The sequence below is a fragment of the Ammospiza nelsoni genome, chromosome 1, assembly GCF_027579445.1.
Source record: "Ammospiza nelsoni isolate bAmmNel1 chromosome 1, bAmmNel1.pri, whole genome shotgun sequence".
In the NCBI taxonomy this organism is placed as follows: Eukaryota; Metazoa; Chordata; class Aves; order Passeriformes; family Passerellidae; genus Ammospiza; species Ammospiza nelsoni.
Genome location: NC_080633.1, coordinates 4,544,426 through 4,615,104, shown reverse-complemented (window position 1 = coordinate 4,615,104; position 70,679 = coordinate 4,544,426). Strand labels below are relative to the sequence as shown.

Genomic DNA, 70,679 nt, shown 5'->3' with positions numbered 1-70,679 from the left:
AACTGCTCACTTTGAAAATTTAAAAATGTTTATTAAACCTTAACAAAAATATAGCAAAGGACTACATAAGTGTTAAGAATGGTCGTGGGTACCACGTGGCTGGTTCATCTTCAGGATGGATGCTCAGTGTTTTATACCCCTGGGGTATATCAGCCAGCCCTGGCCCTTCCCAAAGTCTGTCAGTCAGCTCTTCTTTGCCATTTTTTTGTGGAAATTGCTTTCTTGTAACTGGATTGGAGCTCAGGTGTTGCCATGCCTCATCCCCTGAGCACCCCCAAGCTTTTCCATTCCCACCTGCCCCATGCAAGGGGACACCTGTGCAGCTTCTTTGTACCTGTCCGAGATACCCCAGGCTGTCTGATGGTCACAATACAGGGGGAAAGGGAACTGTGGGGAGAACGGAGGACATCTAAACCACAATAACATAATCATACATCACTAAAGCTTTTCTTAATATTCACACAATAGTTATCTTTTCATTGAGAGCCAATAATCTCATTATCCGTCTATAACACAATCTTTGTCATTGTCCACCACAAAATTAATTATTTATCTCCTCTGTCTTGTCCCCAGGGTAGGGGACATTGCTATTAAAGTGCACAGTGGAGTGTTTGAAGGCCCAAACCTCACGGAGAGCCCAGATGGGAGCACGGATGGTGATGGATGACCCTATCTCCTCTGGGGAAGCATTTTCCTACAGCTCATGCAGCTGATCCAACCTTCCATGGGCCACCCTACACTCCTGTGGGTCACCACCCCCTGCTCAGCCTCTTCTCAAGATGAAATTCTGCCTCTGTGCCTCCTTACAGGGCTGAGGACTGTGATGTGCACATGCCTTTGTAAGGGGAGAAAACAGGCTGGGTTAGAACAGGTGCAGTTTGAATTTTGAGCACTGGTAAAAACCATGCTGGGTTTGAACAAGAGCAGTTTGAATTTTGAGCACTGGTAAAAAACTGGGTTCAAACAGGAGCAGTTTGAATTTTGAGCACTGGTATAAAACAGACTGGGTTTGAACAAGAGCAGTATGAATTTTAAGGACTGGTAAAAACTGGGTTTGAACAAGAGCAGTGTGAATTTTGAGCACTGGTATAAAACAGGCTGGGTTTGAACAGAAGAAGTTTGAATTTTGAGTACTGATGAAAAACTGGGTTTTGAACAAGAGCAATTTGAATTTTGAGCACTGCTAAGAAACAGGCTGGGTTTGAACAGGAGAAATTTGAATTTTGAGCCGTGGCAACTCCCTGTTAGTGCAACCATCAGGATCTGACTGGGATTATCTCCTTCAGCACCTGGGCACCCACAGACCTGGGGCACTGCTGCAGCCTGCCAAGCCTCCTCCAGGTGGTCAGCCCTGCCAGCTGATGCCTTGAGAGCCCAAGGGGTGAGGAAAGTAAACGAGTTAGGTAGTTAAACCTCCCTCCACCCCGATGATTTAGTGATAATTACATATTGAAAAGCAAAACAAGCGGCTGTTTGCATAGCAACTGCAATATAACTGCAGTGTAATTACAGTTCTGCCTCAGAGGGATTGCTGGCCCTTCAGAAAGCTCCTGTCCTGCCTCTGCTCCACGTGGGAGCAGCAGATGGATGGACAAACACACCTCAGGGTGTGGGGGTTCAGAAATCCCTGATCTGTACAGGGAGGGGTGCTGGAAGGACCCATGAACTGCTGGAGCACAACTCCTGGGTTGTGGAAGGTTCCCTCAGGAGAGGATTGGAAAAGGTGCCCTGGTGAAGGTCAGACCACACACCAGCTGTTCCAGCCAGTGTTAAGGGGCATAGAGTCCACATTTAGGGCAGAAAGGCTCAGAAACTGTGTGTGGGTATTTGTGGTTTGTCTTTTTTGCTTGAGATTCCATGTGGCTGGAAAGCCAAAGAGCCAGGGCAGGAAGGTCACAGAGCCATAGAATGTTGTGGGTTGGAAGGGACCTTTAAAGGCCATCAAGTCCAGTCCCCCTGCCATAGGCAAGGACATCTTCAACCAGCCCAGAGAATATAAATGAGGAGAGCACTGAAAACCATTATCCATCCATCCATCCATCCATCCATCCATCCATCCATCCATCCATCCATCCTTCATGGACCCATCCCAGATGGGCCAGGGCACACTTCAGATTCCTTAGGAATAGGTACTTGAGCCTAAAAAAACCATGGTACTCACTGAGCAAAACCCACAGAGCAGGCTGAGATGGAGTTGTAATTATTAATTCCCAGAATTTTCTGTGGATGAGTGTCTTGGTTTGGGAAGACAGGAGTCTGCTAAGGAAGGCAGGAACCTCCCCTGAAATGGAGAATGTAAACCCTCCCCACCCCTCCGAATTGCTATAAAGTTAAAAATTAAGCGGCTCTCAGGCAAAAAATATGGGAGCAGGAAATAACAGTTCTTTAATATGGAAGAAAAATAAAGGATAAAATAACCAATGCAGTACACTAGAACAACACTGACAGAGTCAGAACCCAGCCTGACACCCTGTGGGTCAGGGTGTTGGCAGCAGTCCCATTGGAATTGTGGCTCAGCCCTCCTGCAGTGTCAGGGGTGGTTCTGCTGGAGCAGGGATCCTGTAGAGAAGGATGGATTCTTCCTCTGAAGATCCAGTGGAAGGAGAGGCAGCTGCTGTTCCTCTGGGGAATCCAGTGGAGAAGCCGTGCTGGTGTCTCAAAACCTCTGGATTATATCTGGGTAGGAATGCTTGGCTCCTCCCTCTGGGCTCACATCTCCCAATGGGATGCTGTAGTTCTTATCAGCCATGCAGTGACATTCAATAGCTGTTATCAGCAATGTCCCCTCCCGAGGGAGGAGTGATTGTGATCACTCAGAGAGAGATAAGGCAAACTGCCCACTTGACGAAGATAATCTGCCATACAGATGGTAATAGAATGCATCTTGCACTGCAATCTGGAACAATGAGTTTAGTTCTGTGGCCTCTTTAGAGCCAAATAACCATGTATGGATTCTCCCCAAAAGTAATGCATCTTTCTTTCTGCCAAATGAGTGAAAAGTCAACCTGAGGGTGTCCCACATATTCCTAAACCATTCTTGGGGTCTCAATATAGAATAAAGTGCCAAGGCACTTAAGCAACACCCTCCCCTTGACCTAAAGAGGGTCCCAAAAAGCTGTATATCCTCCTCTGTCAATCCTGAGCTGAATCTTTACCACATTGGGGAATTCACTGCTGGTATTAGGTGACAAATCTCAGGAGGTTTTAGGTGTCACAGCTTTAATAAAACAAAAATGGAAAGCCCTGCCGGCTTGCAGGCACCTTGTGCTCTCTCAGGGGACCAGAGGTGTCCCCACAGTGGGTCTGGGGAAGCTGGTGCACAAGGGGGACATCTGCAAGCACAATTTATTTGGGGACAGTTGGTTGAGGCCCTCGATGGAGCAGACTCTGTAATCCTGGTTGTAATTTATCCCAGCCCAAGCCAGATGTGGAAAATAGGGCAGATGAATCATGCCCTGAAAGTGTCTGTTTCTGCTGACTACAAAGGGAGCCCAGGGTGACCAGCTCTGCTGGAAATGTCTGCATTGTGCACACATTAAATCAGGTGAGAGAAACCCCACATCTCCCACTGCTCCATCTCTGTTTCTTACCTGTAACAGTCACTTCTCAAGATAAAAGGCCATCCCAGGCCCCAGGGCTACCTAATCCTGCCCTGAGCTGCTTAAATAAATGGCAGCGGTCAGCTGAGTGAGGAAATCCTGCAGAATCTCCTTGTTTGCAAAGTCAAAGTCAATTTTGAAGCACGGCTGTTTTACTTTAGTGCGGTGGACAAGAATTCAGCAGAAATCTCAGAGCTGAATGAAAGGTTTTCAGTGCAGCCAACAGGAAGACGAGTGATGCAACTGCCCCACTCTTCCCAGTCCTTCTTACTCAGATTAAATTTAAACCATTGTATTCCACCCCAACAGTCTGCACTTCCCACAAGTTCTTGTGCTGACTTACACATTCTTCCCTCATAAGAATTATTGTGGGGGTAATGGGAGGAATTTGGGTTCCTCTCTCTCCTCCACCCCAAACAATCCAGTCCTGTGCCTACCCAGGAACAAGCAACTTATCTGAAGGCTTTCCATCAAACCAAGCCCTAGGCAAAGTGTTGATAAAATTTAGATGTCATCAAATTAGACCCCAGGTAGACTGGTGGTAGAAATAATACATTTAAATGTCATCATTAGGTTCCATTGTGACCAACCTGCTAAGAGCTGCAGCATCTCTCACAGTAGAATTTGCAAACTGAAGGAGACATCAATGAATTGGTTTCCTACATCTACGAGAGCACGTGGCTCAGACTTTGTGTGGAAACCAATTAAATTCGTGGTGGAGAGCAGATTGAGTTGTGCTGGGTTTTTGGTTGGTTTGGGCTTTTTTTTCCCCCCCGTTTGAAGGAGGGGTTTGAAGAGGTGAAGAGGAGAAGCTGGAGAGGAAGCAGCAGGCGAGGCTGGTTTGACCATGCAGGCTGTGATGTATAGACTTGTGCAGTAGGAGATGGACTGGAGCCACGACAGAGCATCTGTCAGATGATAACTCACAGCAATTTGCAATCTGTGCTGGAGGCAGCCCAAGGGCCTGAGCCAACACTTCCAGTTATCCAGGCCTCGTCTCCGGGCCTTAACTCCATCTTCTTTACATCCCATAGAATGAGGCTCTCCTGCTGCTCTACTGCAGCACAGCAGTGACATCCAGGGGCCATTCCATTTGCTGTGGAGATCAGCCTGCTGATATCCCAGAGCACATGTGCCTCAGCCAAAAACCCACTGAAGGAGCTTGGAAAGATCCCCATCAACGTCAACAACTTTTGATCCATCTGTTTTCCTCCATGGTTTTTAGCAGTTAGCAAAGGAAGGGCCCTTGTGCTCCATTACCTTTGTTGCTACCTTTTTGGCTGGGTAATCTAAGAAAACTCTCCCTGTGCCAGCCTTCTGCTCAACACAGAAAGTGACTTTGTGCGCTGTGATTCACCCAGTCCCCAGATCTCCCCAGAACCATGACCTACAGCAAGAACAGGAGGTCCACTCACATCTTTGAGTCCATAGTGGCATAACCTCAAGCTTTTGCACCAAAACTCAGCCATTCTGCTCCTCCAAAGCTGGGGTCAGCCAATTACTGAGCCAAAGGCCATCTTGATGAAAATCCCACCAACCTTTAGCTGCGCTGGATGCTAGGAGGTCACCTGGACCTCGTGGGGGAAACCTGACCTCTGCACAGCTGGTTCAGATCTCTCCCTTGGATTTAATCTGAATTTCCCAGACTCCATCTCATTATAACTTTCCTTGATCCCATTTCCAGGGCTTGTACCTGCGCAGATGTTGGTAACCTGCAGTAAAGTCACTTCATTTTTCCCTTGGATATGTTTTTCTCTCTCTAAAGTAGGCTTTCAATGCCTAAAATCACTCTGGCAGGAATCTTTGCTGTTTCCTTAAGATCTTTTTTTGGACATGTGAACATCAGGACTAGACATAACTTTTCAGAAATGGCCTCACTAATGCTGTTTACAGAGATAATATCAGTTCAGCACTCCCACTTCATATTTGCCGTCTGCGCAGCCAAGGATTACTCCAACCTTCTTGGCTAAGGCATTGCTGGGAGTTCAAACACCAGCAATTGTCTACCAGGGCCATTCCAGTTGGTTCTGAGTTGCTCATTTCCAGGATTTATTCCCCCCCCCCCCACACACATCCCCTAAGGTGTGACCCCCATCACTTGCTCCAAAACATTCTTCTTTTCCTGTGGCCACACCAAAATGAGTTTTCAGTGGTTCCCACTTCAGCCAGCAGCACCTGCCTGCACAACCAGGCTGTGCCCATGGCTATGTGCCACCAGTCTTGTTTTCTTCTTCTCTGCAAATTTTACCTGCTTTCTGTTTGGGTTTCTCTTTTCCAGCTAAGGGGCTGCTGCTCTGTGGTGGTTATCGGATCATTCTCCAGCTATTTTCTCCTTGCATTTTTCTTCCTCCCACTTTTCTCTCAGCTTTCACTTCCCCTGCCATGCTTTTACTCCTTTTTGCTAACATCAGTTGGATCTGGTTTTGTTTTCTGAAGGTGGCTTGTTTGGCTCAAACCACCGGGCAGGATGGCAGATGTTTGGGTTCGAGGGGAGGTGTAATGCAAGAGGATCACACTGAGAACATGCCCTGCATGTCTCTGCTCTGCCTACACCAGATGTGCACCATGTGGCCCAACACAACACTCATCAAGCACTGAAATTGAGAATACGAAAACATTCCTCAGAAAAGAAGCGCATAAAGCTACCAGAGGAGGCTCACCAAAAATCTCTTATTCTCAGCAAAAAAAGAGTTTTCCCATGGCCCAGTAACTGTTTTGATAACCCTTCCACTGGTCTAGCAGAATACTAATAAATAGGTAGCAAAAGAAATATTTTTCTACAGGCTTAACTGCAGCAAGGCAAGCATTTTCTTCATTTTAATTTTTCTCCCTCTTTTTTTGGGCTTTCCTGGGTTGGGCAGGGCAGGCTGGAGAGATGGACTAAGTGCTTACATTAAAGAACAAGTGGAGATTTTTGCATTTGTACACTTAATTCCTGGTTGGGGTGTCCTGAGCAGTGAGAGAATGAACTGGGTGGGGGAAAGGAATTAAATTATCTGTGTAAATAATAGATATTATGTACCCAGCTTGAGTGGAAACAGGTAACTCACTGGAGCCATGTTAATGCACAAGCAAAAGCTGAGCTTTAGGGTTTTCTTATGCAAAAGCTGTTTGCACTGTTTCAGCCACTGAGAGAGCTGCCTCCGTAGAGGATGCAATTATGGAATCACAGAATAGTTTGGGTTGGAATGAACCCTAAAGACCCTCCAATTTCAAACCCCCTTCCATGGGCAGGGACACCTTCCACTGTCCCAGACTGCTCCAAGACCCATCCAACCTGGCCTTGGGCATTTCCAGGGATCCAGGGGCAGCCACAGCTTCTCTGGGCACCCTGTGCCAGGGCCTCATTGCTCTCTTAGCAAAGAATTTCTTCTTAATATCTGATCTAAATCTACCTTCCTCCAGCTTAACGTTATTCCCCCTTCTCCAAAGTCCCTCCCCAGCTCTCTTGTAGGTCCCTTAAGCACTGGAAGCAGCTCTAAGGGCTCCAGGAGCCTCCTCTTCTCCAGGGTGAACACCCCCAGCTCCCTCAGCCTGTCTAGGATAGAATTTCATCATTTTTTAATGGTTGTAAAGCCCTTGCTGCCCATGCATGTGTCCCTGTTCCCCACCCTGCAGTCAGAGAGCTGGGGCAGGGCAGGCTCAGCCCAAGGTCCTGCAGACAGCCCATGGCAGAGGAGAGCATGCTCAGAATTTGGTGCTGCCCCATCCTCCCTCCTTCCCTGCCTGACCCTGCATCAGTGCATTTGCTGTCCCTGGGGTGAGATGCTGAGGATCATCTCCTGACTGGAGACTGAACCATGCATTTCAAAGGGACCATTCTTCCATTCAAAAGCATATCTTCTTTGGATCTCTTATGAAAAGCACAAAAAGCTTTTCAAAATAGCCAGCATGATTATTCATGACTACTCATTTGCAGCAGCTTGTTTTCCATGGCAGCACCAATGAGCTCACCTGAATAAAGATTTTTTTTTTGTGGGGGGAGAATGGATGGCTGGAGGTTTTTTGCACAAGCCAAGATGTGGGCTGGCACAGTCTCTCTGTGCTGGGCAAAGACCAGAGACCTCATTCCCATTCCCATTCCCATTCCCATCCCCATCCCCATTCCCATCCCCATCCTCATTCCCATTCCCATCCCCATGCCCATTTCCATCTCCACTCCCATTCTCATTCCCATTCCCATTCCCATTCCCATCTCCATTCCCATTCCCATTCCCATCCCCGTCCCCGTTCCCGTTCCCATTTCCATTCCCATCCCTATTCCCATTCTCATTTCCATTTCCATTCCCATTCCCATTCCCGTTCCCGTTCCCATTTCCATCCCCATTCCCATTCCCATCCCCATCCTGGTGCTGCTCCAGCTGCTGCCCTGCGCTCCCACAGCTGTGCTGTGCCTCTGGCACTGGGATCTCATCCCTGCTTGCTTTATTTTCCAATATCAAACAGAGGAAGGGCTGGGGGCACGCTGGGTTTTCCAGGGAAGCTCCTGATGGATGGGCACCTGATGGAGGGTGAGGATTCCTGCCAGAAGAACCCACAGTGATGTGCCCAGGGCTGTGTGAGGAGGATGTGGCAGTGCAGGGGAGGCAGCCCAGATCCCAGTAAAACCCAGTAAAACCCAGCCTGGCTCAGGATGGTTTCCCAGCAGGCAGAATGTGACCGTGTTCACAGGGGTCTCAGGATGAGGGAAGAGATGAGGATCTGACTCCATGTTTCAGAAGGCTTGATTTATTATTTTATTATATATATTATATTAAAACTATATTAAAAGAATAGAAGAAAGGATTTCATCAGAAGGCTGGCTAAGAATAGAATAGGAAAGAATGATAACAAAGGTTTGTGGCTTGAACTCTCTGTCTGAGCCAGCTGACTGTGATTGGCCATTAATTAGAAACGATCACATGAGACCAATCACAGATGCCCCTGTTGCATTCCACAGCAGCAGATAATCAATGTTTACATTTTGTTCCTGAGGCCTTTCAGCTTCTCAGGAGTAAAAATTCTAAGGAAAGAATTTTCCATGAAAGATGTCTGTGACAGGCAGAAGATCCCTTCCCCTCCTGCTCACCCCTGGCCTCCATGTGCTCTGACCAGCAGGCTGCCAGGACTGGAATTTCCTGACTCCTGAGACCTCGCCTGTGCTGCAACACCCACTGGAGTCTCCTCCACTTCCCCCCGGTTTTGTTTGTCTGTGGTTTTGCACAGGGGAAAAAAAAAAAAAAAAAAAAAAAAAAAAAAAAAGAAAAAAAGAAATCAAGCAGAGGTTTCTGTGAGCCCTCCAGAGAGCACAGGATGATATTGAGCTGCTTTGATCAGTTTATTGTTCAGCCTGGGAGCTGTGGGTGCCAGCAGCAGCTGTGAGCAATGCAGCACAGCCCAAAATCCAGGCAGAGTTTGCTGGCACTGCCCAAAATCCAGGCAGGATATGCCAGCACAGCCCAAAATCCAGGCAGGGTTTGCCAGCACAGCCAAAATCCAGCACAGCCCAAAATCCAGGCAGGGTTTGCCAACACAGCCCCAAATTCAGGAAGGGTTTGCTGGCCCAAAATCCAGGCAGGGTTTGCTGGCCCAAAATCCTGGCAGGGTTTGCAGGCACTGCCCCAAATTCAGGCAGGGTTTGCCAGCATAGCCAAAATCCAGCACTGCCCAAAATGCAGGCAGGGTTTGCCAGCATAGCCAAAATCCAGCACTGCCCAAAATGTAGGCAGGGTTTGCCAGCACAGCCCAAAATGCAGGCAGGGCTTGCTGGCACAGCCCAAAATGCAGGCAGGATTTGCCAGCATAGCCAAAATCCAGCACAGCCCAAAATCCAGGCAGGGTTTGCTGGCCCAAAATCCAATCAGGGTTTGCTGGCACAGCCCAAATCCAGGCAGGGTTTTCTGGCACAGCCCAAAATCCAGGCAGAGTTTGCCAGCACGGCTTGGGCTGTGTGCTGTGTGATGTAAGCCCTGCTTTAATTTGTTTTCCAGAAAATTCATTCGGAGGAGAGCTCAGTGAGTTGGCAGCAGGCAGGGGAAGCGGGCTGGGAGGACAGCAGCTGACAGCCCTGGCCAGAGGATGGCCTGGGGGCTTGCAGGGCTGCTTCCCTGCTGGGGAAAAGCCTCTGGGTCTGGTCCACAGTGAGTTACTGCCGGTGACCCGCTGTGTCCAGCTCCAGAATGGTTATTTGTATGCCCCAGAGTGGCCAGCACAGAGCACTCTGCACCTGTGGATGTGACAGTGAAACCAGGGATAAATAACAGCCCAAGCAGGAGCCAGTGCAATTCAATCTGTATTAAGTGAATGCAGTTAAGTGGGGAAGGATTCTCAGGCTGGCTGAGAGCGGCTTTGCTTTTCACTCTGGGTCTAAGGATGCATGTCCAGGCTAAAAGTATTTGGAGAATCAGCACAGAGAGCTTTACCTGCTCTGTTCTGCACTGTTTGACTCTTTATCTGTAGGATAAGGAGGGAGCATGGCTGAGAGAGGGAAGCACAAAGTGTGCCAGCTATGCTGGAAAAAGCACAAACTGGCAAGTGATCTGCTTCTCTTTGTCCTTCCTTCCTTCCTTCCTTCCTTCCTTCCTTCCTTCCTTCCTTCCTTCCTTCCTTCCTTCCTTCCTTCCTTCCTTCCTTCCTTCCTTCCTTCCTTCCTCCCTCCCTCCCTCCCTCCCTCCCTCCCTCCCTCCCTCCCTCCCTCATGTTTCTTAAGTCTTTCCTCATGTTTTTTAAGGTCCCACTGACTTGTGCTGAGGTTCCAAGCCCTGTTACATCTTCTCCATCTCTTGGAAGTCAAGGGAAGCTGGCTTGTTCTTTCCCATGGACTCAGAGCTGCAGGAGACCCCCAAGGCCATCATGCCCACCTGTGGCTTCAAGCAGATCTCACCATGTCCAGCCTTAGCAGGTGTTTCTGTAAAAGAAGCAACACCTGGTGCTTGCTCCAAGAGACCTCCCCAACCTCCTGTCCTGGTCCCTGCTCACCTCTGTCCAGCAGAAAGCTTTGCCTTATCCCAGATTTCCCTTGCTGGTAGCATGTCCCTTGCTCGTCCTGCCCTTCAGGGACACGGAGAACAGACTGTCCCCTGGTGTCCTCAAGAGGAGGACAGGCTGGAGGACAGTCAGGCTGCTTTCAGCCCTTGGCCTGTGTGTCATGTCCCAAAGGGATGAGGAGGTCAGTTCTGCATTTCCTGGCAGGGAATATGTGAAGGAGTGTAATTATTTCTGGGAAAGGAGGTTCAGACATATTTTCCTCCCATGTGCCACCCCATAAGCCTCATTGGGGTCATCAGGGAGAGGACTACAGGGGTAAGACCACTGGAAATCAGCTCCCTAAATTCTTCCATGACTGCTGACCCCAAGGCTGGAAAAATGGGCACAGGTGATGACCTTACTGGCTCCAATGGGATTTATTGAACATGTGCCTAAATGCTTTGCTGGAGGAGGCCAGAGGCAGCTGCAGGGGGACACTGCAAGGTGGGATGGGAGAGCAGTGATGATTTCTGCTCTTTGGAGCATGGCAATTGTTGGGCATTATGGCTGAGCACTGCAGGTGAGCAGGACACAGCAAACTCCTCCTCACCACCTTGCTGCAGGTCACCTCTTCCATAACTCACTGAGTCATTTCCCCCTGCAGAGAAGGACAAGCTGAAGAATTTGGTTGGCCAGATTGTATTTTTTTTTTTTTTTTCCTTTCGGAAAAATAATAGCATAGCATTTCCTCTGCCTTGTCCTCTCCTGTGCTGTACTGGTAGCTGCACTGAAGCTGATTGATTAGTTTAATAACAGTCAGTTGATATGCAGCCATAAAATTATGCACTTTTACTCATCAGGCTGATTGAACTCCTCTGCTGACTGCACAGGAGCAGAATGGCAGAGTTAAAATAATGAGGGAAACAGCCAAGGGAAAAGCAAGTGTGGTGGTGTTATTGTTTTAAAGCTGAGGAAGAAAATGAGTCCAGGGAGGAGCTTTTCCAAAATAAACACCAAAATACAGAGGGAAAATGTTAAGATGTAATTAGCGTTGGTACAAGTGCCATTAAATGTCTGCTGGGGCTGGAGAGCTTCTTTTACACCCACCTGGTCTATTTTGGGCTTTCAGGAGGTTGGGTCTGACCCTGTTGAACATCCCAGGTCCCCTCATCCTCAGGAAGGGTGAGAGGGGCTGAGCCCTTTGCAGGGTGAACAAACTCAATGGGAAAAAGATGGGAATTCAGTTTGTTGTTTAGCTTGGGGCTGGGTTTGGTTGTTTTGTTTGGTTTTGTTTTGTTTTTTTTTTTTTTCCTAATTCTGGCCAAAGAGGGAAGGATATGAGGATGAAGCTGGGAAATAAACATAACTGGGAAGGGATTGTTCCCTCTGTCCCCACTCTAATGGCATCAGTGGAGGGGAGATGGTGTGATGGGGACCAGCAGGGCTCCTGCAGCCTGGCCTGGCAAGGACAGGACTCCTCTCAGGGATGTCCCCACACCCCTGAGCTCTGCTTGTGTGGGCCCCAGGGAGCTGAAGTCAGCCTCTGTCCTGCGGGGTGTCAGTCACGCTCTCTGAAGCCACCAAAGGGAATTGAAGGTTCCTGCTCAGCCATGAATCAAAATGCAGGAGCAGGCAGCAGGGCTGGCTGATGAAAAGCCACACAGCCCCCACCCATGCATGGAGAATGGCATTTAAGGCTTTATATCCCAATAAAATATTTCCCGGCGCCCCAGCGTGGCTTGCTCGGGTGACAGGCTCCCTGTTTGTCCTGCACACATTCATTTTATTTATAAGGCCAATTTGTCTGCAATAGGTCAGGCAGCTCCTCGTGCCCATGATCCCACTGCTGTGAAACATTTTAATTGAAGCTGCTCACGTGCCGTGTCCCCAGCACAGGGCTGCCAGCCTTGACCCCAGGCCCAGTCTCCATCCAGAATACCAAAATAGTCAGATTTTTCCTTTGGGGCTCTCCCTGAAGGACAGGGGAGGGAATTAGGAGCTCTTGGTGTTTATTTTCTCCCAGAGAAATGCTGGCAGATGGTTGCACAACTCTTCTTGCCCTTTCCCCCTGACTGCACCCCATCCAGGTTGTTCCTGGAAGCAAAACTCTCTTCCTCATTTCCCTCAGAGGGCTTTGGGTCAGGCCATGAGTGGTTGTTACAGATGACACCCTGAGACACCCAAGGGTGCTGCTTCTCCAGCTGTCCTTTATTGGTGCTCAAGATCCAGGAGTGAGGTTCTGGCTTCTGGAAGCCCTGAACTCTGCTTTGTCTGGTATCAGGGTATTCTTGATACCAGACAAAGGTATGGTATCAATATACCATATTTTTGTCGTGGGTATTCTTCCTTCCTGGCAGCCTGTGCTCTTCCTTGGGCTCAGCAAAGAGGAGGCTGCACCTGAATCCAGAGCTAAGGAGCAGCTCTGACTGTGGCTCCTTGGCCTGAGAGGTGGAATGGAAAAGATAAACACAAACTGTGTTGTAGCAAAGACTTTGCTTTTATTCATCTGCGTCTAACGCTCTAACAAAATGTCTTTCTGCAAGTGCAAATCTTGGTAAAAGCTGTCAGGGTTTCTTTATGCAATGGAGTTGGAAAGCTAAATTTAACTGCTCCTTCAGGCTTCCCTCCCCTTTCTTTTGTTTTCTGGCAAAAGCCCCATTACCAGGATGGAAAGCTTCAGTATTGAAATTTTCCATTAAAGTTTTAAAAAACAACCACCAACAACCTTTCCCAAAAAACCAATAGTAAAACCTACCAAAGCTTTTTTTCCCTCCCCTCTCCTTATTCTGAGCAGGTGCAAAGAAGAGCCCTTTCCAAGGTAAAAAGTGGCACAGGAAGAAAGCACAAGAGGAAGCAAGGGAAGGTGGCATGTGGACAGGGACTGCAATAACAAACAATATTCTGACCCAAAGGATGCTGCAAACGCATTGTGCATACTGAAAATTACTTTTTAACCATTTTTAAACTGGTTCTTGCCAGCTGAGAGGGGAACACTGACAACAAGCGTGTGGTTATTCCTGATTCCTGCTCTTGGCAGAGGATTTGGCTTGGTGACCTCCTGAGGTCCTTTCCAACCTCATTTAATCACAAGTCTTTGAGCTCCCCAGGGTCCTTGTGCAGATTGCATTAAGGATGATGAGGAGAATGTGGCAGTGAAGAACTGAATGAATTCAGCCCATGCTGAGCATCTTCCTCCAGACCTGAATGTCACAAAACCATCTGGGTTGGAAAGACCCTTAAGGCCACCAAGTCCAACCCTTAATCCAGCACTGCCCAAGCCACCACTAAACCCTGTCCCCAACTGCCACGTCTACACCTCTTTTAAACCCTCCAGGGATGGTGATTCCATCCCTTCCTTGGGCTGCTTGTGCCGGGGCTTGGCACAAATTGAGGCCATTTCCTCTGGTGCTATTGTTTGTTATTTGGGGGAAGAGCCTTACCTCCACCTGGCTGCACCCTCCTGTCAGGGAATTTTGGAGGGCCACAAGATCCCCCTGAGCCTCCTTTTCTCTAGGCTGAGCTCCCTCAGCTGCTCCTCATCAGGTTTGTGCTCCAGACCCATTCCCAACTCTGTTCTGTTCTCTGGACATCTGCAGCACAGAAAGGGAAGGGAGAAGGAAAGCGGAAAGGGGAAATGGGAAATGGGAAAGGAGAAGGGGAAGGGGAAGGGGAAAGAGGAATGGGAAGGGGAATGGGAAAGGGGAAGGGAAAGAAGAAAGAGGAATAGAAAGGGGAAGGGAAAGGGGAAAGGGGAAATGGGAAAGGGGAGGAAAGGGGAGGAAAGGGGAAAAAAGGGGAGGAAAGGGGAGGAAAGGGGAGGAAAGGGGAGGAAAGGAAAGGAAAGGGGAGGAAAGGAAAGGGAAGGAAAGGGAAGGGAAGGAAAGGAGAGGAGAGGAGAGGAGAGGAGAGGAGAGGAGAGGAGAGGAGAGGAGAGGAGAGGAGAGGAGAGGAGAGGAGAGGAGAGGAGAGGAGAGGAGAGGAGAGGAGAGGAGAGGAGAGGAGAGGAGAGGAGAGGAGAGGAGAGGAGAGGAGAGGAGAGGAGAGGAGAGGAGAGGAGAGGAGAGGAGAGGAGAGGAGAGGAGAGGAGAGGAGAGGAGAGGAGAGGAGAGGAGAGGAGAGGAGAGGAGAGGAGAGGAGAGGAGAGGAGAGGAGAGGAGAGGAGAGGAAAGGAAAGGAAAGGAAAGGAAAGGAAAGGAAAGGAAAGGAAAGGAAAGGAAAGGAAAGGAAAGGAAAGGAAAGGAAAGGAAAGGAAAGGAAAGGAAAGGAAAGGAAAGGAAAGGAAAGGAAAGGAGAAGAAGAGAAAAAATAGAAAAGTTTTGCCAATGATTAAACACATGCTTTATGGAAAGCAGAAGGAATATGGTGTGAGGCCTCAGCAGGTTCTGAGTGCCCTGCTGGTGCTCTCCCCTCTCTGCGGGGCCGCTCCGTGGCCGCCCAGCGCTGCTTTTGCTGCTTTTGCTGCTTTTGCTGCTTTTGCTGCTTTTGCTGCTTTTGCTGCTTTTGTTTTCTTCCGCCGGGTGACCTCCGGTCACGGCAAATGTCACCCTGGGCTCGCTGCAAATGTCACCCTGGCCGGACCGCGGCTCCCCGCTGCAGCCCCTTCCGGAGGGGAACACTCGGTCACCGGACGAGAAGTTTGGCTGCAAACCCCAGGGAGAGCAAAGCGGCGTCAGAAACAACCGAGCCTGGGAACGGGGGGAGACAGGGGAGCTCTGACTGATCATCATTCACCGGCAGCACCAGCTCTGCAGGGACTTCAAAAACATCCCCAACAGGCCGCAGTGCCCCTGGAAAATGCCGGCTTTGGGAATTGAGGGGTTTCCTGTGTTGCTTCATGTGAAAAACGCCAATCAATTGTTTTTAAAATTTTAAAGGTTTAATAGTAATAAAATAGTTATAAAAATAGTGATACAATTAGAGTAATAATAATTTGGACAAATTGAATTAGGGCAATATGAGACAATAGAGACAAAGAGTTACAGACGTCCTGGTACCTTTTTCTGGGCAGCACAAACCTGAAAAAGGACCCACATTAACAGAGGATTAACCCTTAAAAACAATAACCTGTTGCATATTCATACACCTCATACATGATGCATAAATTCCATTCAAACACAGGATTCTGTCTGGTCATTGTCAACTTCTTTCTCTGAATCCTAACAGCGCCTTCAAGGCCAGAAGAAGTTCATTTCTTCTGATAATGGGGCAATAAATTCTCTTTCTCTGAAAGATTCAGGTGTCCTGTGGCTGCTATCTCACTGTGAGTCCTTTCTTTAAAAAAAGTATCCTACATAGCATAGTTTCTATTTTAACATTCTTTAAAGCCAAAAACTATATTTAACACACTACTTAAGAGAAGTAATACAGCATTACTTTCTAACACAGCACATATAATATTCATTTTAATATTTGCAAAAAGCCAATCATAAAATACATGCATTTTTCACTTCACACCCAGACTTTGCCCCCTGATGCTCTGGTCAGTCTGGAGCTGCACAAGCAGCTCAGGGCCTTCCCCAGGTGGCACAGCTTTATCCTGTGGTTGACATTTAGCTGCAGCTGGGATGGGCATGTTAAAGCCATGATAAAGCAAATATTTGCTCAGCATGGAGAGCTGCTGATGGGTAAAAATTGCCTGGTGTTACCTTCAGCATGCTTTACATGGCATGAGTGGGGATGCACGGGCTGGAGCCAGGAAAATCCCAACCTCTAGAGGTTCCCAGGCTGTTGAAGGTACCAGTCACCCCTCTGGAGCCCATCTTCTGGCTCACAGCTCCATTTGCCATGTGAGAGCACTGATTTCAAAATATCAGTATCACTCATCTGCTTAAATCTGCTGAAATGCTGCTGGAGCTGCTGATGGGGACCAGGAACCTGCTGTCCCAATTTGCAGCAGGAATTCAAAACAGACCAGATGAGTTACAGTGCCCTGAAGGTGCACTCCAAGGCCTGCTGGCTGCACACAAGCTGTGGTGTGAGGAATAGAGGCTGCTGCCCTGTAAGTGTGCCCTAATAATTTGTCAGCATCAGTGTTACCAAAGCTGCCTCCTCTGGAATACAAATTCCCCTGGACCTGCTTGCCAGCTCTCTGCTGTGATCACATTTTTCTCCCAGAGGTCAGCCAGCCCTGTATCCTGTATCCTCTCCCCTCGGAAGCAATCCTCAGCTGTAATGAAGTCCACTCCCAATTTTAGCTTTTGTTTGTTAGCCCTCTCCCTGTGATAAATATTTATTATCACGTTTATTATCACATTATTTTGGTGACTCACCGTCCCTGACTTCCCAGCATTGTTTTTGACAGGAACTTCTCAGTACCTGTTTCATTAACACCCTGCAAGGAATAAACTTTACCTCTGTCTCCTATGGACTCAGCCCCCAACAAAACCCTTCTGCCCCTCCTTTGGGGTGAGTTCATGACCTGCTCTTTGTCCACTGTGATCCTTTTGCACTGTCACTGCTCTCCCCATGACCAGATGGGGCTGTCCTTTCTTTGAATGCCACTGGCCAGCAAACACTGGTCCCAGGGCAACCATCAATTTTCCCTCCAGCGCTGAATTAATCCACAGCCACCATCCTGAGATCCCCAGCTGAGTGATTGCATTTTGATGTGTGGTACTGCGTGTTCAGCAATGGATTTTTAGAAACACTGGTGCCATCTTTCTCCTGCAGCACAGGTTCCTCAGGCTGAAATCTCTGTTAACCAAAGTCTTCTTTTCATTTCTACAAATTAACATTCAGAGCTCTTCCCCACTTGAACTCAAAGGCTCATCACAGATCCTGCCCACTCCTGGGTAATGTTAGCACAAAGATGCAAAGGCACGGGAGACTCTCAGGCTCTGAGGTATCAATAAATCTGAAAAGAAATGGGTGTTTTTTTATTAATAGGTGTGCTCTGCTCCCTTTCCTCCCTTACATCTTCCTCCACACTGCAGCCCATTACTGCAGCACTGCACTCACCTGAATCCCTCATGCCTCACCCCAGACTCCCCAGAGCACTCCATAAACTACTGGAAATCTCTCATCTGTCTGGCAGAGCTTCTGTCTGCTCATTACACAAAATCCAGTTTTGTTCTGCTTTTAGCCTGCTGTAGTCCTGCTTGTTTTGTGATCATTTCAACACCTTTTTTTGCTTGCATTGTCTAGTCTCCAGACAAATAAAAATCCCCCAAACCTGTCCTGCCCAGGAGCTGTCAGCTTGCCCTGTTACTGCCCATCTTTGCCTCCTTCCACAAACCCAAGGTTTTCAGCTGCTGCTTGCAGAGCAGCTTGCTCACACCAGTATTTTTGCTTTCTTTCTCAATCTCTCTCAGAAAAATCTCCCAGCTGCTCTCCCCTCCAAATTATTCCTTTTTCAGACTCAGGGGTTCTGTGCAGTCTGTGCTGACCTGTGTAACTCCATGTGATGCTCCATCTGTTGTTGACTTCTTTGTGTTTACTTACTAAGGGGAAACTGAAAACACAATTTCCAGCTCTGGCCAGTGTTCCTGCCATTCCTCAAAAATAAGATTGAGCTCTGATTTCGATCTGCTCGAGCCTGTGGTTCAGCCCCAGGGATGCTGGCTGAGGGAGGACATGTGAAAAGTGTCCTGTGCAGTGCTTCATCTCCCCTGAGACACATAATTCTCTCTGTCTCAGTCTCCACACTGAGATGTCAACAGCTGAACCTCCAGTTCAAGTGTATTTATGCATATTTATCCCTGCATGGCCAGTGAGGTGTATTAAAACCAGTTTATTTCAGAAATAGCATCATTTTTCCTGGCGAGGGAGAGCAGCTTCTCTAATTTTCTGTGCCACTTGTATTTTTGGGCTTAGTGAGGCAAAATGCCAAGGAGTGACAGCCTGTTTACCTAAGAGCAGCTAAAAGAGCTGTGTGGCAATCAAGGTATTGAGTGGGTTGGGCTGAAAATAGATCAGCTTGGGAAGGCTTTGATCAGAAATATTCACTAGGGGCCTGGTTGGTGTGAGCACCAGGGGCAGCCTCCCAGGGAATGAATCCCCATGCACATGTGCTAAGCACACACCATGAACCCCACCATGGAATGGGGTTCATTATCAGCAATGTGGTCATTTTTTCCCCACTGGGAAACTCTTTTGGAAGGGTTTTTGTGGCCTGGGAAACCTCTTTTGGAAGGGTTTTTGTGGCCTCACTGGGATATCACTGAGTGCTTCACCTCAGGAAATGATTGTTTAACCCCTGGAAGCTCTCCTGAGCTCCCACCAAACCAGGCTCCAAACCTTTCCCAAGCTGTTTTGCCTCTTTATTGATGAGCAGACATGCCAAGCCCAACCTATCTGTGCGATTACCAAACTATTTGCCTGCAGCCTCACATATCTCACTTTTTTCAGCCCCTTGTGCCAGCTCTCTTCTCTGGGCATGTCTACATAGCAGTTTTTGCCCAGGCTCCAGGTCTGGTGTGGCTTTTGGCATCCTGACAGGCAGGACAGATTACAGAAAGGTCTGGGCTCTTTTGGTGGCTCCAGGAAAGCTCAGACCTTGAGATAGGAGAGCATGAGCACAGAGCAGGCTCTGGCTTTGAAGGTGTGGGATTGGACAGGTTCAGTCACAGGCCCTGGGCTCAGCTCCAGAGAGAACGAACAGCATCGCATCTCTGTAGCACTTTGTTCAGGAGTGTTCCTGCTCCTCAGTTGCTGTATTTTGCAGCAAATGAGGCTCTATGGGCTTTTTTCTTTGCAATTTTCCAGCTGCAAACATCAGGGAGAGCTGGCCACTCTGCAGGGATGCAGCACTGTAAAACCAAGGGCTCTCCAAGGGCTGCCAGCCACAGAGCTTGTTGCAGACTCAGTGCCCACTGTTATCATGAAAACCATGGTTACATCAGGAATTTTCCATTTCCAGGGCTGCCAGGCCCTCAGTTCTGCACCTCATCAGCGGGGGAGAAATAAAGGCACTGCCTCAGGGTTGTTGGAAGGCTGCAGAGCAGGCTAGGTCCATCCCTGCTCTGGGTGACAGTGCCTGTACCTGTCCCCAGCCCTGCTGATGTTTAAGGCTTTATCAGACTCCACAGGAAGAGAGCTGAATGTGGCCCAAGTGAGTTCCTGAGGTTTTCCAGCCTCCTGTTGCATCTGGCACAATCCAGCTGAGGATCTCAGGGTCACCAGGCCTCCTCCTCCTCCATGTTAAAGGCTGGGGCTGTGTTTTACTCTATCAAGGTATTAGAAACGAAATTATTTTTTCAACACAATGATGCTGCCCATGCAATTCTCCTTGCAGATCTTGGGAATTGCCTTGCTACCTGTGGGATCTCAGCACCTCAGGATGGAGGTGCAGAGAGGCCGAGACCACCCTTGGGGGGCTCGGGAATCCTGGAATGTTGCCAGAAGTGTCTGGTGGCGGGACTTTGATCCCACACAGGAGATGAGACCTGTATGAGGACTGGGAAGAATTCACTGGGTGAATGGTGAAGGGATAAGTTAGTTAAAGTGTAAAACACAGGGTTTAGGATTTTGGTACAGGGGGGTCTAAAGAAGTAAGATGGAGGAATTGGGGCGTGTCCTGTCCTTCTTCTTCTTCTTCTTGGCCTCCATCTTCTGTGGTGGTGGTGGCACTTTGGGATTGGTCATTACTAAAAGTGCACCGGTTAATAAGGGTAGAAGGTATTGGGGAGAAATGATAAATATTGTACACGTAACTTAGGGTATAAAGATAAGTGACCGCCCAGGGGCTTCGGGAGTGTGCCCATGGCTGACTTGCTGTGCAGACCTCTGTCGGGCTGAAAGAAAATCTTTTAGATTAACAATTAATAAACACCAAGACCGAGACAAGATCAGAAGTCTCTCCTCGTCCTTTGAAGCGTCGGCTCTCCAAGGCCATCCCTGGGCCTTTCCAGGCCACCTAAACAGCAACACAGAAAACCTTACAGCTACCCACATCAGTCCTTCCCTGGATCAACCAACAGCACAAACCTCATTAAATCCCACACTCACTGCGGCATGCCTACAGCCCTGGGAGACTCAGGGAAGAGAAAACCCAATTGTCAACACATTTGGGTTTAGAAAAAGGAAATCAGAGTGAAGAATTAAAAATGGAGAATTTTGCAGTGCCTCTGTTTTGCTCCTGGGCTCATGATGCTGTGGTGGGTCTAGAGCAAAGCTGAGCAGATTTCCAGACATGGAAATTCCACCAGTGGAATGAAGATCAGTAGTTTGCTGATCAACTTCTCATCAAGGAAACTAAGGGATGGCAGCAAGGCAGTGACATCCCCTAGGTGAGCCCAGAGGGGCAAGATCCTCAGCTTTGGCAGCAGTCCCATGGGAAACAAGATGGCAATGGAATATGTGACCTTCCAGCATCAGCCTGAAGGTCCTTCCTGCCTGATGGAGGAAGCAGCAGTGGGGATTTTCTGTCCAGCACTGACTGCACACAGGGCTGTGCTTCCCCACTCACATCCTTTAGTTAGAAGTGAGTATGAAAGGCAGTTTCAAGCTTTGAAATGTTGAAAGCCTCAAAAAAAAGGAATTTCCAAGTATGAGGACCATGCATGGGTTTTAGATGATGCCTGAATACTTTAGGGGTTGTATTTTGGGATGTTCCTTATGCTGCTGAATCACAGCCCAGACACTGAGGTTTGAGAACTGCTGGTTTAGGGAGATGGTTTCAGACACTGAGCTGGAAGGTTGGGAGGCACAGCAGGCACTTGGTTGGTTACTGGGATCAGCTGACACTCTCCAGTTTGTTAAATCAGGTAATCTGACCTTAAATCCAAGCCCAGACACAACCATGGAAAGAGCACTTCCAGGAATAGGCCATTTATCCTGTCACTGTGCACAGAATTACAGCAAGATAATAACTCTGGGGCATGGTTTATTTCCCTCTGGTTGCTGTGCCTGGATGCTCAAAAGAAAGCTTTTTCTTGCCTTTTTTTTCAATTTTATTTTATTTTTATTTTTAATCCTAACATTGGCATTCCCTTACTTGCTGACTCCAGTTTTAAAATGGGGAAAACAAATAAAACTGGAAATATATCAGTGCTGCCTCTGTGGGAAAGGAGCCTGCCAACATCCCAGCCCTGCTCTGTTCATAGCACCCAACTTTTAGCTTCTGTCCCTTTGAGATGGCTGCTCATCATTGTTGGCCAAAGAACCAAAACCAGCACATCACCTACAAAACCCAGCCCCTGCTCCAGAACATTGTTAGCAGATAACAGTTTCTAACAGTTTCTAACAGTTTCTAACAGTTTCTATCAGTTTCCTATCAATTTCTCTGGGTCTGGATTGAAGGCACTTGAGACATTAGTTCATGTTCAGACTCAGGTGTTTATTGTTTCTTATCAGTAAAACAGTCTCACTGCTGGGAGTTCTGCAGCTTTTCATTAGAAGGCACAAAATGGCCAACAATCTCTTGTTCCAAGGGCTTTTCAGACTAAACTATCCAATTAAGAGCTGACACCTGGATTATTTCCCTTTTAACCCAATAACTGATCCCACAGAGCTGCAATGGGGACTTTTCTGCCCAATTACAAAATGCCACCCAAACCCATGGAGGAGGAGGAGGAGGAGGAGGAAGAAGGAAGAAGAAGCATGAAGCAGAAACCCAGGATGATACCCTGTGCCTTCCATCCACAACACACTAAAAATCCCAAACCCTCAATTTCTCTCCAAGTGACACACCTACACTGCTCTCTATAATCTATTTCACACTTTTGTGGATTCCAGTCTATCTTGAAGTCTGGGAAACTTTCTCCATGGATGAGGGTCAAGGTCAGTGGTCCCAGAGCAGACACAGAAATATTCCCAGTGCCTTGGGTTTCCACAGCATGCCTAATAAACCTTGTGCCACTGGAAATCCCAAGTGCCCAATAATCCCTGTGTGAGCAAGCACAGGAATCAGCCCAGCAGCCAACCCCTGACTTGTTTGCACTCAATGTGAATTTAAAAGCAGGCAAAAAATAAAATAGTGTGAGTGGATAACATTCCTTGGGAGGTCACTTGTCCTTCAGATCACCTCAGCCTAGCGGCACATTCAAAACTTGCCAGCAGATCTGGGAAAATTATTGCAGGGCTACCAAAGCTCAAAGAACAGCTCCAGCCAAGGACCCTTTATTCCATGGGGTTTCCAGGCAGGGCTTATGCAGTTGGCATAGGGATCATGGTTTTTTGGGTTTTTTTTTGGGAAAGAATTTCAGGGAGGAAGACTGATGGGTACTGCAAGCAGCTTTGTGTCCTGCCACTAGATTCCAAGCAGGACACCTGGGTCCCTAAAACAACCCAAACAAACAGGATCCTATGGCATCCTTCTTTTGCCAGGGACAGTCAGGAGTGGCTGATGCTGAGGGCTGTCTGCTGCTCCACTGGGTCACAGCTGCAGCCCCTGGGTAAATCTTCCTGTGCTCCCTCTCCAGCCAGGAATGACCCTTTTAGAGCACAGCTCATCTCACCCCAAAGGAGTCAGCTGGAATAAGGAAAGAAAATTCCTACAAACCCATCTTGTAGGCTGCTGCCTCCTGCAAGGATATTAAACTTTTCCCAGTCATTTGTGAGCCCCCTGCCTTGGCCAGGGGCTGGGGGAGAGGAGAAGGACAGCTCTGCTCAGCCAGGCAGGAGGATTTGGGAAGTCACAACGTCCTAGTGACCTTAAGCAAGTTTTGCCCTTAGTTGGGAAAAGCCCCATGTGATGCTTTGCAAAAATACCAGTAAAACCATTGCTTCCTTTAATTCCATTGTTTTCTTTAATCCCAGAGATGGAAAGGGGGTGTCTGTACAACCCCTCAGTGCATTTATATCCACCATTCCCTTAAGCATCCTGAGCAGGGAAAGCTTTCCTCATGGCCCCTGTGTGGCCTGAGATGCCCTCTCAGGTCTAAGTGGGAAGGAATGTCCACCTCCTCCTCACTTGATCTATGCCTCTTCAGGTAAATTAAAACTATGTCTTTTACTCCTGCTGACTTTCTAGCTGCCTCCTCTTGGTCTAAAAGCATGGAAAATTGGGGGTTTGGCATAGACTGTTATGGGTAACATAGCCAAAGTACTCATCAGCACCTTGGGATTAAGCAGTCCTGGGCATTTTTGGCAGGAAAACAGGCAGATGTGATCAGACAGTCTCTCTGTCACTTCCTGCTCACAGTTTGTGAACCAAGGGATAATTTCCAGCTTTGTTTGATGGCACCTTTGCATTCCCAAAGAGCTGAAGCTGACAAGGTTTGTGCCAACGGGCAGCCAGGTATAGAGGGGAGGGAGAGAGAGAGAAAAAAGGAAATTTACTATTTTTGGGACACAAGAACCCATCCAAGGGTTCAACCTGAACTCTTACAACCAGGGTCATGTATGGGATCACTCACTCCTCCAACGAGTGGCTTCCCAAGGAGCAGGGGTCTGTCACCTACCCCAGGACCTGCACCCACTGTGTCACATCAAACAGGAACTTCTCTGCCTTAAACTGAGCCCTCCCCATCATCCTTGTCCTGCATGGACAAGATAACAGAGGCACAAGGAGTCCCTGGCCGTGGTTTGAAGCCTGGTGGTTCCAAGTGATGGAAAACACGAGCGTGCATGTGTGGGTGTTGGTGTTGTGGGTCACTCACAGTCAGAGCACATCAGGCTTCAAATTCTGCTTTGTTTTTGTGTAAAGCAGCCTGTCCCTGTCCAGGCAAGAGCAGGGATAGGAGCCAAGGCAGGCTGCAGGTACTGAGGGGACAGGAAAGAGCAGCTGTGGGAAGCAGCAAGAGCCCAGCCCAGACCATCTGCTGCTGTTGGATTAATCTCTAACCTGCGCTCTTAGCTGGCCAAGGGAAACTTGTTAGGCTGAATTTGTATCTCTAGCTTCAGGTTACAGCCTGGCATGTTAAAATAAACCATCCCTGACTTTGTGTTAGCTTAAAAAGCTGGGCTGTGGATTAGAGATGTAGAAGGAATGGTGGAAGGAGCTGTTTGTGATCACCAGTGAGGGGAGGAGGCGACAACTCCATGCTGCCAACAGCTTGAGCATGGCCAGAGCACCTCCTTGAGAAAAAAGAAAGGAGCAGAGCCCCAGGATAAAGGAGTGTCTGAAAAGAGCCTTGGACTCATGAGGAAAAGCTCTCTTCTGCTCTGAAGGAGCAAATTAGAAACAATTTTTATTCTCTTGTTACTATTGTTTCTCATTATCACTGTTTGTCTTGTGTTTGCTTGCAAAGCATCCTCTGCCAGAGGAGTAGCAATTTTGAAAACTTGGAAGTATTGTGCAGGAAGGATGAGATATATTTTTTTTTATTTCCTTTTTAAAAAATGTGAAATTAAAGAAAAAAAAAAAAAAGAAAAGAAAAAATATATCTTTTCCCTGCCAGTGAAAAGTAAGGAAAGAGAAATGTCTGGGAAAAACACTGTCTCCCAGCTTTGTTGAATGCTGGAGAAGAAGGAGATGGATGAAAAGCACTAATAATAAAAAGCAAAGTTTGATGAGTGGACCTGAAGGCTGCCTCACTGTTTATCTGATTCCCCACAAACAGGGCCCGGCTGTCTGGCAGGATGGTTTCAGGTAACATCTGCCCAAGCCTCCTGACTCATCCCTGTGTGGGTTTTGGATGTGCTGGAGCTGAGCTGAATCTGCCAGGCTCTCACAGTTTGCTTTGACACACATGGAGGAGAGCTGGGCTGGCTGGACCGAGCGTTACAAAGCCTCTTTCTAGGAAAGGAGCTTTGCGTAACAGAAGGGAAAATAGGTCGTTGTCAAGGTTTAGGGCATTTGCAGAAGAAAGTAAACAAGTGGTGCAGCGTGGCTGGGCTAAGGGGAGAGCAGGATCTGCTCCTGCTCCAGACAAGGCTGTGCTTTGAAGGAGGGTTTGGCTGGGAGCAAAGACAGCCTCGTGTTTACGGCAGCGGGACTCGGATTCTCCACGTGATCCTTGGCAAAGCATCCCACCCCAGGGCTGAGCCTGGCTGCAGATGCCAGAGGATAAGAGATGAGGACTCAAAATTGTCCTGTTACATCCCACAGGGACACAGAAAGGAGACTGAGGTGCTCAGCAGAAAACTCCCAGAAGGACAGGAGCCATCAGCACTTACTGGAGGTTTGACCACCCCACAGCAGCCCAGGCTTTGGGTGCCAAGCTCTGTAGGGCAGGACATGAAGCAAACAGGGCCTGGGAATCACCGAGGAGCTGCTGTGGGATGGGGAGGTGTCACAGACATGTTTTATGAAAAATCCTTTCCTTAGGATTTTTCTTCCTGAGAAGCTGAGGGGCCTCAGGAACAAAATGTAAACATTGATTATCTGCTGCTGTGGAATGCAACAGATGGATCTGGGATTGGTCTCATGTTGGTTGTTTGTAATTAATGGCCAATCACAGCCCAGCTGGCTCGGACAGAAAGTCCAAGCAACAAACCTTTGTTATCATTCTTTCTTTTTCTATTCTTAGCTAGCCTTCTGATGAAATCCTTTTGTCTATTATTTTAGTATAGTTTTAATATAATATATATAGTAAAATAATAAATCAAGCCTTCTGAAACATGGAGTCAGATCCTTGTCTCTTCCCTCATCCTCAGACCCCTGTGAACACGGAGGCAGAAGAGCATGGCCAGGGCAGAGCCAGAGCCAGAACAGAGCCTGCCCAGGGACACTCGGAAAGAAACAAAAAACAAGGCAAAAAAACCCCCAACAACCACCAGCCTTCTGCAACAGCACCGCAAAGTCCTTACAAACTCCCTGGGGCATGGGTCAAGCAAAATGCCAGGGAGATTTTGGGAAGAGCTCCAGCTTTCTCCCTGGCTGATAGAGAACCACACACAGCACGTTACCTTGCCCAGGGCCGGGGGAGAGCCCGGGCACCCATCCAGGCCCCAGGGGCTCAGTGCCGGCTGTGGCTGTGCCCTGCCCGCCCGGGTACAGCCTGTGCTGGGCACCAGGGGCTCAGTGCCGCCTGTGGCCGTGCCCTGCCTGCCCGGGCACAGCCTGTGCCGGGCACCAGGAGCTCAGTGCCGCCTGTGGCCGTGCCCTGCCTGCCCGGGTACAGCCTGTGCTGGGCACCAGGGGCTCAGTGCCGCCTGTGGCCGTGCCCTGCCCGCCCGGGCACAGCCTGTGCCGGGCACCAGGGGCTCAGTGCCGCCTGTGGCCGTGCCCTGCTCGCCCGGGCACAGCCTGTGCCGGGCACCAGGGGCTCAGTGCCGCCTGTGGCCGTGCCCTGCTCGCCCGGGCACAGCCTGTGCCGGGCACCAGGGGCTCAGTGCCGCCTGTGGCCGTGCCCTGCCCGCCCGGGCACCCATCCAGGCCCTAGGGGCTCAGTCCGGGCTGTGGCCGTGCCCTGCCCGCCCGGGTACAGCCTGTGCCGGAGCTCGGGCAGCCGGGGGGCTCTGCGGAACATCTGCCAGCGGCCCGGCCCCCGCCGCCAGCCCGCCAGGACATCTTGTTTGTGTTTTTGTGCGGAGCACACTCCCAGCGGGTTATGTCAGAGGTGAGGAATGCAGGGCCACCCTGTGTCATGAGATCAGCCTCACATTTTTAGGCTCAGCTCTTACCGTATTTGCTGGGAAGCGGCGCGGGGGCCCCGCAGGGGTGGGAGATTCCCCCCTTCGCCCGCATCCCGCTTTTCCAGCCCTCGCTCCAGCGGAGCCGGGTGGGGCGGATGGAGCCCGTCTGCTGGAACAAGCTTTCCCTCTGTTCCTCGCAAGGAGCAAGAAAGGAAACGCAGTGAATTAAGGCGAATGAAAAGGCGGCAGTGAAAGGCGGCCGGGCGCGGTGCCAAGCGCGGGGAGGGAGATGGTGGCGAGCTGCTCTCTGCCGCCGGGGAAGGCATCGGCACCCGGGGCTGCCCCACCGGGAAACTCACCTAGATACCCCAAAAACATCCCCGTGCCTGGGCTGAAAGCGTGAGGAGATACATGAACCCCCAGGGCAGCGAGGAGCTGGGCTTGGAGCCCTTGGAGTGAAAGAACTTCCACCCAAACACCGCCGAGAGCAATGGATTTCCCCCAGGTCTGCTCCTGGGATCCAACTCTTATGTTCCACCTTTCTGAAATTTCTGGGCTTCCTTGAGTTCTGTTCAAGCAAAGCTGGTGCAAAACAGCTCTGCTGATGTCACACAGGGTGGCTGCACTGCTCATTCCCAAGTTTTCCTGCTTAAAACTTGGAGGCTCCTTTGCAGCTCTGCGTCCCATCAAGGGTAGAAAGAGAGGACACGCTTTGATCCTGGTGCCACGGCATAGAAAACCCACAGAGGCAGGGTCAGACCCTGGCACAGGAAAGGCTTCTCTTCTCTGCTCTAGTGTGGCTTTTATTTTTTTTTAATTCTTTCTTTTCTCCCCTTTTAAAAAATTTCCTGCAATAGCTACAACAGTAGATCTTCAGATTGAAAAGCCCAAAACACTTCCACAGACCATGTCCAAAATGCCACTGCTTGATTATTTTGGTTTGTTTGGTTTGGTTTTTTTTAGTGGCTGGTGTTTGTTGTTGTTGTTGTTGTTCTGTTTTGTCCTGCAGAGGGTTTTGCCGTGGCGGTGTTCTGTTCTGTGTCAGAAGGAAAACAAACCCTGAAATACCGAAGTCTTTCACACAATGGTCTGTCCTTTCTCTAAACATCCCTGTGAGATGGGCCTCTTGTAGCTCTCGACTCTTCCCAGAACAGGAGAACAAATACTAGGAAATCTGGAGGGGTGAGCTGCAGGGATGAGCTGCAGGGAGCTGGCAGCACCAGCTCCACATCATTCCCTGTCTCCAATGCTGCCTGGCCCTCACCTGGGAGAGGCAGGTGAAACCTCCAGGAAGTGCTGATGGCTCCTGTCCTACTGGGAGCTTTCTGCTGAGCACCTCAGTGTCCTTTTTGTATCCCTGTGGGATGTAACAGGACAATTTCAAGTCCTCATTTCTTATCCTCTGGCATCTGCTGTTTTGTTGTGTCGCTCCCAGACTTCTTTGGTCATTCTACCATAGTCCCAAAAGTCTGTTTGGGAAAATCTCCCTTTTCTGGCATGAAAATGAAAATGCTGATTTTAGGTCCTCTCTAGATTGTGGTGCTGTGGAAGCACCAGAGAGTGTCTTGAGGAAATGAGAGACGTGACCAGCAGGGACAAAAGGGACTAGCAGAGAGCTCCAGAGGGACCTTCAGACCCAGAACCCTCCCCTGTTCACCCACCAAACACAGAGGTGATGTGTTGACAGCAAGGGGCTGGTTGCTGCCTCATAAAAATAAGGGGGGAGAAGTGATGGTGTGGGAAAATGAGTCTTGTTTAATGATTTAGGACATTATCTTCTTTTTCTTCCCACTGTCTTTGTCTGCCTTGCCCTTCATAAAGTTGTGCTTTGATAAGATTTTCTTTTTTATCATCTGGGGTGGAGATTTCAATTCATTTTCCGTGGATTGAAAAAGGAAGGAAAATGGGGCATCATGCAGCATTTGGCAACAGTCTTGGACACTGAACCAGAGCCAAGTAAGACCTGGATAAAGGGGTTGCAGGTCTACCTTGGTTGATCCAGAAGACTTCAAATGACACAAAATAAGGATCTTGGCTTTCATTCGATTTTTCATCTGCCTGGAATGCTCTAAGAAACAAAAATCTTCAGTAGCAATGATCATATATATATACATATATATATATATTTAGATTTTATATAAGTTCAGTTCTACTGCAGTGAACTCATTTGCTTCTGCTGTGCTCTTTCAGTTTAGGGGAAAAACACTGACATTGCTTAGCAACCTTTAAATCATTTTGGTAGAGCACAATAATGTGGGAAGGACGAAGCTGATGTCTGTTCCCTGCCCCAGGTTACTTTATCTCCCAAATATTAACTTATCTAACTTTATTATTTGCTTCTAATCACTATTGTTTTCTGAATTGCAGTTGAGCATCCTGAAATCATAGAATATCTCAGGTTGGAAGGGTCCCAGAAGGATCCTAGAATGGTTTGGGTTGGGAGGGACCTCAAAGATCTTTGTGTTCCAGCCCCATGCCATGGCAGGGACACCTTCCACTGTCCCAGGATGCTCCAAGCCCCATCCAGCCTGGCCTTGGGCACTGCCAGGGATCCAGGGGCAGCCACAGCTTCTCTGGGCACCCTGTGCCAGGGCCTCAGCACCCTAAAAGTGAAAAATAATGAGGATCAAGATCAAGATCCCAAGACTGCTATAAACGTGCCTTGCTTGACTTTGGTGTTGGGTTTTCACTGCCTCTGCAGCGTGGCAGAGCACCAGGCTCTCTGGGGAGATCCCACAGCACAAGGCAGCAAAAATCTCCATCTGACCCAGGCAAGCAGCTGCTTTGCCTTGCTGCAGCTCAGCAGTGGGATGTGTTGTGCCTGCCAAAGCAGATACTGAAGGTTCTTTCTTTCCTAATTGTCACTTTGTCTGTGACTGCTTCGAACACAGAACCAAGGAGCACGGAAAGAACAGTGCTTCCCCTGTCAGGGATGGGGTGGAAAAGGCAGAAAAAAAAAGGCTGAAGGAAGAATGTGGTGAAAAGCACCACAACATCCAGAGGCTTGACTCTGATTTGCTTGAAGCAGTGTAAACAAGCAGCTTACAAAACTTGGAGCTCTGACTGGCGCTGGCACCAGAAAAACAAGGAAAACATGTTTTAGGCCAATTATACTGCAGAAATACATGAGATTTTCAAGACACCTAAAGGCATCAGCATCAGACAGTGCAGTAATTTGAGTTTTAGGGCCAGATGTAAACACCAGGGCTACAAAAACCAGATACTGAACCTGATATAAAGTGACTATTGTATTGTTTCTAAAGATTTTGCACTGTTTGAAAGATTACCTACCATAAGATCCCTCTGCTGCTCTTCTAACCTCCCTGCTGGGATGCCTGGAGCTGGCCCAGGCTCATCTTCCCCAAGTTCTTTACCCATCCTTCTGCTCTCTGTGCTCCAAATCTCAAAATAACTGTGGCACTCCATGCAAACTGTCTTGAGTTTGCCCTTTTCTGCTGGACACTCACCCAACTTTGCCTGACCTATGGCCGTATTTCCCCATTCTTTGTGACCCACATCCATAACAAAGCTCTCTGCTCATAATCAGGGCAGGACTGCCCTGGCTTGTGCTCCTTCCTATGAAACTTACTGGCAGAACATTCCACATACTGGACTTCTGAGCAACTCAACTCACCTACACAAATTAAAATGAGGCAGAGCTGGTAGGTGTGAGCAAAGGGCCCAGGTCAGCCCCTGTGGAGAAATAGGACAGGACTTGCAGGAAGATCTTGTTCCTTGATGTTCTCCAGGTTCCCACTGGGAGTCAGGCAGAGCTTCCTGGCTTTCATGGGTTCAGCTTTCTGTTCCTCCAGGCCACCTCTCCACTGGTCCATCTCTATCCCATGACCAAGCAGGTTGTTTTGCTTCCTGATTCATCCTTCCTGGTTGCTACAGAACAGGGAGAGAGCCCCAGAAGTCCATGGTGGTTTTGGTTCTCCTGAGCTGTGGTTCATTGCTCCAGCCCTTTATGCTCTTATATCCTTCAGGGGAAAAGCAACAATCAGTACAATGGTCCATCTTCTTTTACTAACCTGGCACACACTTCAGCTGCTCCACCCTTCCCAGGAGGGTGGAGAGCTGGGAGATGGGAAGACACCTGAGAAATGATCAGTGGTGCTCCTGCTCCAGTAGGAGGTTTCAGAAAGCCTCAGCATGGTGATTTCATCCCCTTCAGCAGGCCCTTTGCCAGACACATCCTGTCCAGCTTGTGCTGGACATCCTGGCCATGGGGAGAGTCGGTGGCAGCCAAGTCCAAATGGCCAAGACCAGCCTCTTTCCAGTGCTCAGGAGCTGATTCATGTTTTGCTTTTCTGCCCCACCCAGTCTAGAGTGAGTTCAGCACATCCCTCTGAGCTTCACTTTCCTGCTTTCAAGGCTCTCCCTCCTTCAGAGATCTTCCCACATTCGTGGCCCAACCCAGCCACCACCACCTCTCTCTTTTCCTGGACTGGACACCAGGGCAGCAGCCAGGAACTCACTGGCTTTGATTCATCCTCCTCTAGGAAAAAAGCTGCTGATCCTGCTGCTGATGCTTCCTCTTGACTGTCTGGCCCAGCACAAAGACTTGGTGTTCATCTCCACCCCTGTCTCAAGGGGAAAGGCCACTTCTGAGAGCCATTGTCCCTACAGGGCACTGCTGAACTTGGAATGTGGGAAGAGGGGAAAAAAACACAGCCTTGGGAGCATGGGAACACATCCCTATCCCACCAGCTTTGTGCCACCAGGCAATGCTCAGGTTTGGTGTGTGTTAAGAATCAAAACCTGATGGTTTCCCCCAGGAGTCAGGCTCCTGAATGATGCAAGCATTTGTCGTCTCTCTCCTTAAATAACTACAGAGCAGAGCCAAATGGGTTTTCTCTCCAACAGATGGGCTGCTGACAGGTGCTGCTGGAGGCTGAGAGATGGAAAAGCAAGGATGCTCTGATATGGTCTGTCACTAGCTTGAAGAGAAAAAAAAGCAAGTGAGGTCTGGTCTCCTTGTTCTGCCATGTTATTCAGATGCTGTAGAAATATAAAAACACAATATTGTTGTGCTAGGGAAATACTATTTCCTTGTCTTAAAGGCAGGGGAATGGAATATGTCCTAAAGATGGAAGACTGGGATATGTCCTTTGGGACAAGGAGGATCTGCTTCCATAACACAGGTCCCAGAATAAGCAGGGTTCTGTCAGAATGGCATTGTGTAAAATAACAGAAAACAAAAGCCTTTCTTTGTCCCTAAATAAGTAATTTCTGTTCTTCCTTTGTGGTTCACTCTTAAAGGCTGGTTGAATCCAAGGAGGATGTGGTCACACTCGTTGGAAACTCCAGATGCTACAATATAAAAACACAAATCTGCATTAAACACACATTTTTAATGAGTTAAATCTCATGTGCTTTCACTCTATTTTTCTCACAGGGTGATGGCAGGCTGCTGCAGTTTTCATGTCCCTTGGAGAGCATTTGCCCAGTTCCTCAGAAATCTCCCCCTTGATTTTTTTGACAGGATAAAGTCTTTTGTTATTTACTGATGTCACTGTAGCCTAGGAGAGAAATCAACAGAGTCATGAATTATAGACTATGCTTGTAGGACTTTTCACTTTGTTTGATTTAGTGTGAACAAATTCCAGATAATTAGAGATGAGTTCAAGTTACAACACTTCACTTCTGTCTTCTGAGTTGCCCTAAGTGGTGAGGAGTGTCTGGGTTGAGTATTTTCACAGGGGTCATTGGAAAGGTGAAATCCTTCTGCTCAAAGCTGTGTCTCAGCTTTGAAGAAGCTTAATATTGCAGCAATGCATCTGTGTCTCCACTCAGGAAACACATCAGACTTTGAAAAAAAAAAACCCTCAGAATCCCCAGGGTGAAAACATCACATGGTGCTGTGTGGGTTTTCTTCAGCTTTAGCTGTGGCATCCTCCAAGTGGTTCTTCACCTGCAGGTCATTTCCATCCCAGCTAGAAACTCCTGCTGCTGAGCACTTGAGGGTAAGGAAAGAAGCATCTTGGCTTGGGCTTTTGAGATCTGGGACTGCTTGGAAATAAAATGTACCATCTCTGCAAAGCTTTCCACCAGCATCCTCATTTTGTGCGTAGAAAAGCAACTCCAGCCTTCCATTCAAATTAAAAAAACAAAACCAAAAAAACAAACAACCGAAAAATTAAAGGGTTATGGGAAGAGGCTGGGGTCTTGCTTTCTCCTTGAACAACAAAACCCATGTCTCAAAGCAAAACCAAAGTCACTTCATCATGATTTTGGAAGATGATGTACAGTGCTGTGGTACAACAGCAAGGGGAGGGTGTCCCTGAGCATGCAGCCACCTCGGGGCACAATTAGAAGAGTTTTCCATCTGAATGCTCTGTTTATTATAGATAACCAAGGTTTTAAACATAACTCACTGCCTGCTGGAAGTCCTTTGGTAATGCCTTCTGTAGGCACTGGAATCTGAGGAGGAAAAGGATGTTTGGTTATGTGATGGACTCTTTCAGGAGGACTGGGTTCAGTTCTCTCCATGTCCATAATTTGGAAAGTCTGGGTGGTCTTTGGCAAGGTCCTCTTCATACACCCAACTACAGCACTAAACACACACCTTAAGATAGTCAAGGCATAGGTGATGCACTCCTGCCTACACTTGGAGTTTATTACTCTAATTGTTGGTTAAAAGTCTGGAAAAATTAGGCCAATATGTGGGCATTGGGCCTGGAGGATGCCTCAGCTCTGGTTTTTCAAGGTTTAGCTCATGATTTTTAACTCCTGGACATTACAGGGGTAATTGCTTGGTTTGCTTGCAGTCTGATGAACTCCATGGTTTCCAGCCAAGCACTTGACCCAGAGAATCAAGCCAATAATTGTGTGACTCACCAGGAAAAATCACCAACAAGAACAATAAAAAATCCTTGGAAACATGAGTGGACTCCATTACCCTGTGAAACACCACAATGGCACAGTCAGTTATGGAGCAGCACTTTTACCACCTGGGAGGAAAGGAGGCATGGACCTTCTTTGGATGTGAAAGTAAAACTGCTTATTTCTGTTTCTTCAGGAGAAGAAGGGACAAGAATGGCACCAAAAAACTAAAACCAGAGAAGGAACAGAATGAATATTTAGGAAAAAAAAATTGCAGGATCTGGGAAAATATTTTCTTTTTATATCCTTCCTCGGGGTAATGGGTATTCACCACCTGGATGGCACTGGTGGTTGTGACTCCTCTCAGGATGTAAATCACAGAGTCACAGGCTGGTTTGGGTTGGGAGAGACCATAAAGATCATCCAGTTCCAACTCCCCCATGCATAAGAAGAGCAGCTGTACTGCACATGTGATGGGCTGAATGGACAGCTCAGTCCCTGGGGTAGTGTCTGGTGACGGGTGGCTTTGATGAGGCTTACAGGAAAGCCACTCATGGGGGAGAGAAGCACTTAGGGTCCCAGCTGGTTCATGTTTTACATGCAGTCATTAAAAAAAAAATCAAACAACCGTTTAGCATGCAATAAGAGGATAGAGGAAGGGTTTTTTAAACCAGAGTCACAGCAGGTTGTGGCCAGTACTGATTCATTCCTTGCTGTCATGGTCAGAGGTCCCCTCTGATGCACGGGGGGACTCTCCTATCCTGTGCTGATGTGACCTGGAAACCCCTGTGGTCTTGGTGTTCCCCTGGCTCCAGGCCCATGCAGGGGCGTGAAGGCACTGATTGCTGCTCAACATCCTGTCCCACCAGAGACTGGATGGAAAATATTGATTTCCTTTCAGAGAAGGCACATTCAGAGATGCTTTTATGGAGGGCTTGTTTCTCCTTGGAGGCAAAGGGAATGCAAAGAAAAAGCCCCTTTCCCTGCCATGCTGAAGGCTCTAGGAATGGAGCAGGAAGATAACACTGATAACACAAGGCTCTATAACATGCAAGATCTTGGTTTCCCTACACCAGACCACAATACAGACTCCTGGCTCCTTTGTCAAGCAACATTGAGCCAGCAAACATTAAATTAAGCGCTGTCTCCACCAAGGTGCTGACAGTCCCAAGGTGACAGTTCTTGCTGCTCTATCAAATTCAGGGTGCCCCCATTGCAGGCAATGATTGACATCTGACTCCATGATTCAGAGTGGTGAACAATTGCTTTATTAAACTATATTATATTACATTATACTATACTATATTATATTACATTATACTATACTATATTAAAGAGGTACTATACTAAAGAATACTAAAAGGATCCTATACAAAAGATACTAAAGAAAAACCCGTGACTGTCTGAGCCAGCCAGGACACAGCATTGACCCAACTGGCCAAGGAAACAAAACAATCCTCAGCAGAATCCAATTGTCAAATCCCTTCAGGTAAACAATCTTCCTAACACATTCCACATGTGCAAAAACAACAGGAGCAGCAAGTAGAGATAAGAATTGTTTTCTCTTCTTCTCTCTGTGCTTCTCCAGGAAAAATCCAGGCAGAGAAAATGATGTCTCTCTCTGTTCAGAGTGTGTGAATGCCACACTGCTCCTTCTACAAAATGCCACATCCTCTCTGGGGGTGTTTTCAGGCTAAGGTGCCCTTTCAGACCCCAACTTCTTGGCTGGGAAGAAGCCTTCTGGGATCAACTGCAGAGGCAGAAGGAAACATGACTAAGGAGACACGAGGTGTTTGACCTGGTGACAGCAGTAACTGGCTCAGATTTGTTGGCTCGTGGATATTCCTGGGTGGTGTTGGAGGTGGGATGTGAAAGCACCACCAGCCCTGAGGTGCCACATTTTTCTGCACATGGATGCAGTGACTGCCCTTTGGAAGGAGTTTATTAATCTTTGCCATGTCATTGCTTTGAGAGATGGAGCAGTGACAGACCTGCTCTGCAGCACCTAGAGAGGAAGCCCAAAGAACTGGTTCCTCCAAGAACAACCCACACCCACCCACCTGAAGGACAGAGACTTCTCTCTAGAATTTCACTGCCACTTGGGAACCTTGAGGTTGAAAGCCCCTCCATGGCACATACCTGGATGAGCACTTCATCTTCCCTGGCTGTAAGAATTTGTCTTGACTAAAGATTTTCAATTAAAAGTCAAGACTGAATTGCTACAAAGTGCTGGAGACAAGAGTCATTAACACTGGAATGCAAGTTTTAAATAATTTTTAATATGCTCTGCAAGACATCCATAAAAGGCCTTTAATCAATATGCACTTCAATTCCTTGCATTAGGGTTTGAGGAATTTAAATTCATGGCAGGGGAAGGGTCGAGAAATCATAATGAATTTCCATCAGAGCTCTTACACAGCCAGACCTGGGAGATCAGCAGGGTCCAAGCTGTTGAGGGGGTGTGACCAAATAGATCAGACTTTTTTGGTGGTCCCAGTCCATGGAGAACGGGTGTTGTGGCTTGTTATTGATATGGAAGCAAATTTTTGAGTCCCTGTTGGTGACAGCAGCTGTGATTTTCCTTGGCCATTTCAGCCAGTATCAAATATTCACTGGCACTACTGGCAGTTGAAGCATTCCCTGGTGAGAAGAGCAGAGAGGATGACGATGAGCTGAGCTGTGCACATCAGGGGTGATGCAGCAGGTGCTCCTTCTTGGGGACCCCAAATCTTCACATGCAGCATTCCCATGCCCTCGCAGATTTGATAACTCTCTTCCTGCACACCTGCAGGGTTAGTTTTGTGGTTGGTGCACAAGCAAAGCAAGCTGAAACTCCTGTTCCCACTGCCATCATCTCACAGCAGAAGCATGGAGAGGCACAGGCTTTCCCAAGGTGAGGAGGACCAAAAGAATCCAACCCATCCAAGAAGACACTGTGGTAATGCAGGTTTGAAGCTAAGCCTGTGCTTAAGCATTTGGCTGGATCCGGGCCAGAGGTGCAGAAAAGAAATTTCCAGTAAGGACAAACCTCTAGGAAGAACCAAACCCTAGAGGAAGCTCAGGGTGAGGTTTGTGCTTCCTATTTCAGTCTAAAAAAAGCCCTGTCCCAGGAGGGGGTGAGTTTCAGTAACATCCAGAGCGTCTCCCACACATGCACGCCAAATATCCCAATTCTTTGTATCCAGCACAGGGGTGATGGCAGTAAAGCACATGGAAACTCCACATGCAGATGGACCCTCAGAACATCCTTCCCTGCAGGTAGCCCAGGGACAGAGCAGCATCACCCTTGGAATGGCTCACAGGAGGAGAGACACACTGAAAGGAGCAGAGGTGGTTGTTGCAGCCAGCTTGACCCCCAGAGATGATAACAGGGCCTAGAGATTTATCTGCATGCTCTGTGGCATGGGTTTGGATGAGAGCCAGGTATTTCTCTCACTATTTCTCCTTGGGGAAGGCAGGAGCTGGGGGCTGTGCCCTAGGAGCAGGCTGGATGCAGCCACACTGTTTCAAAGGCTGAAAAAATGCAGTCCTGTAGAGGAAAGCCAGGTGAAGCTATTTATTAGACTGCCTCAGGCCCTGCCTAGTTTACTGTCAGCCTAAAAATCCCCCAGTGCTGGGAAATCAGCCTGGACCTTGTGTGCACGTCGCTGCAGCTCAGCCTGCGTTTGGAGGGTGCATCTGTCTGATTTTGCAACCCTGACGCTTGAAATGAGCTGGGGAAACGCAGGCAGCCCTTTGGAGCGGGATAGGGGAAAATAAAAAAGGAAAGAAAAACAGAAGGAAACCCAAAGCGCAGGCGGGAGGGAAGGGAAAGGCAGGATTTTGTCTCGGGAAGGCGTCGGAGCCTCTGAGGACTGTCCCCGCCGTCGCCTCGCATTGCGAAAGAGCCTTTGGCTCGGGAGCCCCTCGGTTTTCCAAGGGATGCCGGCACGGAACGCCTGTCCCGGGCGCTGCTCGCAGAGCGCAGCGGGGATGCCGGGGAGCCGGGGGGCCCCGCGCCGGGGCCGGGATGCGGCGGCAGCGGAGCGGGCTCGGAGCGGGGCCGCCTGCCATCTAGCGGCACCGGGAGCCGGTCCCCTCCCTGCCCCGGCCGAGGGAACCTCGGACACAGCCCAGAGCCCTCCGGCACCCCCCGCCATCCCTCTGCGTGCGCGGGAATCGCCTTCGGGTTCGGGGGTTCCGAGGGGGTTCTGCCAGCAGGGCTGGAGCATCTGCATGGAAAACGCGCCTGGAAATGCGGCGGAGCGTGAATGTGTCTGCGAACCGAGGAGCCGCGCCGGTCCAGCAGCCATGGACTCCTGCCTGGGGCTCTCTCCCCATTCCCTTCCTGCACCTTTCCCCCCTCTCCTTACGCCTCTGCGAAGGCCTTCTCCTCCTTTCCCTCCATGAAAAGAAATACCCCGGGCAAGAGCAGGGCTCCGCCCTCCCCTCCATCCCTTCACATTCACTGCAGGCTCCCTCCTGCCTCCCATTTGTGGTCTCGTTGCTCCCCCTCTGCTGCTCGTCCCCATGGAGAGCGGCGGGGGGGACACAGCCACGTTTCTTCTCTTCCTTCTCGTGTGTCTTTAACATCCCCAGATCTTTCAGGGATGCTGACACCTCTCTGTTTCTGCAGCCAGAAGTTTGGGAGCTGAAAGGGGGGACCTGAACCTCCCCTTCCTGCAAATTCCATCATGCACTAAATCTCCCCGGTTTGCTGGGAGCTCCCCTTTACTTTGAGGGTGACAGTGCCCCATTTCATACCCAGGGAAGGAAATGGAGATGGCTTTTCAAAGGGGATGGAGTAATGCACTTCCTAAATCCCATCCTGCCTCTTGGGGTCGTTTTGAGGGGTACAGAGCAGAAAACTAACATGGACATATTCTAACGTGGACATGTTCTCACAGCCCCCAGCAGGATGCTTATCAGGTGCCAAGAGGTGCAGAGCTGGGATCAGATTTAAAAGGAGAGGGAAAGCTGGGCCCTGGGCAGTTGGGAGATGTCAGCCAGTGGCCATGGTGTGCCCAGGAGTCAAAGATGGTGCCAGCAATGGGTGCTCCTGGCAAAGCAGCACCAGGCACACAGATTATCTCTGATGGAGTGAGTCAGAGCAGCCTGGCAGCACCCTAGAACCCAAGAGCATGGGAAGATGGCACAGGGACACTGTGTCTGTGCCCACAGCCCCTCCATTGGCAGAGGATGCACGAAGCCCTTCCCACTGAAATCAGCTTGGAGGTGAGGTCCAACCAACCCACCCCAGATGTGACCCAGTTCTGGGGGTCCAGTTTGCTCATGGTCTCTCATGGCAGCTATGGCTGGGTGAAACCCCTGCCTGATTTTCCTGCCATCCTGCACAACCTAATATGGATCCAGTAGTGTGCCTTGGATCCGAGGACTCCAAATCAACCTTCTCCATCTTCAGCAGTCCCATCACAAAAGGGACATTTGGGGTTTCCTTGTGTTCTCCCCACTCACCTGCCTCTAACCTTGCTCCAAAAATGTGTTCACCCTCCTTTTCCTTCTCTGTTTTTTCTTCTTTTATTGCTTTGTTCTTTTATCTAAATAAAAACTCAACACAACTTTAAAAGTTCAAGTTGACTGTACAGCCCAAACCTTGTGCTAGCCCAGAGTCTGAGTAGCCAAATACACCATGAAGGATTTATTCACCAGGACAGGTCTTGTTCCATAGGTGCTCTCAGCCAGATGCTTCTTGAATTCCTTTGTGTGAAGTGCTGCACCCACAGTTAGTTGGGAATGGGCAGGCAGGAGATCTTTTTGGCCCTTGTGTTGAGGTTGCCCCTTACCAGCTGGTGACAGTGCTGGGAACTGGTCCCAGGCATGTTTGTTTTTCCAAGGAGAGGTCAGCAAGGCAGGATTTTATCCAGGGGAAAAGGCTCAAGGCACCAGTCTGGCCTATCTCCATCCTGCAGTGTGCTGCCCTGGGGACCAAGCCTGTGCCACTGAGGAGGGGGGGAAACCTTCTAAGAGGAGGAAAAAAAGAGATTTCTGAGGAATGTTGTTACTTGGTACAGGTACCTTCAAGTGTAGCATAGCAGAACAGAGCTGCCCCTGATCTCTGGGGTTTCCCATCTCCCAGGGTTCTGCCCATATTTTCTCTACCATCTCAGCTGGCTGGGATTTCTCATTCCTCTTCATGAGCCAGTTCCTTCCAAGGCTGATTCCACAATCTTCACATCTTAGCTCCATGACAAGCTAGAAGGGGACTGCAGAGCCAGTCCTTACACTTTTATCAGCACAGGATTAATTAAAAAAGAATTCAGAAATAGAAAACAGCTCGGCATTAACCTCATGCTAGAGCAATTTCCAAGCAGGTACGCCAGCGAAATAAAAACAGCAATTTGCAGCTAAATAAAAATAACAGTTAAGCATTTGAAACACAAATGCACCATTCAGGAGCAGCAGATAAATATTCAGACGCGTTCATTAGGAGGTTGAGGCTGTCTCTCAAATAAACAGACAGGTACAAAATAGCAGCCTGAATACTCCAATTACGCCAACATTGCATCAGTGCCGATGCTCCCGGCTCTGGGAGTGGGAGGGGGAGAAGGGGAGAGGGTGAGGAGGAGGAGGGCAGTGGGGAAAGCATGTGTGGGAAATATATATATATTTTAAATTTGCCTTAAATTTTGTTTTATGTAACCAGTGTTTGGATTCTCTTCCACAGAGGGTTTAACTCCTGAGGATGGGAAGTTCTGCTGTGGCACTGTGCCCCTCATTGCTCTGCCATGGGCTTGCTTGGCCTGGCTCCCAGGGAAGACCCCCCCAGACTGGGGAGAGCAGGGCTTGGCCCTAAACCCACCCTGCAGAGCCCCCGGGCAGGCAGGCACGGCCCTGGATCAGCGCAAAGCAAAACAGCGCCCGGCCCAAAAGCTACAAAGCCTTTGGAGCTCAAATACTGCAGCTGATCGGAAAAACAACATCACAGCGCCCTCAGCCCCCGCCATCCCCTTTGTCCCCTGCCCCACGGCCGGGATGTGACTCTGGGACAAGGGGACACTGAGCAGAGGGCTGGGGGTGGCTGGTGCAGAGTCCTGGTGTGGGGCTGTGAGGATTTCAGGGACAATGGGGTGTCCACAACCCCAAGGACAGCCATACTTCTTGGAGTGACATGTCACCTGGGTGGGGACAGGAATTACCCTGCCTCATACACAATGCAGGGGGACACAGCATGAGCTCTTATGTGGGCCTGGGGATGCTCAGGGACAATGCGGTGTCCCCAGCCCCAAGAACAGCCACACTTCTGAGGGTGACTTGTCACTGTGTGGGGACAGGAATTACCCTGCTTCACAAACTGCAGGGGGACACAGCATGAGCCTTGGTGTGGAGCCATGGGGGTACTCAAGGACAATGGGGTGTCCCCAACCCCAAGGACGGCCACATGTCACCAGGGTGGGGACAGGAACCACCTTGCCTCACAAACAGCATGACCCCTAGTGTGGATCCAAGGACGATGGGGTGCTCCCATCCCCAAAGACAGCCCCACTTTTGGGGTGCCATGTGTCACCTGGGGGAGCAGGGCAGACCACTCAGGATGGTGTAGCACTTCTCGCCATATACAAACTCTCATGCGGGCCGGAGGGGCTGCCCAGGAGTGTCCCCTCACCCTGGGGACAGCCGCACTTTGGGGGTGCCCTGTGTCCCCTCAGGGCGGCGCCAGGTCCCGCCTTTCCCCGCTCCCGCCGCGCGGGGGCGCGCCGCTCCCCTCACGGCGGGTGCGCGGGAGCGCGCACCGGCGGCGCGGCGTGCGCGCGCCCCCTGCCGGCCGCGCGCGCCTCCCCGTTCCCCCCCGTGCCGAATCTGCGGGCGCTGCCCCAGTGCGGAAAGTGCCGCGCTCCACCCGCGCCGCGCTTTACCCCGGGCCGCGATTTCATCATGCGGGGGGCGGGCGCTGCTCCGCCCGCTCCCCCTCCTTCTCCTCCTCCTCCTCCTCCCCATGCCGCTTCCCCGTAGCGTCCTGCCCGCCCTGCTGCGCCTCCTCGCCCGCCCGCTCCGCTCCGCCGCCGCCCCCCCCGCCATGGACGGCCCGCAGGCCGAGGCGCTGCTGGCGCCGCTCCGGAACGCGGTGCGGCAGCAGGTAACGCGGCCCGGCCCGCGCCCCGCCCGAGGGGCTCGGCGGTGTCTCCCGGGGGTCGGGCGGGCTGTGGGAGATGCCCCCGGCCCCTCCCGGGGGTTGCCCGCCCTGCGGAGGGGTCTTGGCGCATCCTCCCCGGGCGCTGCGGCGGCTCCGGCTCCGGCACTGCGCGGCCTGGAGGGGACCCCGGGGACACCCATGGGGACAGCTGTGGGGACACTCATGGGGACACCATAGGGACACCTATAGGGACACCTATAGGGACACCCAGGGGTGCTCGGCGGGTGCGGGATGGTCCCGCGGGCACAGGGAGGGTGCCGCGTGTGGGCTTCCCCTCATGGCTCTGTGCCCTCGCCGCGGTGCCGGGGCTGCCTGGCAGGGCTGGGTCTGTGCCTCAGCCTACCTGGGTGTCCCCTCCCGGGCTGGCTGTGCCCAGACTGGCCCTGGCTGTGCCCTGCCTTAGGCCCTGCTCGTGTCCCCCGTGTTAAGCAGCCCCCTCGTCCCTTCGGGGTCACGCCGTGATGTCCCCTTAGAGCTGAGTTTGTGCCGGGTCTCGGAGGTAAATGACGTTCATTTGGAGTCGCATGTTTGCCTGATGCAGTAAGGGATGGTAGTTCCTTTGCATGTTTTCCATTTCATCATCCTGATTAATCTAGGTGGGTGATGTGTCCTTTTAGCTGGGGCTGCATCGCGTTGTCTTCCCGTCTCCCTCCTTTTATCTTTATTATCCTTCTTACCTGAGAAGGATTTGGTTGTCTTTTAGTTTCCTAAATAAATATTGTCACTCTGGCTGTGTATTGTAATGGACCTTGTGGAGTTCCTTCTCCTCTCTTCACCACCTGCCAGACCTGTGTCTGTGTGTCCCCCATGTGTCTCCCTTAAGTGGCTGAATCCATATTATTCTCACACAGAGCTATGCGTGTGTCCCTTGTATTTGCAGATTTGTGCGTGTGTTTCCCCATTAAATGAGTGGATTTATGGCCCTCTAATTATGCCAGCACTTCAGTGAGTTTTTATTATGAATCACTGTACAGCATAATGCCTTGGCAAGAGAGCTGCTTGTAAATAAAGCAGTGATCTCTAGAACCAGCCAATTTATTTAGTTTAAAATCCTGGGTGCTGTCATTTGTCTGTGAATACCAGGGCACCCCTTCTTTTCAGGGGTTGAGACTGTGGTGTGGGGCACCAAGGGAAAAATAAACAATAGTCCAGCTGGGGCCACACATACTGTGCTGTACAACTGGCTGTAGTAATTCCCGGAGATGTTTGCACAGGAGGAGAGGGAGGGGATAACAAAGATCGGGGTGGTTGATGCCTCTGGATGCAGGAGTCTGTGTCTGGCAGCTCCAGGAGAAGTGGTTTAATTAAACCTAAGGGACTCAGCCTATGGAGAGGGAGCAGCCTATCTTCCTGCAGCAGTGCCTGATGCAATAAGCTGCCGTGATCCAGGGGTGGATCCCTCCCTGCTTTGCTGCTCTGTGGGACAAAGCTGCAGCAAAATTTGCCACATCGAGTGCTGCTGTGCACTCCTCCTGTTGGGCAGGGCTGGAGATCGGAGCTTTAATTAGATTGAGTCCTGTCAGCAGGGATAATTATTTGCTTCAGTTGTGTTTGCTTTTTATTTTTTTGTTTTTTTTTTTTTTTTTTCTCTTCTCCTTGCGTATGTCTGAGCACTCTTACTTAAAGGTCAAGACAAAGAGTTGCTGTGTGCTGCTTTTGGATGCTCAGCACTGAGCAGGGTGAGGGCTCTGTTGAGTCAGCAGGAGCTGCTTTGCTGCTGCCTTGATGTTTTTCCACTGCCGACCCCCCTGGCTCAACAAAGGCAATTTGGACTCACTACTTTAAAACAGAAAAACACCAAGATCAGATCCCTCCCTCTGCCACGTTACCCTGGAATGGCAGTTGCACTCCTCAGCCCCAGAGTGAAACTTTCACGTTTTTGTTTAAGTAGTTAACAGGAAGGAAACAGCAGATTTGTAGCTGATGGGGTTAATCCTGACAGGATTGTTATTTTTCCTTCTTCTCATTGTGTGTGTTTTAATGCAGTCCTTGGAGACATCCTTTTATTAATAAAATGCACTTTTGAACCCCTCAGTTTCTGGAGCACTTTTATCTTTTCTAATCTGATTACAGAATAGCAATCTGTTTATTCTCTTCTCTTTGCTTTCTCAGTTACCTGTAATGTTTTTGTCAGGAAAGTTCAGAATTTAGGGAAAAAATTGGTATTGTGGAAATGTTGTAATCTCTGTGGATTGTGTTTTTTTTCCTTTTTTTATTTTTTTTCTCAAGATATGCAAGGTGCAAGAAAAATGCTGAACTTGGAGTATCCCATTTTTAGAACATCCCACTTGGGGCAGCTTTGAAATTTCTGTCCTTTTTCCTGCAGCACCTTTGTCCTTCTCAGTAATTCAAGCTAGATCTTGGTTTTGGTGAAGAAGAGTGGACTCCAAGGAAGACTTTTAGTTCATTTATCTCCAGGAGCAAGCTGGCCTTGACAGCTGAGGATCATGTTCATAAAAGAGCCCTTTTGGGTGTGTAGGGATTGAGATTTCCCTGGGCTGAAAGGGAGAATCATCCCCACAGCGCAGAGACACCTCTGTGGAATTGTAACAAGGGGGTGGTGGTTTGACTCAGGTCAAGACCTCCTGTAAGCCCACTGCAGGGTTTTGCTGCTCTGAAGTATTTAGACTTTGGGGATTTTTTAAAAGGGTATTTTTATTTTGTTGTTGACTTTTTTGTATCTCAAAGTTACAGAGCAGGTTTAAAAAATAATAACAATTTTCACTCAAAATGCAATGTTTTCTTTGCTTAGACATTGGACTGCAAATATCTGTCTTCTGTGAGACTTTCTTCTGAATATTTGTGTCCTTACTGGCCAGTTTTGATCAGGTAGAACAGAGGAAAAGAAGTCTGAAATGGTCATAGGAAGAAAAAGGAGGGAGTGGAAGGAAGAGTAACCTCCTGGAAGGAGATGGAGAGCACAAAGCCTGGGTTCACCATCTGAGAATCCACTTAGGGCATCCTCAAAGACAGAAACAGGAATTTGTGATGTGCATAGAGCAATGTAGTCCCACATGGAGATTGAATAGCAGGTCTGTGATTTATCAGCTCTGTGGGGTGGTTGGATTTCCCTAATGAACTCTATTCTCCTAACTCTTAAAAGTGTTTAAAAGACTCTGCTAACTTAAAAGTGTGTTTCTCACTTGCAGCCTCCGGACACCTGTGTGCAGGCTGGACAGAAATCTCCTTTTGGATTGCCAGGGGAGCTGGAAGAAAGAGAGATCTCATCTGTGGCAAAGAATGAATCTGTAATGTTCTTTTTGCCCTAGGGAGAGCTGGTGAGGAAGCTGAAGGAAGAGAAAGCTCCCCAGGTGGACATAGACAGAGCTGTAGCAGAGCTCAAAGCTCGGAAGAGAGTTCTAGAAGCAAAGGTGAGTCTGGAAAATAAATTCTGAGCTCCACAGTTTTGTCTGAAAAGCCTTGAAATTTCTTAATTCTTTATTGCAGGTTTGGTCTAAACAGTTCAAATTCAGTCCTAGATTCAGTCCTAGACTGAATCACTTCTGAAATAGTTTTTACAGGTTTCCAGCTAGTGGCAATTTCATTCTTTACCTGTTACACTAATTTCTGTTAGCATTAAATCAGTGTGGAAACAAATACATACGAGTTCAGGTTGTAATCAAAGCTGAAATTGAGTGTATATTCGCTAATCTTTGTTTTCTATATAGATTTTTTGTGTGCAGAGTGAGAGCACATGCTGTTCACTGTGGTAATTTTCAGATTCTTTGTGCATTGAAATTCCCTGTCATTGAATATGTTTCTTTAGAAACCACCCATTTTGCTACAGTAACAAAGTTTCTGTAGATGTTTCAAATAACCTGCAGTTATTCTCAACCTTAGAGGTGAAATTGTATCCCCTTTTTTAAATACAGCCAAACTCTGAAGTCTTTGTGCAAATTAAAGGATGAAACTTGAAGTTTGTTGTTTTTAGATCCATAAAGAAGTAAAATAAGTTTCTTATCCTGTGAGCTTCCCCTTCCCAGACTGAAACAACAAAAAGAAACTCTTGAAGCTTAAAAACAGTCACTTGTGCAGATTCACCCATGTTCTTTCTAATTTCTATTTCATGTAAACATGATTGTAGTTGTGCCTGGGTCATACTCTTAAAAATAAATGAATTAATGAGTAAATGCAGCACTTTTTAGAGCTGCCTGACTGTGAGAGTGAGTTCACCTGAACTGAAACCCATTGACCCTGTTTGTCCTGCAGGGTCACGTGGGATGAACAGGTGCTGCTCTCTGCCAGCTCTGCCCCTGTGGCTGCCTGTTTACATCCACTGAACCCAAGAAAATGTCATTTTTACTGAGTGTTCAGCATAGGGACTGGGCTTTGGAACCATTGCATGACACCTGCATTGATAACTAGGTCATCCTGCAGGAAATACTACCTAGGTGTTCTCCCAGTTTGTGTACCAGCTCTCAGGAGCTCGGGGAGATGTCACCAGGCAGGTGAGGGGTCCTGGTGTCCCTGTGGATGTCACCAGGCAGATGAGGGGTCCCTGTCCATGTCAGCAGGCAGGTGAGGGGTCCCTGTGGATGTCACCAGGCAAGTGAGGTGTCCTGGTGTCCCTGTGGATGTCACCAGGCAGGTTTGGAGTCCTGGTGTCCCTGTGGATGTCACAGGCAGGTGGGAGGGTCCTGGTGTCCCTGTGGATGTCACCAGGCAGGTGGGAGGGTCCTGGAGTCCCTGTGGATGTCACCAGGCAGGTGGGAGAGTCCTGGTGTCCCTGTGGATGTCAGCAGGCAGGTGAGGGATCCTGGTGTCCCTGTGGATGTCACCAGGCAGGTGGGAGGGTCCTGGTGTCCCTGTGGATGTCACCAGGCAGGTTTGGAGTCCTGGTGTCCCTGTGGATGTCACCAGGCAGGTGAGGGGTCCACATGTCCCTGTGAATGTCAGCAGGCAGGTGAGGGGTCCCTGTGGATGTCAGCAGGCAGGTCTGGAGTCCCTGTGGATGTCACCAGGCAGGTAAGGGGTCCCTGTGGATGTCAGCAGGCAGGTGAGGGGTCCCTGTGGATGTCAGCAGGCAGGTGAGGGGTCCCTGTGGATGTCAGCAGGCAGGTTTGCAGTTCTGGTATCCCTGTGGATGTCAGCAGGCAGGTGAAGGGTTCTGGTGTCCCTGTGAATGTCAGAATCCAGGTTTGCAGTTCTGGTGTCCCTGTGAGCCCCAGCTCTGTGTTGCAGGGTGCCTGTAGGATGCAGTGGGGAGGTTTCTGAGCACTTACACAATTTGTGTGGGCTGTCAGTGCAGGGCTGACCTTGCACATGCAGCATCTGCCCTTGGGAGTGCAGCACTCCAGTACTGGGAGTGTCACTCCTGATGCTGTTCCCAGCAAGGATCACAGTCCCTTCCACCTTTGGGGGAGGTTTTCAAGCCCTGGGGTTCCTACTTGAAGATGCCAGAGCAGCTCTGAATTCGAAGCTTTGATCAGGGTGGAGCAGCTGAGTACACAGAGTACAGTGCTTTTAAAATTAGACCATTTATTTGTCATTATATATGATAGAAAGGGGAAAATACATGGACACACAATACTTTCTGTTACCCAAAGACTTTTCCAAGTGATAGTGTGAGACACTTAGGAGGATCTGAATTTATTGCACTTCTGGGTTTAACTGCCTTAATGATCAAAACAGCTGCCTTGAAAGAAAACTTTGAAGTCTGTTGACCTCCCTAATGGATTAGATTGCAAAAATCACAGGTTTTCAGATAAAGCAGTGAGTCTGCTCTTTAACACTGTCACAGTATTTTGTCAGAGCATTAAGGCACTCCCAAGTTTTCTGAGTGCTGAAAAAAATTTTACAAATAGATTTTTCATGCACAAATACCTACAATCATCCGTTTGGCAGAGCATGAGGATGATGGTGCTTGTAATCTTCATAGTCAGAATTCTTTCATGTGAGGAGCACTTTACTGAAAGGTTTATGTATGCCAAGAGTTGGATGTGTGCAGTCTGAGATGGTCACTTAAAGCTCTTTTCACAGTCAGGAGAGGGAAGAAGGTCAGAATTGGTTTGGAAATTGGCATTTTTTGAAATGATTGTGAAGAAAGCTGAGGATAACTCACTCAGGGAAAGTTAGGTCATGAGTGCACCTCAAGTGTCTGAAATGATGCTGCATTCAGACAAGGATGTTCATCATTGAGCACTTGAATCTCAGTGGGAAGATTCCTCTTTGGAAAATGAGGATGTTGACAGGATACCTTTTCTTCAGAGTGGTCTTTGCAGACTTTTGACTCACAGTGGTGAGTGAAGAGGATCTCTCCTCCTGCCAGAATCAGGAGCTATGAACTGGTTTTGTTTTGCCTGACTTACAGGAGCTGGCCTTACAGCCCAAAGATGACATCGTGGACAGAGTTAAGATGGAAGACACTCTCAAAAGGAGGTTTTTCTATGACCAAGCTTTTTCTATTTATGGAGGTATGGCTTTGAAGAAATGTGCATTTGAATCCCTTTAGGCTAATTTTCTGGTTTTTCTAGCTGGGTGAAATTCTGCACTCTAGCAATGCTATGTTAATGTGGCATACAAGATTTTTTTTTAAAGTTTGCTTTAAACTTTCCTGCTTGAGTCTGTAAATCTTTCAAAAATTCCTCCTTCCTGAAGTGTTTGGGTTAAGATAGGGCTCAAGTTTGTTTTGTGCTCTCTGAATAGAAATGAGTGGACTTTAGTATGCATGTCCTGAGGAACACATTGGTAGAAGATGGCTTCTTTGCTGAGGGTAGGGTGCTTGGGGCTTAAGGAGATCATCAACTTACTTATAATCATTCATCTCTACTTGAGCTTCTCTTGGCAAATTAATCACAGAATATTCTGAGCTGGAAGGGACCCACAAGGATCATGGAGTTCAACTTTTAAGTAAAAGGCCCAAAAGGAGACCAAAAATGCTCAAACCCACTGTGAGCTTTAGAACCTGTTCCCTCAGTGAACTTTGCCAATGAACTTTATGGCAGAATAAATGTGGCTGTAAACCTCTTCAGATGGCTGATATGAGCATCTCAGAAAGCAGCACAGTTCCTCTGTGGTTACTGCTCTTTCACCTTAGATACCAAATTAAACACTCTGAGTTGTTTTATTGGCTTTCTTTAAATCTTTGCAGCCACACTGTGTTATTTATTACTGAATCTTCTATATTCAGATTCCTCCTTCACACAGATTATTGCTCCCACAAAACTTTCCACAAAACAGAATCCATTGGTGGAAGGAATGTGGTTTTTAGAGTTGTTGATTGCAGGAGTTTATCAGTTTTAAATTCTGTCACTACCTGGTGCCTCAGTGCTCTGCAGCTGAACTGTGCTTCATGCTCATAAATGAAACCAGCTGATGGAAATGCTGAGAAGGGAAAAGACATCTCTTCCAAACAGTGCAGCTTTGTACAATCTCACACTTCTTTTTTTACCTGTTCCTCTTTGCAGGAGTCAGTGGTCTGTATGACTTTGGGCCTGTTGGGTGTGCTTTGAAGAACAACATCATCCAAGCATGGAGACATCACTTTATTCAGGAAGAGCAAATTCTGGAGATTGACTGCACCATGCTCACACCTGAGCCAGTTCTAAAGTAAATATGGGTCTTTTTTTAAAAATTTTTTCACCTGCAGCATGTAATTTCTGGTCTCAGGTGCTTTTTACAGTGTTGTGTAAAATCCACAGGGATCTTGAGTCTGGGTCACCCAGTTTCACACCATAATTAGGTTCCAGTGCACAGGTCAGTGTGATAAGCTGCTGTTGTAAATCAGGGAAAGCAGTGGCATTCACATTTGAGAGTTCAAAGCTACCTAGAAGACCCATTAGGTAAGAAATTGTCATTATTCCTTTTTCTAAAAGATTAGGATGACAAGGAAAGGGCAGAAGCTTCCATTCAGCTGAGATATAAAATACGGGGAATATCTCCACCTGAATTACTGGTTACTCCTCACTACTGCAGGTCTGTTGAGTTTTGATCATGATGCAGTTCCTGAAGGCATTAAAGTGTAATCTTTGTGACACATTTTAAGATTGAGATTATTGATACTTCCCACAGATCATATTTTCTGAGGGGTGATGCTGTTTAACCTGACTGTGTAATCTGAAGCAGTTTTTGAAGGATTTCACTTTGATAAAGGTCTGTCCACTGGGATCACACAGACCTGGGGCTGTCTGGTGGCAGCTGTCACATTCCTTGTTTTGTGTCATCTCTTCTAGGACTTCTGGCCACGTGGACAAGTTTGCTGACTTCATGGTGAAAGATGTGAAAAACGGGGAATGTTTTCGTGCTGATCATCTCTTGAAAGGTTTGGTTTTGTTCCAAGCTGGGTGGGCCTTGGGATTTCTTGCAGGGGTACAAGCACTGGAAATAGAATCTTTCTCAAGGAAAGCCTGCTGGTGTGGCCAGTCTTTGATACTTGTGATTGTAGTAATTAATCATACCATACCAAAAATCCCATAGGTTCTGTTTGTGTCTTAAATGGGGTTCAGGATCTCTGGTGAAAACACAGTTGTGTCCCTTTTTATAAAACCCAGTGTCATCAGGCTGTGAAAGATTACTGTGTTGTCTAAGCCAAAGATTCCCATATAACCAGATTTTTGTACTCCAGTGCATTTTGGCCTTAGTTTTCTTGAATTTAATTTGCTTTTTTAAGTACTGAAAAACAATTTATTGATGCTGTGAGGGGTCAGAGTGTGTTTTACCTGTGAGAGGTCAGTTACATGGCAGTGGTTTCATGTGTACCTTAGAAATAGACTTCAGGCATTTCTTTAATTTGCAAAGTCCTCACACTTCTTCCTGGTTATTAAAATTTGTTTGGAAAAACAAACCAAGAATGTCACAGAAATAAGAAGCCTGTTTGAAAACTTTTTCAGGTACAGCTCCACTGTGAATGGAAGGATTGTTCCACTCTGCCTAAATGAGTGGTGCTCTCTGGTTTTTGAGCCTTTTCCTTTAAATTCAAGTATGCAGAACAATCTATATTGGCATTAAAGTAGTTTTCATGATATTAAGAATTTCTTTTGGTAAAAAAAAACTTCAAAAGAAGCCCATCCAACCTCTGCCTCCTTTGCTGAGAAGCCTCACCAAACAAGTGCGTCCCTGTTGGGCAGCCCCTCCCTGTGAACAGCCACCTGCTGTTACTGCCAAACTGAGCTGTTACTGACTAAAAAGTCAAATTGCTTTTTTCAAACAAGAGTGGGAAGCCTTGGCATCACTGTGTGCCTTTGTGTGTCGGGGAGGATGTTGTGCTGTAACATGGAATGCAGTCCAGCCCCCCTGTACCTGCCTCTGAGAACAAAACCAGCCTTGCTGCTTGGGATCAAACTAGATTTAATTTCTAGTCTGTAAAATAGAAAGCAAGAAGAGGATTACAAGGGACTGATTTGTTTTAGAGAAATAATATTGGAAAGGAACTGGATAAGAATGTGTTGTTTTCCTTGTGGCTCTCCAGTACAGTGAACTGTAGGTCACCACTGCCCTGAGACATGACTGGAGTTACCCTGTCAGGACAAGTTGTGGACATCACTTAAATCATGCTGGGGGATCCTCCTGAGCTGTTTTATACTGGGGTCAGTGATGGAGCTGCAATCTAAACTCATGGCCAACTTTTCTTCCAGCTCACCTGCAGAAACTGATGTCTGACAAGAAGTGCACAGCAGAGAAAAAGGCAGAAATGGAAAATGTTCTAACACAGGTGGGTGCTGCACAGGGAGGAAATGGAAAATGTTCTAACACAGGTGGGTGCTGCACAGGGAGGAAATGGAAAATGTTCTAACACAGGTGGGTGCTGCACAGGGAGGAAATGGAAAATGTTCTAACACAGGTGGGTGCTGCACAGGGAGGAATTGGAAAATGTTCTAACACAGGTGGGTGCTGCACAGGGAGGAATTGGAAAATGTTCTAACACAGGTGGGTGCTGCACAGGGAGGTGGCTGCTTCAGGGACAGGGGTGTGTGACAGTCCAGAGGCAGTGGCCATTTCTGTTCCTGAGGATGCTCAGAAGTCTTTACCCCAGAGATCCTCTCAAATACAGTTGAATTGTTAATAAATACTTTGAGCTTGCTCATGAATCTCATCTCCCTCACTCTTTTGGAGAGTTTCTACTGTAAATGAATCTTTTGAGTATTGGGTTGGTAGGGCTGGAGCTGGTTTGCTCTGTTTCACTTCATACCCTGGCAAAAACCTTTTACATTTGTCAGACCCTTCTGTGGGATTGTCATACAAACGAACAGAGATGGATCACAAGTTTTGTCAGGGTTTCTTTGAGTCAGCTCAGCACTGATTTGCTTTGTTCTGAAATTGTCTCAGTGCTTTGAAGCACTGGAGATTTGTTCCTCTGTCTCTGGCACCCCACAAAGATTTTTCCTGTGTTTACCATGAGAATAGTTGGTGTTCAGTCTGACATTCCTGAACAACTGTACAAATATTTGCCTTTATTATTTTGTTTTCTTTTTTTTTAATGTTTGTTCTTGTGACTTCTAGGATAAATGCTTCCAAAGCCACGCATTGAATGAATGTTTCCTTCCAGAAACAGAAACTATTTGTCAGTGTTTTGCATCACTGAGCAGCTGTCATTAGGTTCTCCACACTACAACACTTTTACCATCCTTTAGGGAAATCTCTCTATTAATAATAGAGTATTTTTATATCCTGTGTTTGGATTTATTTTCCTGATATATGAAAGATCATGACAACTAGAAATGCAGAACAGCTCTGAAAGGGCATCTAATGCATAGCTTGAGTATTGTGTTTCAAGCAGCAGAAGAAAAAGGAGTGAATGCAGACAAAGCCCTGCAGAAATTTTAGCTTTCTTCTCTCTCACTGCTGTATTTTTTTGCTCCCAGCACAGATCTCCCCATGTTTTAGCTGAATCTGTTCAAAGGAGTCTGTTCTGGTGGGTGGTGGTGCAGTCCCAATGACTTTCCTTGTGCTTTACACCCACTCTGAAGCTCAGACCTCCTGTGGTATGACTAGTCCCAGACCTATTACTAAAATGGGTTTGCAAATGTGCAAAGTGTAGTCTTCTATCACTGGTTCAAAATTCAGCTTGCTTGAAAATTTAGGTTAGAAGGGAATATTTTGGGCAGGTGATTCAGAGCTGTAGATCATGCTCAGTAAAAGATAAAGAGGACATTCATTCCTGTTATCTTGTCTAGTAATTAAAATAATTCTCTTGTGTTTTGGTATTAGTTGGACAATTATGGCCAGCAAGAGCTTGCAGATCTCTTTGTGAACTACAATGTGAAGTCCCCTGTCACTGGGAATGACCTGTCCCCTCCTGTTTCTTTCAATCTGATGTTCAAGACCTCCATTGGGCCTGGAGGAAATATGCCTGGGTAGGTGCTAATTTCATTCTGCTCACACTCTCATTGCTTTAGAGATGATTTGGAATAAAAATGAAATCTCTGGAGTAGCCTTCCCCTGCCTCTCACTCCCAGCCTCCTGTAGCAGGTTAGCATTCCCTGGAGTCTTGGGGAAAGGCAGGAGAAACAAGGGGCTGTTGGAGAACCATGAAAATACTTAAAAGCACCCAAAATACTGATCCCAGCTGTGCCCTTGCTGGTTGGAGTAGTTTTCATAAAGCCAGTTAATGCTGGTCTCCAGTTGTCACTGACTTCATGCTGTGGAGAACCTACTTCAGGATATCTGTTTGAGGAAGGAGGTGAAGTTTTTTCCCCTTCAGTCTATTGCTTAATTGGTTTTTTTGTCTGGAATTAAAAGTCTGAAGAGAAAAACTTTCACTTGTGAGTTTTATAACAACTGTGGCTTTCTCCCTGCTTTCCCCACCCTTAAAACTTCCTGATTTTTCCTTTCCCCCATCTCTTTTCAGCTATCTGAGGCCAGAAACTGCACAGGGAATATTCCTCAACTTCAAACGTCTGCTGGAGTTTAACCAAGGCAAATTGCCTTTTGCTGCTGCCCAGATTGGAAATTCCTTCAGGAATGAAATCTCACCCCGCTCCGGCCTTATCAGAGTGAGGTACTGCCAACTTCCTCTTCCAGGGCAGGAGGGCACCTGGGAGCAGGGAGCATCTTCCTTGGTTTCCAGGGTTTGTGCAGCATTGTTTCACTTTAGTGCTTTCTCCCAGAGGAATCCTGGTTTTGTGCCTGGTGAGCCTCAGGCTCTACAGATAAATTCACAGTTTAGGTTTGAAGTATAGAATTCAAGATTGGCTTGTGAGAAGCAGAATCTCTGAAATGGTTGTTGTATTAGAGATAGACTCAGTTTCACGGACAGAATTTGGCTTCCATCATAGTCTAAAAGAATCATGTCCAAGGTAGCTGTGTACTCTACAGGGCTTTGCTTATTTGCAAAGTGCAATTTGTTTATGTGCAATTTGGAAATTGCACTATTGCTTATGTGCAATTTCCTTTGAAACTGAAATCTAAACGTGCTTGACCTTGCAGCAATATTTCCTTGTCTCAGTCCTGCAGATCCTGCAGCTCTACAGCTTGCTGCAAAGAGGAAGTTGGGAGATAACCTGACTCAGGACCAGGGTTGGTGTTGCAAGATCAGTCAAGCTGGAAAGCTCAGGGTTATTGGGAATTACTTCTGACAGCAGTTCTGTCTCTGGATAAAAGTGATTATTGCCTTTCACTAGGGATAATCTCTGTATTTAAACTGATCTATCCTAATTGGAAATCTCTTCAATATAATTTGGAACAAGGGCTCCCATGCACAGGCAGTGCATGTTGTAAACTTGGTAATTGATTATTTTGTGGTGCCATAAATGTCACTGAGAGGCCGTGACATCCTTAGCACAGAGGGAACTCAGGAATTTCCTCAGTCCTCCTGTTCTGTTTTGCTTATCTGGAAATGAGAACTTCTCTCATTGAAATCATCTTCAGTCAAATATAAATGATATGCTTGTGGCACATTTATTGGAGACTGTTATTATGCAATCACAGCAAATTACACCCTGATGGCTGTGATTTACAGTTAATGATTACCTAGAGCTTTTTTAAAGGTTGTTGATAACGAGCTAATTCAGTGGAAAGTGATTTCAAGCAAGAAAGCTCAGAATCAATCTCTGAGTAAAGATATATTAAAGACAAGTTCTTAAAACAGAATTCATGCCATTGCTGCATGCAGCAGTATCATTATCTTCAGGAAATTACCACCTCACCTGGTTATTTTTGGCACCTCTGACATGAGTTAAAGCTACTGATTTAATCAGCAGACCCTGTGAGGAACAACTGCTTCTAATATGGGCATCAAAGCAGTCTGGAAAAACTCTAGAGAACTTCTGGAAGTATTTCCAAAGGTGATGTTCTCTGCTCTGATTCACAGTGGGGTCAACCACAGCCTGGAGAGCTCTAGATGAATCTATAGAAAGTTTAGTCTAGAGAGCTTCTGGAAGTACTTCCAAAGGTGGTGTTCTCTGCTCTGATTCACAGTGGGGTCAACCACAGCCTGGAGAGCTCTAGATGAATCTGTAGAAAGTTTTGTTAGGATTTTGAAGGTGAAACTAAATCCAGTGATGAGACTGGTCCGTGTCCTGCATAGGATTTTAAATTACTGGCTTTCTGTGAGAGGCTGAAGCACAATGGTTTATTAGGGTCTAATGCATAAAATATTTAATGTGTGTGTGTTTGTTTTCACTAGGGAATTCACCATGGCAGAAATTGAGCACTTTGTGGACCCCAGTGAGAAGAACCACCCCAAGTTTCAGAACGTGGCAGATCTGAACATCCTCCTGTACTCGGCCAAGGCGCAGGTCAGCGGGCAGTCAGCGCACGTCATGCGCCTGGGAGACGCTGTCCAGCAGGTAACCCTCCCCCTGCAGGCTCATCCAGCTTGCTCCTTGCAGTATTGCTCTCAGGGATAAGTTACAAACTGGATTTTTAAAATTAGGGCTCTGACTGATGGGTCTGTCCAGTCCTGTGTTGGTCTGAACTCATGTAATACAGTTGGAATATTCTGAATTCAGGACATGGATCACTGGGCCTGCACAAAGTTTGTGTTGTGTTGGTGCCAGCTGGGGTTTGCTCCCTGATTTATGAGTAGTTTCTCTTCAGTGAATCAGTGAGACTGAGATCTAGGCCTGGCCCTAGAAGAGTGTAGGTGATGCTGGGATAGGGGTTGGAAGCTAAACTTCACACTTAGCTAGTGAAGAAGGGCAGTAAGCAATATTAATACAAGCAGTATCTAGAATCTCATATTCAGCTGCCGATCCCCATGAGTACATGGCTTGCATAATTAGGTGAATCACTACCTGATTAATCTAATTATGAATGAGTTGATTTACCAACCTCCTCCTCCTCATTTCCTCCCAAATGAAAAAATGACACCCAAATGAAAAAAAACCCAAAAGCCACCAAAACACAGCCTTTAAAAAACAAACAAAGCAAGAAGTCCCAAAAACAAGAGCCAAAAAAACCCAAAAAGAGCACCACCCCTCTGTTGTATTGCAGCTGTGAACTGCAGGGTGCAGCTGTTGTAATGCCAGTGACTGCACTCTGCATACAGTGGGGTATTTACAAGTAGGTGATGCTCAGAGCCAGTGGGTGATGAGTCCTGGAGTGACAGTAACTCACTGTTTGATCAGATGGAGATGCTGCCAGTGCCACCTGGTGAATTTGAAGAGATGGAACAGCTTCAGGAGAGACAGAACTTAACCACAAGTTCTATCTGTAACGTGTCAGGTTGCCTGCAGAAGTTCAACAAGTCATGACTTTGCTTCCTTAGGAATTCACATGGGTGTTTTCTTCCTGCTCTTTCCCCCTGCAGGGTGTGATCAATAACTCTGTCCTGGGTTACTTCATCGGCAGAATCTACCTCTTCCTCACCAAGGTCGGCGTGTCCCCGGAGAAGCTGCGCTTCCGCCAGCACATGGAGAATGAGATGGCTCATTATGCCTGTGACTGCTGGGATGCAGAGTCCAAAACCTCCTATGTGAGTGGGCAAAGTGCAAACAGCAACGGGAAGTCCTGTCAGATCTGGTTTATTTCTGACTTTTTTTTTAAGTTAGGGCTGTGGGTGTGATGCATCTCTCTGGCTTCATGTTGGTCTAAACACACATAATGCAGTTGAAATATTCTGAATCCAGGACCAAGGGGCAGCTCAGCTCCCTGCACAAAGTTTCTGAACTGTTCATGCTGCTTTGGTAGGTCCAGGCTCCTTTGCTGGAGCCTGAAGTAGCCTGGGGACACTTCACTGGTCAAATCTCATCTGGAGTTAAAGGGAACTGAGTCCTGGTGCTTTCCAAACACTGTAACCTCTCTAACAGCAGTGGGGAAGGATTTGTTTTGCTGGAGGTGTTATTCCAAGGCACATTGCTTACTGCTTGAATGCTTGCACTTCCTTTCCCTCTTCCATGCTGTGAGAAATGAGTTCACTCCTGCCAGTTCAGACAGCTGGTACTGGAAGGAAAATTCCTCAAATTCCTCAAGGATTTGTTATCATCTTCCTGCTGAGTCATTAAGAGCTTTTTCATTCAAGCCTTGTTGAGTGCCTTTTTCCCCCCCATGTATTGTTGGTTGGATTTAGACTCATCACTAGTGATGTTTCATTACAGCACATCAGAGGAATAGCAGCCAGTAAAATTCTGCCAAACTGAAGATTTTTTTAGGAAAAAACCAAACCTCCTGCAGCTCAGATGAGTGATTTGTCTTCATATAGAAAAGACCTGAAGGAATGGCTTCCTCTGAATGTCCACAGCTGTCCTCCACAAGTTCACAGCTTATCTTTCCAGCCAGCCCAAAACTGGACATGGTGTGAGCCACACCACGTAAATAAGATTATTCAACTTTGCAAACCTTGTCATGATGATCAGGACAATGCTCACAGAGCAGGGTGTCAAACAGCCCAACCCAGGAGTGAGCACAGCAATCCCAGGGGTATGAAAGGAGAACCTTGGGAGCTGGACCATGCTTTGGTTTGTTGCTTAAGTCTGATTAAAAATATTTGCAGCACTCAGTTGTAAGAAGGGAAGTGGTCTGAGTAGCTTAAAATCCATTCTATAAATTTACTGCACACAATGGTGTGGGTTAAGGGATTTAAAGATCCAACCCACCTCCCATGGGCAGGGACACCTTCCACTATCCCACGTTGCTCCAAGCCCCATCCAACCTTGCCTTGAACTTTCAGGGATTCAGGAGCAGCCACAGCTTCTCTGGACACCTGTGCCAGGGCCTCCCCACCCTCCCAGGGAAGAATTTCTTATTAATGTCTAATCTAAACCTGCCATCTTTCAATTTAGGGCCATTCCCCCTTGTGCTGTCACTCCATGTCCTGGTCCAAAGTCCCTGTCCAGTTCCTGGAGTCCCTTTAGGTACTGGAAGAGCCTTCTCTTCTGCAGGTTGAACAACCACATAAACTTGTATTCTATGTTTTCTGAGAAGTAGCTAATTGCTACTGCTTTTTTACACTAATAGCCAAATTTCTGCAAAAATCCTCCAAAACACCCTGAAACACCACAATTGTCAAGCACAGGGATTTTTCCTGTTGACACACCTTTTCTGATACCCTGCTATATCACTCAAGCTTGGAAAACCACACAACATCTGGCTGTCTGTACATCCCACACTGATGTGACAGTGAGTGGGAGGCACTTGCTGAGCCTTGTCTTAGATGGGATTGTCTGTTAGGAAATCCAGAGGGAGGTTGGATTTGCTGCTTCACCAATCCAGTGTGACCAGTGTTCTGAGATTCCTCCTTGCCATACATGCTGAAATACTGAATTAAGAGCTTCCCTTGCATGTGATCTTTGTTGTAGCAGCTCCTAAGCCAGGCTTTTGGCCATTCCAGTGTGGTTGATTCCCTGCTGTGTGTCCCATGGGGACATGATGCCCTGTGTGCCTGTGGCATGTGAGTGATAGGGCTGTGTGCTCTGGCCCCAGCCTGAGCTCTTGGCACAGGGCTGTGCTCTGCCAAGCCATGTGGAAAAGCTGGCCCTGAACACAGGCACTGGGCAGATGACTGATTGTTTCCTCTGGAAACAAATGGAATCACTCAAATGAGGGAGCAACTGGTGAGGGAGGGCTGCTTATTGTAACAGAGCTAATTATGTAGAAAAAACAGCCATGGGAGCAGGGAGGGCTTAAGGGTGAATAAACATATTTGATGGTTAAGTGGACAAAAGAGTGGAGTTGGTGAAAGCTTCCAGTTTTGTTTTTTCAGGGTTGGATTGAGATCGTTGGCTGTGCTGATCGTTCCTGCTATGACCTTTCCTGCCATGCCCGTGCCACCAAAGTTCCTCTCATAGCTGAGAAGCATCTCAAGGAACCTATATCCTTTCAGAATAAAGCAGCTTCTCCTCAAGGGGACAGGGATTGGGCAGGGAGATGGCTTGGAGATCTGCCCACCTCTATTTCAAGTTACATCTGTTTATTTAGCAGGGAAACATATAACTACAGGCCAGCATGACTTTGGGAAGTGACCTGGAAAGAATTGAGCATTTGTTACTCCTTTCCTCTCTTGGAGGGAAATTCCTTCATCCAGTAGTGGAGGAGATGCCTTTGTGTTGTGTAGCAATTAACTTAGACATAATGAAGGAACCAGGCCCTGCTTTCTGTCCTCACAAGCTCCTTAACAGCCTTGCACAGAACAGTCAACATTGTTCAGTTTGAGGCAAATAAGGGAGCCATTGGCAAAGCTTACAAGAAGGATGCCAAGGTGGTGATGGAATACCTTTCCATGTGTGATGAGTGCTACATCAACGAGATGGAGCAGCTGCTCAACGAGAAAGGGTGAGCTCTCTGTGTGGTGCCTTCCTCTGACACCCCAAAGGGCTGCTGCATTATTTGAGCCAGTTGAAACCAGTTTCCTTGTGAGAGCTGGCTGTGTTGGCTATCTGAGATGTTTGAATGCTCTCACCAGGCATTGCTGGTCACCCATAACATATTTCTGGGTATATGCACATAAATATTTGTTTGTCTGTGTGGGAATGAGCTGCTGGCTTTAGTAGGATCATCCTAGAAGAGAAAGAGTTCAGTAAAATGGGAATTGTTTACCAGCTTCCCCACTCTGGTTTGAGAGTGGACCAGGACTGATTTAAAACTTTAATAACATAATCCTGTGACTGATGGAACAAAATAGTTTAATGAGAAGTAAAACTTGCCTGAGTATCCTCAGTGTTTAGTGAGCTGCTTTAGGACCTGTTACAGCCTTTAATTTACTGTGGCAGGGATTTGTATGATTTGTATGATTTGGGATTTTCTTTGACCTGCCTTCCTAACAACTGAAAATATGAGAAATCTTTACAGTTGTCAGATTTGGCTGAAGCAGGCCAACAGCTGTCTGTTTTAGGGGAAAGCTAATGGTGCAATAACAAAAAAATAAACTTAATTTCCTGCTTGAAATGGTACAAGGTGTAGGATAAATGAAAACATTACAGAATGGTAATACTTTTATCTTTCTTTCTTTCTTCCCCTGAGCTAAAATTTATTTCTTTCACATCTCTATGAATGTGAGAGTGTAGGAAAAAACAGTAGCACTCAAAATGAGCAGAGAAATTATTGCAGAGAAGAAACGTAGTCCATCCAGAATCTCCCTGAAGTGGTTCAGTAGATGAGTTAGAAGCAATATCCCTGGTTTTATTGATAGTGCAGTGCCTGCTTTGTGTGCCTCCCTTTGTCTCTTTGGTGTGTAGGCTTCATCCTGAGAATTTCCCAATTGACTTTGCTTCAGGCTGTTAACCACAGCAAAGTTCACTGTGATTATGAAAATGATTGCTTTTAATGTACATGTAGTAATTTTATTATTAATGCAAATTTCTTTTAATGGGTATGCTACGTGTTTCTTTCATCTCTGGGGTTTTCCCTGGCTTCTATCATCCCACTCTCAGAGTCAACCAAGTGATGCAATTAAGGAAATAAAACTTGTTTGTTTATTGCTGTAGCTTTTAAATGACTTCTTTTTCCTTTGCAGGGAATTCACTGTTGAAACTGAAGGGAAAACTTTTCTATTAACAAAGGACATGGTTACTGTGAAGAGATTTCAGAAAACATTACATGGTAAATTTAATTCTTTCTTGTTTGGTCATCATCAGCATACACTTTGAGTATGAACTTTATTGGTAGCATTGTCCTGTTAATATTGTAACACAGCATAGGAAAAATGCCAAATGTAATTTCCTTGGAATTTAAGAGTGGGAAGGCTTTTGGAAAGTCAGTGACTGCATCTCCACAGAGATAAGTCCTGATACAGGAAAGGGGACTAGAAGGAAGCTTTTTCCAAAATGCATGGATTTAGTTCCTCAGAGAAGCCAGATAAAGGACCCTGAGTTGTTTTCTACAGCCTGAATATGTCCTGTACATGAGCTAAGTCCAAATCTCTATTTCAGGTATTTGAATTTAGAGCAGAAATGTTTAATCTTTTATTCCATGTACTGAGCAATAGGAGAGCGTCAGCAACCACATCTTTTTCTTGTCTAAACACATTTTTAATGGTGATGTGTGTTACTTTGTGTTTCAGTGGAAGAAATCATCCCAAATGTCATTGAGCCCTCGTTTGGCATTGGAAGGATCATGTACACAGTGTTCGAGCACACATTCCGCATCCGGGAAGGAGACGAGCAGAGAACGGTGAGTGCTGGGTGCGGGGGACTATTACAGCGCCCTGAGTGGGTCGCTGCTGGTGAGAGAGAGACGGTGAATCTTGTATCTTGATCAGAAGGCTGAATTTATTAATATATGATATAATACATTATAATTATACTAAATAGAATATAGAGAGAGGTTTGCAGAGCAGCTAGCTAAGCTAAGAAGAGATAGAAAAGAACCCACAACAAAGTTGTGGCCAAGGACTCAGTCCCCTGGCTTGAACTGATGATTGGCTCTTAATTATAAACATAGAAAATGAGCCAATCAAGGTGAATCCTATTGCATTCCACAGCAGCTGATAACAATTGTTTACCTTCTCTTCGGGGGCCTCTGGCTCCCGAAGACACAGAAATGTGAAAAGAAAAGATTTCTGTGGAGAAATGTCTGCGACAGGGGACGGGGCAGGTAGAAGTCCAATGGTGTCAGGAACCCACGCCTTAAAAAAGGAACCCACTAGGCCGTGGCAAAATATCCAAATATGGATAACATTGTAACCAGACCAGTGAGGAGATTTTTTGCTTTTATTTCCAGCACATCAGTCTCAAAATACAAAATGGAGACATGACAGCTCACTGATCCACACCAAAAATGTCTCCACCAACAGCGCTGGTACAGCAATACATAAAATCATCTCAGACTAGAATTCAGCCAGTCAGACACAGAAAACACATATTGACAAGCATTCTATCCAATCTTATAAAACATACGTAATCGTAGCTAAAACAAAGACTAGTTCATAAGAGACAAAGAACAGAGTTCTATTCATGCTAACCTTCTAAAGATATACATTAAATAACCTTGTTGCCATCCTAAAGCCAATTCCACAAAGACCTATTGTGGTTTGTCACGTCTACTGCTTGGGAAACTTTTCTGCTTGCATGGGAAACTTTTCTGCTGTATTTGCAATGCTAACAAAACTTCAGTCTGAGGCCTATACTTTTTTAACCATTTCCTAAAAACCCTCTAACCTTAAGGATTCCAACACTGGGCAGCTGCAGGCACCTGCCCTGCCTGACATCCAGGGAAAGGGCTGAAACAGCACTGCACAGTGCCCAGCAGAGAGGGGAGAGCCAGCTGGGGTGTGGCATTGCTGGATTTGCCAGTGTTGGTGTTGTGAAGGTCCTCAGGACAAGGTGAGAGATGAGAATTTGACTCCGAGTTCTCAGAAGGCTGATTTGTTATTCTGTGATATGATATGATGTTATATTATATACTAAAACTATACTAAACTATGGAGAAAGGATACAGACAGAAGGCTAGAAAAGAGTGATAATGAAAACCCATGACAGACTCAGAGTCTGACACAGCTGGCTGTGATTGGCCATTAATTAAAAACAACTCACCCAAATTTACCCAACAATCCTAGGTAAACAATTCTCCAAATCACATTCCAAAGCAGCAAAACATGGAGAAGCTGAGGCTTCTCATCTTGCCAGGAGAAGAAATCCTGGTGAAGGGATTTTTCATAAATATCATGGTTACACCAGAGTACTTTTCATTTTTACCTCAGAGTATTCTGCTCATGTGTGCCTGAGGCTCCTGCTGGATTCCTGGCAAGGGGGTGAGAAATTCCTCCTTCTGCATCCACACTTGACAGTGTTCCATTGCTCAAAGAAAGGCTTATCTTCAGTGTTTAATTTCCTTTCTTTCTGTTGCCTTTTCTGGAATCTTCTGTGCAGCAGGATGGACAATGGACTGTTTGCTCAGTCCCCTGTGAAATTCAGCCTTCTCTGGTTCTGGACACCCCTAAAACCTTGGCCTGAAGCTTTGTTGTAGCAGGGGCCTGAGGGAAGTGTGTGTTTCAAACAGAGCTTCCTCCAGCCAGTGCCCAGGTGTGGTGCTCTGTGCCATTGCTGGTGGTACACGAGAAGCTGGCTGGAAACTTTGTGCTGCCTCCTGCTTGTTTTCCTGGCTTCTGGACTGTGTTCATAAAAAAGAAACATTACATTAAAAAAGTGCTTTTTTGTGTCTCTGGGTGCCACAGGATGTGGAACATTTATGACTGGAGGAACAAGTTTCAGGAATTCAGTTAGGACACAGCTGATTTGGAATCCCAGACTGCTCCTGAAGTATAAAATATTGGATTTACCTTCCTTCTAGTACCCATTTACTTTCCATGTAGCCTGGACTCCTTTATATTATGGTACATCTCACGTGCATTGCTTCTGTCCCTTTTATGCCTTGCCAGGAAAGATTTTATTATTTTTCCCTCACTTCTGGCACATTTTTATTTTCTGAGGGTGTCTGAAGGGTTCTAAAAATCTTTTTGCTGCACATGCTCCATGTATGTGGAGTCTCAAACAGGAAGTTTGGTTTAGACTGTGGCTAAGACTAAATCTCCTGGAAAGACACCTCCACCCTTAATTTTTCTGTAATTCAGATGAGGTTACAGTTCTTTGGGAGGGCTCTAATAGACCTATTCTGGTGGGAGGTAACATTTAGCTGTCAGGAGATAAGGGGGAATGGAGGCTGGAGAAAACCAGTCCTGCTCCAGTGGTGAGAGATGTCACTGCTGGTGCCCTAGAGTAGGCCAGAGACTCCCCTGGAACACTCCCCCTGCCTCAGTCAGAGCTTATTCTCACCTCTAAGAATCTGATCTGACCACTAAACTGGTATTTACTGACTTGTGCTTTTCCTTTTCTCCACAGTACTTCAGCTTCCCAGCTGTTGTAGCACCGTTCAAGTGCTCCGTTCTTCCTCTGAGCCAGAATCAGGAATTCATGCCTTTTGTCAAGGAATTATGTAAGTGTGTTAAGCACTTTGGGGCTGATGGGGCTGTGCATTGGGAAGAGAGGGCTCTCAAAATAGCACTGGGATCATGTGGCTCTCCAGAGTGCACAGGAAGAGTTGTTGACCTGAACCAGCTGAGTGTCCACAAGCTTTGGGTATCCATCAAACTCTTCAGCTATGCTCAAAAAAACCACCACCATCTTTGTCTCTGTGTTGGTTTGGAGTGTAGAAGACATTGCTTTTTTTCCGTTTCAAAAATAAATCTTTCCCACTGCTTAAGAGAAGCTGGAGCAGTGGGGGGTTTTTGTTTTGTTGTTAAAGTTTGCTTTGTTTTTATTGGCCACCTCATTTATTGAGTCTGTCCCAGAGCTGCTGAGTCTGCAACCAATTCTGTCAAACTGCCCACTGATAATGGGCATCATGGGCAAATATAGGGGCCATAAAACTGAGCAGAGGAAGGGTAGGAACAGGGGTTGCATGTCAGACAGTGCCTTTTGCTGTCAGCACCAGTTCTGCTGGGACTTGGTCTCCCTGCTCTGGATGTGCCCTGCACACTGAGGCTGGGGGTTGGTGTTAAAGCAGAGTCATGGCACTGATGGCAAGGGGAAAAACTCGGTGACTTTGCTCTTGGAGTGAGAGTTGTAGTGCAATGTGGAGAGCTGGGAGAGAGCAGCGTGGGTTTGACCCTGTGGTCCTACAAAGAATGGAACACTGGATGTTCTGTCAGAGTGAAACTGGGGCTCTGAGATGCTGCTTGCACCTGGGACAGGCAGTGTCTCATGGGGTAATGCCTAGAGAGGCTGACCTGGAACAGAGGCTAGAGAGTGTTAAAGGAATAAAGTAGGGATTTATTAAAAAGCCTTCAAAGGATACACTTTGGGCAGTACAAGAGCCTGGCTGTGGCTCTACCCAGAATGGACTCAAGATGGATGCTGGGTTTTCACACTTTCATAAGTTTTGGTCCATTTCCATATTGGGGTTAATTGTCCAATTACAGCTCCAGGTTATGCAGTCCCACCCTCCCAGTTTGCTCTCCTCAATTTGCTGTTTTTACACTTTTTGTGCCTGAAGCTGCAACGGTGTCCTTGGTTCTGGGGCTGGAAAAGGAGTGTTTTGTGTGACTGAACTGTGAGGAGAACTTGCTAACACTCTATATGAAGTTCAGAGTCACACCCTAAGGCAGTACAGGAAAATACAAAAGCTAAAACTTGAGACATCAGGGGTACAGGGAGCCTGTTCTGGGGCTGTGTAACCATCCCTGCTCTGCTCCCTGCAGCCGAAGCACTGACCAGGACTGGGATCTCCCACAAGGTGGATGATGCAGCAGGGTCCATCGGCCGGCGCTACGCCCGCACGGACGAGATCGGCGTGGCCTTCGGCATCACCATCGACTTCGACACCGTGAACCGCACCCCGCACACGGCCACGCTGCGCGACCGCGACTCCATGCGCCAGATCCGCGCCGAGGTGAGCGGGGCACGGCTCACAGGGCTCACAGAGATCACAGAGATCACACACAGCTCACACAGAGCTCACACGGCTCACAGAGATCACACACAGCTCACACAGAGCTCACACGGCTCACAGAGATCACACACAGCTCACACAGAGCTCACAGAGATCACAGAGATCACAGAGATCACAGGGCTCACACAGATCACACACAGCTCACACAGAGCTCACACAACTCACACGGCTCACAGAGATCACAGGGCTCACACACAGCTCACACAGCTCACAGAGATCACAGAGATCACACAGAGCTCACACAGAGCTCACAGAGATCACAGAGATCACACACAGCTCACACAGAGCTCACACGGCTCACAGAGATCACACACAGCTCACACAGAGCTCACACAACTCACACGGCTCACAGAGATCACAGAGATCACACAGAGCTCACATGGCTCACAGAGATCACACAGAGATCACACAGAGCTCACACAGCTCACACAGCTCACAGAGATCACAGAGATCACAGGGCTCACACAGCTCACAAGGCTCACAGAGATCACACACAGCTCACAGAGATCACAGGGCTCACACAGCTCACAGGGCTCACAGAGATCACACACAGCTCACAGAGTTCACACTGCTCACAGAACTCGCACAGCTCACAGGGCTCACAGAGATCACAGGGCTCACACACAGCTCACAGAGCTCACACTGCTGACAGAGCTCACACAGCTCACAGAGCTCACACATCTCACAGAACTCAGAGGGCTCATAGAGCTCTCACAGCTCACTCAGCTCACAGCTCATACAGCTCACAGTACTCAGAGAGCTCACAGAGCTCACACTGCTCACAGAATTCATAGAACTCAGACAGCTCACACAACTCACAGAATAACTGGGTTCAAAGAGGCCTTCAAGATCATCAAGTCCAACCCAGCCCCAACAGCTCAACTAAACCCTGGCACCCAGTGCCACATCCAGGCTTTGTTAAACACACCCAGGGATGGGGACTCCACCACCTCTCTGGGCAGCCATTCCAGAACTTTATCACTCTTTCTGTAAAAAACTTTTCCCTGCTATCCAGCCTGTATTTCCCTTGGTGCAGCTCGAGGCTGTGTGCTCTGGCTGTGTCAGTGCTGCTGCAGACAGAGCCCAGCCCCAGCTGAGCACAGGCACCTTTCAGGAGCTGCACAGAGTGATGGGGGCAGCCCTGAGTCTCCTTTTCTCCAGGCTGAGCACCCCCAGCTCCCTCAGGGGTTCCTCACAGGGTTTGTGTTCCCAGCCCCTCTCCAGCCTCGCTGTCCCCTCTGGATGTGCTCAGTGTCCCCAGGTCCTTCCCAAGCTGAGGGGCCAGAGCTGGGCACAGCACTCGAGGTGTGACCCCAGCAGTGCTGAGTACAGCACACAGGGCTTGGGGGCTGGCATAGCCAAGGATGCTCCTTTTGGCCTTGGGGACAATATCCCCTGCTGATTCTGATCTGTCACTAATCCTTGTGGGAGCTGCCTCAGCTCTGTAACAATTAAGCTGTTGTAGAAATCCCCAGGACCAGATCTGGGTTAGACAGAAGGTGCTGGCCCAGCTGATAAAGTGAGCAGAAGTTTTTGTTGTTCTTGCATGCAGAGGTGTTGATCTTACCTGGAAGCCATGCCTTGTGCTGACTGCACTGCTCTTCAGAGTGGCTCTTTCCAAGAGCAGGCTGCTGAGTTAAAGCATTGACTTTAAAGCATTGACACAACTTTTGGGTTGTGTCTGGCTTTCAGAGGCTGATCTCCCTGTAATCCACAGGCACCAAGAAGCAGAACACGGGTTTGCCTTGCAGCTGCTGTTGCCTGTGCAGCACCACAGGAGCTGATGAACCACTGCCCCAAAGCTGTGCCCTAAGCACACTTGGCCAGTGTGGCTGCAGTGCAGACTGGAATAGCAAAATCCTCCCTGTGGTGGGCTCTGCCTCTGCTCAGAGCTGTGGATCTGCAGTCTTGAGAGGTTTTTAGGTTTTTCTTTTCTCCCTGATGTTCTTTTCTCCCTGGCCTTCACCCCAGGCACAGGAGGAGATGGTGCTCACCTGTGAGGCTGAGTTGTAGCTCCACAGAAGCACCTGCAGTGCCTGGGGCTGCTGAGCTGGCTGGGGTTTGGCTGGCAGTGCCAGTTCCTCAGGGCACCCTTCTGTCTCTCCTGGGCGACCTCTCACTGCCAACCAGCAGAGATGAGACTTTGCTGTCCTTCAATTTCTGTAAATTTTCAGTTTTCTGGCTGACCATTTGCACCATGACAGTGTGCTGTGAGGAGCAAAGAAAAGGCAACTTGCAGCTTCTTTGGTGCTGGTCTTACAGTGGATAGGGCCTAGCTGAATCCTGGCTTACAGCATCTTTTGGATGTGTGTAAAAAAAACTTTTGGGGTTTTTTTCCTTCCCAAACTGTAGCACAACATTACCTTGCCTTGGTTGACCATTTCCCTCCTGGATCACCCTAAGAACAGTTTGATCTAAGGTGTCTTAATTAATGTTTTTCTCCCCAAAAATGATCTTCCAGGAGATACTTTGTACCTGTTCTATTGCTGATGTAAAAATTGCCCAATATCCAGCTTGATTTTGGTGACTTTGTGTTTCTGATGTCTTTGTGGCTTTTCCTGCAGATCTCTGAACTTCCTGGCATCATCCGAGACCTGGCCAATGGTTATCTCACCTGGGCTGATGTTGAGGCAAAGTATCCACAATTTGAGGGACAAGAGACTGGCAAAAAGGACACAATAGAGGAATAAAGAAAAGGACCTGAAGAAAAATCCTGTCAAAATGTCCACTTTTTACTGTTCATGTTAATATGAAATAAACTTACCATGTATTATTCAGAGCTGCATTATTTGTGCACACAGGGACTATTTGGGTATATTTTTCTTTTCCTCAATTGCTGATCAGATTTAACTTTAAAAACTGAAATAATTGCAGCCTGAACTGAAGGTGTTACAAATAAAACCACCATTGTATATGCCTGCCTCTCTGTTCCTGCAGCCTTGTGCTTTCTTTAGAAAAAATGCCCCTTTTTTTCTCTTATTTTTTGCCCTCCTGCTCAGGGCTGTGGGTGTTACAGGTTCATGGACAGGATTTCATCTGGGTTTGGGTCACCCTGGGCTCTGGTGGAAGGTGGTCCCAGGTGCAAGGGCTGTGTTTGTGAAGGGATAATCCCATTTCCAGTCCTCTTTTCTCCACTGTGGTTCAAGCAGCCACCTCAAGAGATGGGTTCAGTGCTGTATTTTTGGCTGCAGGTGTTAAATACCTGTATTTGGGCAGAATTGGGAGCACTTGCACAGAGGAGAACAGAGCAGGGCTGGAAAATCCTGTTCCAGTTCTTGCTGCTGCTGGACACGGTTGGTTTCCTTGGCTGAGGGAGCGAGCAGCAAAGAGCTGGCAGGGTTGGTTTTTTCATTCAGTGTCTTCTGGCAGCAAGGGCTGAAACCAGAGACTGCCCTGAGCAGGTGGGAGAAGATCCAGGCACCCTTTCCCCTCCCTGGGCACTGGAGGAGCTCAAATCCCTGTGCTGTTAGTTTTGGGGAGCCTTAAACTCTCCTGACCTGGGCCAGGTAGGAGAGGCCTCACACCTTGTCTTGCAGGCTCTCATCCCACTGAGAAACCCCTGGGCTAGAAACCTTCCCTTCAGAGGGTTGGGAAGTGTTCTCCAAGTTTTTGCTTGGGTTTAAACACTCATTTAAAGAGAAATCAGAAAACACAAATCCGGGGATGGTTGAGGTGTGAAGGGATCATCCAGTTTCAACCTGCCATTGGCAGGGCATGTTTCACTGTCTCAAGCTGCTCCAAGCCCCATCCAACCTGGCCTTGGGCACTTCCAGGGATCCAGGGGCAGCCACAGCTTCTCTGGGGACCTGTGCCAGGGCATCCCCACCCTCACAGGGAAGAATTTCCTCCTAACACCTCATCTAAACCTGCACTCTGAACCATTCCCCATTGTCGTGTCACTCAGGCTCTTGTCCCAAGTCCCTCTCCAGCTCTCCTGGAGCCCCTTTAGGCACTGGAAGGGACTCTCAGGTAACCCCAGAGCTTTTTCTTCTCCCAGCTCTTTCAGTTTTTCTCCATAGTAAAGGGGCTCCAGCCCTCAGAGCATCTTTGTAGCCTCCTCTGGACTCATTCCAGCTGCTCCAGGTCCTTCCCATGCTGGGAGCCCCAGGGCTGGGCACAGCACTGCAGGAGGGGTCTCACAAGGGCAGAGCAGAGGGGAAGGATCCCCCTCCTTGCCCTGCCTTTGATGCAGCCCACGACACTTTCCCCTCTGTAATTTACCTGCCTGCCCCACCTGGCAGCCTGTGGGAGCTGAATCAGGACTGATCTCAACCTCTCTGCATCCCAAAGCAGGATTTGGATTTCTGCATCCCAAAGCAGGATTTGGATTTCTGCATCCCAAAGCAGGATTTGGCTCTGTCAGCTGTAGGGGCACTGATCCTCTTTGGGAAGCATTAGCTCTGACACTCAGCAAGGAAAGGCTTTAACAAAAGGATGCAGGAGAGGATGCTTGAGACCATCGATGGGATTCATGTGACTGGGAGCTCTCTCTGCACCGGCAGCTGCTGCCTTCTCCAGCCTGGCAGTCAAACAGCAATTGGGGAATGTTTCTGAGTGATTCCTTCAGTTTTAGCTAAGCTTCTCCAGAAGCAGACGGACCAGGGGCATTGGAGAAGGGCAGCAAGGGCTTTCCAAAGCCATCAGTGCTTTGGGGTGTCCCTGCTTTTGAGGAATCCCTGAAATGATGTGGGTTTTGAGCTGTCTTGAAAGACCTTTCTGCCTCAAAGGAGGTGTCAGACGTGCTCACTGCCAGACACTCCCTCTGTCCAGCTTTCAGCAGTGGCTAAAGGGTCAGGACAACTCCTCACCATCTATCTCCCATCCCCTGCTGCTATCCATGGTTGATAAAGGTAATTAAACATCCCAGCACATCCAGCAGGGCTATATCCTTCATGGAAAACCACTGAAAACTTTGCATTGACTGGGAAAGTTCACAGGGAGTGAAAAACCATTGCCAGGGAACTAATTAGACAGCAAATTGTCATAACTTCATTGCTTGGGCTTCAAAGGGGAGATTTAGCCCA

At 47.8% G+C, this 70,679-nt stretch overlaps 1 protein-coding gene across 1 annotated transcript; it reads left to right on the top strand.

Annotated features, from left to right (window-relative positions):
• The first annotated feature begins 41,625 nt into the window (after positions 1 to 41,625).
• GARS1 (glycyl-tRNA synthetase 1) lies at positions 41,626 to 68,591 on the top strand. Its single transcript, XM_059472638.1, has 17 exons — positions 41,626 to 41,841; positions 45,168 to 45,269; positions 48,209 to 48,311; positions 49,305 to 49,446; positions 50,070 to 50,158; positions 51,471 to 51,547; positions 53,044 to 53,189; positions 53,684 to 53,833; positions 55,460 to 55,622; positions 56,585 to 56,749; positions 58,976 to 59,083; positions 59,399 to 59,544; positions 60,725 to 60,810; positions 61,271 to 61,380; positions 64,047 to 64,140; positions 65,405 to 65,595; positions 68,220 to 68,591. Exons 1-17 carry the CDS (start codon positions 41,701 to 41,703, stop codon positions 68,343 to 68,345), a joined length of 2,139 nt encoding a protein of 712 aa, XP_059328621.1. The 5' UTR covers positions 41,626 to 41,700; the 3' UTR covers positions 68,346 to 68,591.
• Positions 68,592 to 70,679: the final 2,088 nt, after the last annotated feature.

What these genes read in the sequence shown, in the direction of transcription:
- GARS1 (XM_059472638.1), top strand. Translation starts at nt 41,701, where the DNA reads ATGCCGCTTCCCCGTAGCGTCCTGCCCGCCCTGCTGCGCCTCCTCGCC. An exon ending in AGAAGCATCTCAAGGAACCT is followed by an intron (nt 59,084 to 59,398) that starts ATATCCTTTCAG and finishes ACAGCCTTGCAC; the next exon opens with AGAACAGTCAACATTGTTCA. An exon ending in AAGGAGACGAGCAGAGAACG is followed by an intron (nt 61,381 to 64,046) that starts GTGAGTGCTGGG and finishes TTTTCTCCACAG; the next exon opens with TACTTCAGCTTCCCAGCTGT.